The 69,115-nt window shown below is 49.6% G+C and overlaps 2 protein-coding genes across 5 annotated transcripts in view; both read left to right on the top strand.

Moving 5' to 3' along the window:
• SLC9A6 (solute carrier family 9 member A6) overlaps nt 1-25,728 on the top strand; it is a 27,004-nt gene extending 1,276 nt beyond the window's left edge. Inside the window, exons 3-18 of the mRNA XM_051630573.1 lie at nt 1-241; nt 6,355-6,554; nt 6,933-7,010; nt 7,704-7,780; nt 9,057-9,169; nt 11,558-11,663; nt 15,372-15,513; nt 15,742-15,847; nt 16,067-16,155; nt 16,373-16,486; nt 18,052-18,163; nt 18,556-18,709; nt 19,314-19,344; nt 20,508-20,587; nt 21,220-21,325; nt 22,340-25,728. The exon at nt 1-241 is cut by the window's left edge and continues 90 nt beyond it. Coding sequence (XP_051486533.1) covers nt 1-241; nt 6,355-6,554; nt 6,933-7,010; nt 7,704-7,780; nt 9,057-9,169; nt 11,558-11,663; nt 15,372-15,513; nt 15,742-15,847; nt 16,067-16,155; nt 16,373-16,486; nt 18,052-18,163; nt 18,556-18,709; nt 19,314-19,344; nt 20,508-20,587; nt 21,220-21,325; nt 22,340-22,615 — 2,025 coding nt within the window. The 3' untranslated portion in view covers nt 22,616-25,728. The remainder of the gene's footprint in view (nt 242-6,354; nt 6,555-6,932; nt 7,011-7,703; nt 7,781-9,056; nt 9,170-11,557; nt 11,664-15,371; nt 15,514-15,741; nt 15,848-16,066; nt 16,156-16,372; nt 16,487-18,051; nt 18,164-18,555; nt 18,710-19,313; nt 19,345-20,507; nt 20,588-21,219; nt 21,326-22,339) is intronic.
• A 13,639-nt stretch (nt 25,729-39,367) lies between these two features.
• On the top strand, nt 39,368-68,724 carry FHL1 (four and a half LIM domains 1). Of its 4 annotated transcripts, XM_051629995.1 has the most exons (7): nt 58,508-58,582; nt 58,700-58,789; nt 64,230-64,411; nt 65,297-65,474; nt 65,977-66,146; nt 66,770-66,956; nt 67,737-68,724. In XM_051629995.1, exons 2-7 carry the CDS (start codon nt 58,768-58,770, stop codon nt 67,892-67,894), a joined length of 897 nt encoding a protein of 298 aa, XP_051485955.1. In that variant the 5' UTR covers nt 58,508-58,582; nt 58,700-58,767; the 3' UTR covers nt 67,895-68,724. The 4 variants fall into 4 exon arrangements, with proteins under 4 accessions (XP_051485956.1, XP_051485955.1, XP_051485954.1 ...); XM_051629996.1 differs by lacking the exons at nt 58,508-58,582; nt 58,700-58,789 and adding an exon at nt 39,368-39,429; XM_051629994.1 differs by lacking the exon at nt 58,508-58,582 and having other exon boundaries at nt 58,681-58,789; nt 67,740-68,724.
• The last annotated feature ends 391 nt before the right edge of the window (nt 68,725-69,115 follow it).

Below are 69,115 nucleotides of genomic sequence, written 5' to 3'. Positions count from 1 at the left end.
GCGATGGCGGGGCCGGGGCTGTGGGCTCGGGGGGCGGCGGGCGGGGAGGGCGCGGCGGCGCGTCCCGGGGCGCTGGAGGAGGAGATCGTGTCGGAGAAGGCGGCTGAGGAAAGTCACCGGCAGGACAGCGCCAACCTGCTCGTCTTCATCCTGCTGCTCACCCTCACCATCCTCACCATCTGGCTCTTCAAGCACCGCCGCGCCCGTTTCCTCCACGAGACCGGCCTGGCCATGATTTACGGTGAGGAGCCCCGGCCCGGCCTCACCCTCCCTCTGTGGGAAGCCCGCCCAGCCCTGGGTACCGGCAGCCCCATCCCAACCGGTCCCGGCTCAGCGCTGGGCCCACCGGAGCGGCTGGGCGGGCCCCCCCCGCCCGCCTCCCCGCACCGTCCCGGGGGGTCCCTTGGGGATGGCGGGGGGGCCGAGGGGACACCCCGGGCCGAGCGGGGTCCGCGGGTCGCTGGAAGGAGGGCTCGGCGGTTTCCCGAGCCCTGGAGATGGAGGGTTCGCGAGGGCACCGGCGTCTCTGGCAGCGAGGAGCGGGTGGGGGTCTCCCCGGGTGGGGCTGCAGCGCGGGCGAGGCGGGGGGCTGGTGGTCGCCACGGGCCGGGTGGTCTCAGCACCGTGTCCCTGAGCACCGGCAGGTCCCGCTCACCTGCTGCAGGACCCGGGGCAGCGCAGACCAGGCTTTGCGTTGGTCAGGAACCTTGCATCCCACGCGCTGGGGCCAGAGGTTGCGTTTCCTCCCTGTGTTCAGGGTGCCCGGCTTTCCAGAAGCTCTCTGGGAGCCGTTTGGGGGGATGCTCCCGCCCTTGGCCCTGCTCAGGACCTGCGGGGCCCGGGCTCCTGCTGCCTGGGGAGCTGTGGCACAAGCTCCTGCTGGTGAGGTTGCCTCTGACGGGACCTCTTGGTGAGATGCCCCACGTGTGTTCCCTCAAGAAGTGGGTCAGGGGAGTGGGTCTGTAGCAGATCGGGTTTTAACAGGGGCCTGTGATTAACTGAGGTGACGTGGCCTCGTGAAGTGACTTGAACCAGTTGTAAGGAGATGCTGTACGTGGCTCTGCCTGGGTTATCTTGCGTGACTTGGGAGCTCAACCAAAGTAGGACTTGGGAGTTATGCTGGGGGAGTGATTTAACATGGCCACGGATCCTTATCTAGGGAAGATTTATTGAGTTTAGGATTGCCAAGTTGTCTGCTGAGCGCTGTGGTTAATGTTTCTTCTCTGTGCTGCCCTTGCTGGCTGTGGGTGATGTGCCGCCAGGCTTGGTCAGAGCCGCGATGTGGCTGAGCCCCCTGCCCAGCAGAAAGCTTTGCTGAAGGCTGTGACTTGACCCACTTGGGCCGTTGGCTTCTGTGGTCCTAAGTTTCAGTTAATTGGAAGTGTTCTTCCAGACGAAGGGGTGGAGACACTTGTGTCAGCCCAGAGGCACAAAATACCGGTCTGCTTTTTCAGATTCCTGCAAGCCAGTGCTGAGGCAGGAGCAGGCATTGCTGGCCTCCTGCCTGGGGTAGGGGTGGGCACCTCCCTGGGACGCAGGACAGGAGCTGTGCTGCGGGAGCACGTGCTTCCAGCATGGACGGTCTTCTCCTGCTGGCTGACACATGGACTTTTGATTTCTTCCTTGCTTTCAGACTTGTCCTTAACCTTGTTCTTCCTTTCTTCCTTGTGATCCTTCATTCTCCCAGACCCACCTCAGTGCTCCCCTTGTTCTCAGGGCACAGCCTGGGTCACTTTGGTCTCCTCTTGATCCATGAAACATACTTTCTGTCTGCTCTTTTGCAAGCTGTGCTTAGAGTGTTGCTGGTGAGGTTGGGAACAACACCCATCTGGTCATGCAGAAAAATCCCAAGTGTTTCCTTGCTATCCAGGCTTTTGGCATTAGCTTCTCAGGCTGTCACAGCTGCCATAGGAAAAGGGATGTGTCATTTCCCAAGGAGCGGTGGGATTCTGTTGTTTTACAGTGGCAACTTAAAAGCTGCAGGTGCCATTCCTGCTTGGCTTTTCATGCCCCCCCTGCCATGCTTCCAGCCCCGGGGAAGTCCACGGAAAATGTGGAAGTGCTGCAGCAGCCAGGCTGAAAAACAGAGCCTGAAATCGGGGCAAGAGAAGCAATTTCTAAAAGCTTGTCTGTTTTCTAATGAAAAAAACCCCTCAACAGCCAAATCCAATAAAACTTTCGGATCTCTTCTTGCTGAAATAATCAGAGTTCCCTCAGTGTCTGTTTTTACTAGAAGTTCCTGCTTTGGGTGGCTTTATAGCTTACAAGTCACACCATGGTCTCAGAGCTGATGTTCAGGAGCTGGGCACAGGCAGGAGTAATTTCACGGTGACAGAGGTGTTTGGTAGCCTCTGAGCTTCATTTCAGTGTTTAAAATGAGGTTCCCACACCTGAGGTGCTCAGCATTTAGGATGATTAATTGAACACTCTTGTTTCAGTTCTTCTCGGGGCCTGGTGGTGGATGTGACAGGAGCTTCTCTAGAAGTTTAGTTTCCTTGTACTGGTTCCCACTTGGCCCCTGGGTTGTGTACATCTAAATTGCTTGTTGTCAGGATGTCTTCAGTTGCTCGCTACAGTTTTTTCTTTCCTCTTGGTGCCCAGACTAATGCTTGCCTGGGGATTGTGTGTGCTTCCATTGTTAAGTGCCTGAATGGTAATATATTAGTCTGCATTTAAAACCTTCCTCGGAAATGTTCAGCAGCACCTGAAAAAAAACACAACAGAAAGCCCATGGGCTTTTGTTCTTTTTAATGAAGTTGGGAGAAAAGCAATGAAAATTATCTCTTGCACTTTGCATGAAAGAACTCAATTAATTTACCAGCTTCGCCTTTAGCTTCTCTCCTCCTCGCAGCTTTTGGCTGGCAGGTTCCTCGGTGTCAGGTTCCATCTGCTCCCTCCCAGGGCTCAGTTTTGTAAAACTTTTGGCTACAAAAGCATGTCGATACTGGTGGAGTGGCTCAGGGGTTGCTGCCAGGACAGCCCTTTGAGCACCAAGAGAGTTTGAACCATTTCCTAAGAGACCATAAGGACCGGGAGGATCTGTGTGTTCCTCTGGGCTGGGTCCAGGTAGCCTGAGCACAGGACAGGGTTTGTCCTGGGTGGGGAGGGTTGGTTAGATCCACTGCTGAGCAGGAGGGGCTGGTGGTGGGGTCCTCTTCGTGTTGGCAGAGTGGTTGGCTCTCAGCAGAGCAGCAGCCTGCTGTCCTTGTCCCTGCCTCTGGTGGTTTCTCCTGGTGGGCACCGCTGGTCCTTGATGGCTCGTTCACACAACAAGAGCTCTTGGTGCTGGGTTTGTTTGCACATGGGTGTGTTTTCCCAGGCAGCGTCTTACAGGGCCAGATAAAATGTCTGATTTTTGGAGCCCCAGGCATGGTGGTTTTGGTAGATATTGTAGGTTTATGCATCCCTTTTCCCCTGTCCTATTCATGGCCAGAGTGGAAATTCAGCTGCGGCTGTGCCGGGAACAGCTGCCTGGGAAAGGGAGAAGGGAGGAGGAGCAGGAGCAGGGTTGCTGTCAGATGGAGCTGCCTGGGACAGGGATTAGCAGTAGGGTGGTGTGTGAGTCAGGATCCTTTCTGAATTCCCAGCAGCCCTGTCCTTCTGACCTCCTGCCTCTCATCTCAAAGTGCTGAGGCTGGGCATTTCAAAGGATCTCCGGATGGGTTTCCAGATGAGAAGAGAGGCAGCTGCTGCTGCTGGAGGTTTCCAACTCTCATGTGAAGCTCTAAAATCAACTTCTGTTTTTTGGGTTTTTTAAAGTATTTTTAAAAGCCACCCCAGGTAGCTCTGGAGGGCTGCAGAGCATGGTGTACCTGGTGCTGTCTGCTCTGTAGGAGTGGAGGAGCAGTTGCAAGGGTCTGGCTCACCAGTCTGGCTTTCCTCCCTTTCATTTGAATTCTCACTGGAACTGTTGAAAGCTGCTGAATAGTCATAAGCAGGTGTAAATAACCCTCTGAAGCTCACTTAATCCTAGTGAAGAGTTCTGATTGTTTCCTGTGGCACCTTGGTGGACATCCATCTTCTAGGTGAAAGGAAACCTGGCTGTTTTGTCTTGATGCTGTGGTGCCACGTACCCCCCCAACTACAAGTTCATGTAAGTACATGTTGTAGCATCTCAGTGTTCTTGACATCCTTGCCTTCATTTCCATACTTTTCTTTCTGGAACACTGGAAGATGACAGGAACAAAGGGGCTAGCAGGATAGTAAGCAAAAGGGTTCCTCCTTGGTGTCCCCTCTCAGTGATGCTGGGGTGAAAGCAGCTCTCAGATGCTCTGCACAGGGTGATGTTCCCTGAAGCAGCTCTCCTTGCTGGAGATGACCATGCCTGGCTGTGCACTGAAAGGGACCTTCTCTGCTACTGTTGGGGCAACTCTGTGCCAAGGGTAGAGCCCACAGCATGTGGTGAGCACATGGTTGACCGGACGTGGCTTAAAAACAATTAAGTAGGTTTGTGACAGCAGCTCAGCTGTGCTGCACAAGTGCTGTATTTGACCAGGGGCTGGGGTTTGGGTGCAGTTCCCAGGTCCCTGAGATGAGCCATTGGTGTGGTGGGTTTGCAGCTGGTTCTTCTGCCTCTGCTCATGGCCTGGATGCCTGGATGGCCTGGGATAGCAGGTGAAGACTTTCCTTCTGGCTACTGGCAAAATGAGCAGATCTTGTGCTGAAAAATTGCTGTCAAGGGAAGAGAAGGCAAAAGGCAGGTGGCAGACTGGGACCTGACAGCAGGAGATGCTGAATGCTCCAGGGCCTCATGGTCTCCTGCCCGGCCACAGCAGAGCTCCTGCCCAGGCCCTGCTCCCATGAGGTGGCAGTGGGGGAAGAGTTGGTTGTTTCCTTCAGCTGGGGTTGTCCCCTGCCTGTAGGAAAGCAGAGAGCAAGGTCTTAATTAAGGCAGCAGCAAAGAAGCAGGAGCATCCTGGGAGGCAAATGGAGATGCCTCCCGAGTGTTGCGGTCTCTGTTTCATTCCCACGTGTCTGAAAGCTTTTCATAAATGTGTGGTTCAGAGATGGGGTTAAGATCCAGGATTTCTGTGGTGGCTTAGTGCTGCCTTCATCAAGGAGTTTCCAAACCCTTTTGTGCTGAAGGCTACGTGGAAAGGTGTCTTGTGGGACATCCCTCCTCCCCAGCCTGCAGAGGCCAAGAAGCTGTGCCAGGAGAGGACTCTGTGCACCGTGTGGGTGAGAAGGAGCCGGAGGGGGCTGTGCCCTGTCAGTGCCATCCATCTGGATGAGGAGCTCAACTCATCAGCTGTGCTGCAGATGAGAAGTGCTGTATAAATTGCTGACTTGCAAATTAACTCCATGATGCTCCTGCAGAGCAGCGGAGCTGGAGGCAGCCTTGGCTCCTGGGGTTGCCCCGGGGCTGGTCCTCATGCTGTGGAGCTGAAGCTTCCAGAGGGTGAGGAGCAGACCTGGGTGTTGGGGTGGACTGAGAGACTTTTGTGGGTTTTTTGGGGTCTATAGGAAAGCTATGGAAGGACTTTTTACAAGGGCTTGTAATGAGAAGACAAGGGGGGATGGATTAAAATTGGAAGAGGATGGATTTAGGTCAGACATTAGGAAGAAATTTTTTTCTGTGAGGGTGCTGAGACCCTGGCCTAGGTTGCCCAGGGAAGCTGTGGCTGCCCCATCCCTGGAAGTGTTGAAGGGCAGGTTGGATGGGGCTTGGAGCAGCCTGGGCTGGTGGGAGGTGTCCCTGCCCATGCAGGGGGGTTGGATCTAGATGATCTTTAAGGTTCTTCCAACCCAAACCATACTGTGATTCTGTGATAGAACAGAGATCAGTGCAGTGTGAAAGGTCCCTGGTGTGAGGAGGGTCTGTGGTGCTGCAGCATCTGGTGAAGGATGCCCTCCTTCCTCAAAGCCTTCTTGGTGGTTGCTGGGAATTGTTTTCAATCCCCTGCCAAAAAGAAGGTTTTAAGGTCTCTTTCTAGTGGCAAAACGTGATGTTGTCAGGTTTCCAGGTGCAAGGTGCATGGCTTGGGCACATGTGACAGCACCTTGCCTCTGTCCCCTGCTCTGTGCCAGCAATGCCAGGGTGCTTACCCTAAGTCAACCAGCGTGCCCTTGGTGTCAGCTCTTCACTGCCCTGGAGTGAGGCTCTGGCTGATTGCTGGGTGATGAAGAGCCTTCCTGACCAGTCCATGCCTGCTGCTACAAAGTCCACACGAGCTCAGAGGATGTCTCGTGGGAGGACGTGGACGGTTTAATACAGGCAATTATTTGGATGGTGGTTGTGCTCAGCAGCTGAGCAGAGGCTCAGGATCCTGATGTGCCTGATGCTGCTTCCATGCTCAAGCAGATCATCCCAGGAGGTCGCCGAGGCTGGTCTCACCCATGTGTGTCCCTCCCCAGGGGTCCTGGTCGGCGTGGTCCTGCGCTACGGCATCCACGTCCCCAGCGACGTCAACAACGTCACCCTGAGCTGCCAGGTGCAGACCAGCCCCGCCACGCTGCTGGTCAACGTCAGCGGGAAGTTCTACGAGTACACCCTGAAGGGGGAGATCAGTGCCCAGGAGCTCAATAACGTGCAGGATAACGAGATGCTGAGGAAGGTAAGGGGGAGCAGCTGGAGAGCTGAGCGGTGCTCCCCACTCCCTCCGTGGCTGTGAATCCTGTGTGGGCTGGATGAAGTGATTTAAAAAAAATGACTCGTTTTTAATTTCAGTCGGGTTATGTTCAGCTGTAAAATCTAAGTTGAACACAGTGTAATGAAACTCTGCCTTCAGCTGATCTTAATTTAAGCTCTTCAGACTCTGGGCCCTGCCCCCAGAAGATCCCAGACATACCCTCAGGGTTCACCTGACAGCATTTTGTCTGGCATGGGTACAGGGTTCCCTCCATGCATTTTATATGACAATCTTATTTGTGTTTTGTCTTGCAAAGTCTTAATAAACCATTTAACTGTTGCTTTTTTTTTTCTCTGTTCACAGGTGACTTTTGATCCTGAAGTATTTTTCAACATTTTGCTTCCTCCAATTATATTTTATGCAGGCTACAGCTTGAAAAGGGTACGTGTCTTTACAGCACCTACGTTTTTAGTTCCTCTGCCTCCAGAGCATTTTTAATGCTGGAGAGTGGTTTAATGCTTGCTCAGCAGGCCAGGGCTGCAGAGCAGGGTACAGTTTTCCCCAGTACATGCAGGATTGTAGGAAGCAGGGCTGAGGGTGCCCCAGTCAGGCTTGTCCATCCCTCTGCCATCACAACGGTCAGTGACTTCAACTGTTTTCAGCACGAGTTTGCACAGGGGTTTTTGGGGTCAGCTGGGCCATTTCAGTCATCCTTACTCTCAAAACACACAGGAGGGTGAGAAGGTTTTAGAAAGCAGCAGCTCTCTCTCAAATGCTGACTTGGAAGGAGAGGGAAATGATCCTGTTTAGCTTGCGGGAGAAGGAAGGAGGAATGCTGCTGGGTTAGGAAATCAGTTCCCAGAAATCAGAACAGCACCTTATTAAATACACAAGTACAAGAGGATGGTGTGTTCATGTTTATTAATGCTGCATTAACATCTGCTGATCTGGTGATATACACCGATGTGCTGGGCATTGTTGTGCCCTGCTTGTCCAGCTCCTGCCATTTGAGCTGGGTGCAAGCTGCCACGGACACTGCGTGGGTGTCTGTGCAGGCTGGAAATTCATTGTTAGCATTATTCATTGTTAGCAAAATATAACTTGGGTTTTTGTTTTTTTTCCTTCTCTTTCTAGAGGCACTTCTTCAGAAACTTGGGATCCATCCTAGCATACGCTTTTCTCGGCACTGCAATTTCCTGCCTGGTGATCGGGTGAGTAGTTAGAGCTGGTTCTTCCACGGGGGGTTGAGCTGTGCTGGGAGGCAGTGCTCTGAGCCCGGATCTGTGGCTGCTCATCCCAGCCCTGACAGATCACACAGCCTCTCTGCTACTGCCCCTCAGCAGCAGCAAATAATGCTAATTACTGTCCAAACTTTCATTGTGTGGACAGGGTAATTACTGTCTAATTACGCCGTGCTTTCTCAGCATCCCTTACAGAATAGTTATATACATGGCAAAGAACATTTCACACTTCTCTGAAGACTGTCTTGAAAAAACAGGCAGTAACTTCAAGTGACTGAAAGCACAGCCTAAACCAGCGTGAGGCAGAGGAGGAGCAGGATGGGAAATGTGTGTCCTGTCCTTACTTGCTGGAAGCAGGTGCCGAGCGAGCACGGGTGGTGTTTCAGATGTTTATCCCTGTGTGCAGAGCAGCTGGATGATTCCTGCTCTGAATAGTAACACGCAGGGTGTTTTCCACGGGGACTCTGGTGGATTCGAGCAAACTCAACATCTGCATTTTCTGTTCCTCACTGAAAGTTTTGGCCGTTTCAAAGTCAGGCCAAAGTCATCCCATTGACAGGCAGGGGGACCTTATAGTGACCTTCCAGTACCTGAAAGGGCCTATAAGGAGGTTGGGGCAGAGCTGTTCACAAGGGCAGGTAATGACAGGACAAGGGGCGATGGTTTCATGCTAGAGAAGTGTAGATTTAGGCTGGACATTAGGAAAAAGCTCTTTAATATGAGGGTGGTGGATCCCTGGAATGGGTTGCCTAGAGAGGTGGTGGGGTCCCATCCCTGGAGACATTCAAGATCAGGCTTGATGGGGCTCTGAGCAATCTGATAAAGTATGAGATGTCCTTGCTTATTGTAGGGGGGTTGGACTAGAGAACCTTTGGAGGTCCCTTCCAACCCAAGACATTCTATGATCCCACTGAAATGTGTTAATGTGAAAGGCTGCAGAATGATTGGGAGACCCCCTGAGCCTGGCTGCTGCTTTTCTTTAGCTGTGCTGTGCCCATGGAGGAGTTTCAGGCCCAGATCCTCACTGGTGCTGTGTTTGTGGTGCTTTGGTGTGCACGGTCTGGCACTCACCTCTGAGACCATGGCCCCAGGGTTTCACCAGGCTCAGCTCACCCAGGGCAGTTCTTCAGTGTTCCAGCATCTGGATAACTTTAGGGGTTCATCTGGCAAATTCAGGGGAATCAAGCCCATTTGAATGTCATTTTCATTCGCTGCAGAGATGAGTAATTGCCTCTTCTAATCCCAGCTCTGTGGTGTATGGCTGCGTGGCACTGATGAAGGTCACTGGGCAGCTTGGGGGAGACTTCTACTTCACTGACTGCCTCCTTTTTGGGGCCATCGTATCAGCTACTGACCCAGGTATGTTACATGGTTATTTTCCCCCTCATTTTATGTATTTGATCTGGTTTAAGCTGTGCTGAAGAGGGAAATAAAGTCGGAACCTGGTGTTAGTTCCCTCTTTCTGAATTGTGGAGTTTATTTGCCACATTCCTAAACATCAAATTTGTCTCCGTGTCTTTTCATTTTCTTGCAGTTCCATGCAGTTCACCTTCCAAACCTCTGCTTTCCTAAGTCTTTGCTTGCAGTGAAGTCCTGGTAGTCTCTCTCTCCTGACTTTGCTGGGTTTTGGGACAGGTCCACTGTGTTTCTGCCATCCCGGGCCAACAGCTGATGCAGAACAAGATCTGTCATGTGGGCAGGGTTCAATTGATAGTTTTAGTTGGTTTAGCTGATTTCCTTCTGCTTCCATTTTTATGAGGTTTTTGGAAGGTACCAATCTACTTGAAAGTTGATCTTAACAAGCAGTACTAAGGACAGTTGTAACAGCTTGGTATGCTGAAGAACTTTGTAAATGAAATCTATGAAATACATGCCTTGTCCAACTGAATTTCACTTAATTCATTATTGCTTTTAACACTCTGGGGTTTGTTTGTATGTTCCAGCTTCACCTAAACACACAGGACCATGAAAAGGCCTCTCCTTCCTCCTGCCCTTTGCTGAATAGGGCTTGAATGTCCCCCCTTGGCAGCAGGGCTGCTATGTTTGAGTCCAGTGTGGTGGGGTTGGGGGTGGTAGCATCACCCTCCTCCTGATGTCATAGTAGCTTTGGCAGATATTTTAAAATGCAGATATTGGTCAGTTTTGCATGGAAGGGAGAAACTGCACACCTGAATAAGCCAAGTCTTCTGCCCTTTTAAAACGAATGTCAGTGGCTGTCGTTTCCAGGTGAATTGGGGCTTTTACCTGCTCACCTTAACAATGAGTCATTTCTGTTGCCAAAGGTGAAATGAGGAGCATTGTATGTACGTGCACATATGCAAGAGCAAGGCAGCAGAGCATCACCTGCAGGGTGGTGTGGCAGCCATGTCTGTCTGCCAGAGGGGGGGTGCAAGATCTGCCTTCCCCAGGAGGTTTTAATTACTGATTTCTTCTGTTTCCCTAAGATTTGCCAAGTAGTGGTGTGGCTATTACTGCTGATATTTTTCTTAAATTAAAAAAAAAACCTACAAAAAATCCCCCAACCAAAAACCCAACCCCCAAAACTTTAAAAAAACCACAAAGTAAAATGATTTCCCAGCTTCTCCAAACGTGTCTTGGGTGGGCGTGTGTTCAGGCCACCTTGGGCGAGGAACAGCTCCTCTGGGGCTGTGAGGTGGAGCATCGTCCCTGTAACTTAGCCAGGGTGTTGACATGAGAGGGGGGCATGTTTGCAGAGTTAGGGGCACCTCCCAGATGTGACAGGGGTGCAGGAGGTGTGATGGCATATGGGCAGAGGCCAGGCAAGGACCATAGGTAGAAGCCATGCTTTGAAAAGCTGTGAACAAGGCTGTCATGTCCCTCCTTCAGGCTTGGAGATAGGAACAGAAGGTTTCACAGGTGAAAATGGAGCATTTCTCTGTGCCTGTATGGGTTAGACCCTCTTCAGTGTGTACAGATGAGTCCCTGAATACTGTCTTAAAGGACTTTCAGAGAAGTTGATTTGAATTAGCTCAGCCCTGGGCAGCAGACGGAGCTGTGCACCATGCGCCACGTGTTACACCTCTCTTGCTTTAGATGTTGTGTTCATTTTGCAGGGCTGATACACAAACCTGCTGCCTTTTTGTTATCTCATTGGAGCTGCATGAGCTTGAGGGTGCTCCAGTCTCTGCCACATGGCCATAAATCACAGGAAACCCCCACACAGGGTTAGCCAATATCTGGCTTTTTCCAGTTAAGCCTGAAATGTTAAGACATCTGTTCTGGTGCTTCCAGTGTGTCAGCCTGTGTTGAATCTGAGGATTTCTTTTGGAGTATCAGGGATGGAAGGCAAAAATAGCCATTGTCCTGGACAAGCCTGCATCCTCCTGGCCTTCTGCAGTTGGAGGAAGACTCTCCCTTATGCTCCAAACTAATGGCATTCCAAAAGCTGGGTGGCTCGGATCAGTGTGGTACTGTGGTCCAGCCCACAAGCTCTGACTCTGGAAGCTCAGAGCAGAGTTTGCTCATGTCTGCTTGCTAAATCCTCAATAGACCTAGTGTCCAGGATGTGTTTTAGTAAAAGGAGCAAGAGGGAAATGAAAAGGCAAATCCAAACCTGAAAGGGCAGAAGGAAGATTATGAAAGGGAGCACGGGGGCAGCTGGCAGCATCACAGCAGAGAGGCACAGACATGCAGGAAGGCAGCTTTCTAAAAAGGGAGTGTTTTGTCTTGGATTACACCAAAATAATGGCACCTTTTTGAATGTCTCTCTATTTTTCTATTTGTCAGTGACTGTTCTTGCCATATTCCATGAACTCCAGGTTGATGTTGAGCTGTATGCCCTTCTCTTTGGCGAAAGCGTCCTCAATGATGCCGTTGCCATAGTGCTGTCTTCGTAAGTGTCCTCTGTTTTTATTTTTAATGATGTATGTGTTACATGTCAGGCACTGGGAGAGCCACTTGGCCTTGCTCTTGTAAAACAGGAGAGCAGGTTTCCATGGGTCCAAAAGCCGTAGGGACCTGATGCATCTCCTCGTTGCAGACCGCAGCTCAGGGTTGTGGGTTCTCCTTACAACATCCCCTTGCACCTTGGATGGTTTTGTTTTGCTTTTATGGCTGGTTGACCCAACCAGAAGGAAGTTTTTGTGTCCCTCTGAAATGGGAAAAGCATTGTGTCTGCTTTTCAGCCACAGGACCCCAGTGAAAGCCCTTGCTGGTGGCTTTGTTCCTACCTGCTTTCCTTCCCATCCATCAATATCTGCTTCTGTTTAAGTGGAAATAGATGGTAAAGCAGCTGTTTCCTTCCTATCTCCACTTCACATGCATCAAGACAATGGAATTTCTTATAGCCAGATTTAATAGTATGGACTGACCACAAGGGACACTTGCTGGCTTTCTAAAGAATGTTTTATATTCTTTAATATTTTATGTCCTCTGCATGTAGGACATATTTTAAATGAGTTTTCACCTTGTTGTCGTCACGGGAATTTGTTTGGAAATAATATATAATATCTGCAGTGGTGACAGGTTAAGGTGTGGCCGAGACTAATGCAGAAAATGTCTCTGGAATACTTGTCACTCTGGTGGTGTACAGGTTTTGTGGGTCTTACTGAGGTGGAGGCAGCAACTGACACATTGTGAGCTCCTGTGGCCAGCTTGTGTGAGTTGTATTTACTGAACTGGATGTTTTGGTTGAGGTTTCTGGAACTGCTTGTGTTGCTGGCTCAGGTTTTTCTGCTGAATGTTTCACTCCTGATGTGAGACTAAATGCTGCACAGCCAGGCTGTATTTAAGAAGTGATCCTGGGTGAGGAGGCCTTCCAGCCTCTGTTGGGAGGTCCTGTGTGGGAGTGGATGGGCTCAGCATCAGAGTAATGACATTTGTGGTGGATCTCCATGTGTGATTGCAGTGGTTTGCCTCTTGCCCTGTGTCAGCACCAGCTTCGTAGCTGTTGCTCTGATTTCCTGCCTTCCTCTTCCCACAAGCTGAATTCAATCTGCCCCCCTTGCCCAAAACAAGAGAATTTGCAGCAAAGCAGCAGCTCTGAGCTGCAGTCAGCAATTATTTTGCTGCAAGGCTTTTGTGCAGCCCAGCAGCATGCTGACTTCTTGAGGGCTTCTCAACTGTTAACCTATACCTGTTTTGAAGCTTGCCATGGCCTTTGTCTTCATGGTCACCATAAACAAGTGGCAAGAATTGGTTGGTGCAGGTATCTCAAGGACAGCCTCCCATCACCTGGACACAACCACATCCTGGGGTGCAAGGAAGAGGTGAAGGCCTCTTGCTCCAGGGAGGGTAGTTCCTCCAAGAGCAGCCCAAAGCTCCTTTTTATAGTTCCCTTTTTTAAATTTAGTTTGGCATTTGCCTGCTCCACAGCAGAGGCATAAGTGGGGGAATGGTGTGGGGATGGTTCTGCTCCCACAAGCAGAAGACCTGCTTCCCAGTTAGGAGGTGCAGGGGCGAGTTGGGAAGATGGAGAATTGGGGATTTCTGGGCAGGTGGGCTGTGCTGATGAAGGAGAGGCTGATGGTGGGTGCTGCCTCTTCTCAAGGGGCTCTAGCCACAGCCAGCCAAGTGCACAGGTTCAGCAAGAGCCCCAAGAAGCACCAGCAGCTCCTTGCACATGGTGAAAGCGAGCACTGTGGGCACCAGCCCCATACCAGGGAAGGCTGAGGAACCTCCATGGTTTCTGTCAGGAACTCAGTGCCCCCCGAGGCTCCTCTCCACCCTGCTTTTAGTCCCAGACAAATGTCCGTTCCTGTGCGTGAGGAGCAGAATCTGTGCCTTTCTGTTCCTGCCTCATGCTCGCCTGGCCTGGATTGGTGGCAGGGAACTAGTGGGAGGATGAACAGGAATTGAACCTGGAACTGAAAGATGGTGGGCAGTGAGGTGCCAGGGCTGTGGTTTGGGAGCAGGGGGGTAACCAGAGCCACAGGGGCTAAATGCCAGAGGGAGCCCCACAGGCAGGAACAGGGGAAATAAGGCACAGAAGGGGCAGCTGGAAATCATCTTATTAGTGGTGCAAAGAGCAAAACCAGAAGGAAAACTGAAGTGGGGTAAAACAAAACCAACATCCAAACAGTTGGTGATGGAGGGGAAATGAAACCAGTCTGGATTGAAAAAACAACCCATAAGAGCACATTGGCAAGTGAGAAGTAGAGGATGGGATTCCAGTACCTGGAGGGGCCTATGGGAAAGCTGGTGAGCAGCTTTTTACAAGGGCATGTAGCAGCAATAGGACAAGGGGTAAAGAAGGGAGACTTAGGTTGGACATTATGAAGAAACTCTTTCCTGTGAGGGTGGTGACACACTGTCCCAGGTTGCCCAGGGAAGCTGTGGCTGCCCCATCCCTGGAGGTGTCCAAGGGCATGCTGGACAGAGCTTGGAGCAACCTGGTCTGGTGGGAGGTGTCGCTGTCCAGGCAGGAGGGTTGGAACTGGATGATCTTTAAGGTCCCTTCCAACCCAAACCATTCTGTGATTCTACGGTTGATGAATGAAATTAAATCACAGGGAGGAATCTGCAGTTTGCAGTGTAAAAGACAATGCAGAAAAATGAAGTGTATGAAAAGCAGGGAATTTTGGCAAGGGAAGTGGCCTGTGACATGTCGGTAAGGAGAGGATTCTCATTTGTGTTGCACAAAAGTATTGGTGTGTAGTTAGGGGAGAAAGCCACAGGATGTGTGTGTGAGGCAGGAACTTTACATTCCAGCACAACTCATCAGGTTGAACAGCAAATGTTTAAAGTTCACATTCAAGAGTTTTAACAGAGCCAGCTGAGTGATTGCTAACTAGGAAGTTAATGTTCTCAGTAAAGTTATGTTGAAGAAAGTGATGTAAGAAGTTGATATTAAAAGGAGATTTAGAAGATGTGTGGGGGACCCCTGTACCTCAGCATTTCCAAGTAAAACAGTGGAATGGCTGATGCCAGGCTCAGGAGTTAGGAGGGAGCAGATTCAGAGCTGGGATCAGTGCAGCAGAGCAATTTGCCCTTTTGTCACAAAGGTCTGGTGGAGTTTGGTGGATGAAGATCACGGCCCAGCAGTGCCGTTCTTGGTGCCACCCTGCTGTGTTTCACTTCAGGTGCAACCTCAGTGTAGTGCTCATTAAGTGTGGTAAAGAGGCAGAACTTGGAGTTCTTGGGGGAATGTTCACATCAGCCACCTCTGTGGAGTTGACAGAGAAATGTAGGCCTCCCACTTGGATGCCTTGTGGGCCCAGAGTGCTGGTGCCAGCCCCCCAAAATACCATATAAATGACAAACTGTCACCAAGCACATGTTTTCAGGAGATCACACAAGAGTTGGGCTTTGGTCCAACGCTCTCTAATGTCTAGAAGGAACAAATGCAGAGCCTCTCCTTGGAGGGATGGCAGAGCTGCAGAAAGCTGGGCAGGAGCAGGGGGGATCCCAATCTCCCCAGAACAGGCTGAGTGTGTGGGGGTTATTGCAGTGTGGAACTTGTGGTTTGTGTCCCTGCTTCCTCAGGCTTGGTGTTTGCAGCAGTCGTGGCACTTTGCAAAGCTCAGGTAGCACCGTGGAGCTGCCTCTCCCTCCAGACTAAGGAGTCTTCTGTTCTTGTGTGTGCTTTTCTTCCTTCTTTTAGTTCAATTGTTGCGTACCAGCCGGCAGGCGACAACAGCCACACGTTTGATGTCACAGCCATGTTCAAGTCCATCGGGATCTTCCTGGGGATATTCAGTGGATCTTTTGCAATGGGAGCAGCCACTGGAGTCGTGACAGCTTTAATATCCTTTTTGTTGGTTATTTGGTTTTTTTATTCCAAGGATTTATATAACAGCTTCCTCTTTTGCTGCATTGTGTCTCACCGAGGTGCAGTGTTTCATGATTTTCTGCCTAAATTAATGAAGGGCCTTTTTCTGGGCAGGCTGTGTAGTGTTGCTGTGACACACAACTGGATTTGAGATGCTCTTAGTCTGCGGTTTCTCTCCAAATTGTCCTTAACCATCTGCAACGTCACCAAATTCACCAAACTTCGGGAGTTCCCGTTGCTGGAGACTGGCTTGTTCTTCTTGATGTCCTGGAGCACATTCCTGCTGGCTGAAGCATGTGGATTTACAGGCAAGCTCCAGCACAGCCCTGGGATGGAGATCTGCAGGGATGATGGGGCTGTGGAGTTTTGCTTCTCCCAGCATTGATTGCAGCTGGGGCTCTCCCTCTGCTTTCAGCAGTTTAATTATTCTGGGTTCTGGGGTTATTGCATAAATCCCCATCACTACTGGGGTGCAGTTCAGCTCCCTTTTCGTGACCAGGAGTCTAACATGATGCTCTGCTCTCCAGGTGTGGTGGCTGTACTCTTCTGTGGGATCACACAGGCCCATTATACCTATAACAACTTATCTACAGAGTCCCAACACAGAACTAAGCAGGTGAGAGCTCCTCAGCCCCCTTCAGCCTCTCTGGATTTCCAGTTCAGTACTTTTTCCTTCCCTCTAACCAGAATTAGGTGCATCTGTCTTTCTGCAGATGGATTTTACTAGGGTTGCTTCTGCAGAAGTATTTATTGCGTGATGGATGAGCTGACATGTTTTTCTTGTTAAATCTCTGTTATGTCTGACTCGCTTTTAATTTGTTTTTCTCTTTCAGTTGTTTGAGCTTCTGAATTTCTTGGCAGAAAACTTCATCTTCTCCTACATGGGACTTGCACTGTTCACTTTCCAGAACCACGTCTTTAACCCTACCTTCGTAGTGGGGGCTTTTGTATCCTTTGCAGCCCAGTTTATGAGACAAAGAGAGAAAGGGAGAGGTGCCTCAGTTCCCATTTGTATTTTTCATTCAAATGTGTGGGTGGGTTTTTTTCAGTCAGTCTAGCTTTCTTTTTAAAAGGGTGTTTCTCCTGTTCAGTGGTGCCTTTGCTGGTTATTTTAAGAAGATGGAGATTCTTTTTGCAGCTTTTCTGTTTTGATTATTTATTTTTACTTCCCCCTGTCTTGTCTCCTTTTGTGGGCATTTGAATCAGCTTCTTCAGGGACTTGATGTGAACGTCGTGCTGGAGCACCAGGCTTTGACACATGGCAGCCTGGCACCAGGAGTGGTTTTGCACGAGGGCCACCTGGTAAAGCCATTTCCTCTTTTCTCTGCTATTCCATTTAGTTGACCCTGAAAACATTTATTTATTTATATTTTTTTTGCCAAATAGCACAGTTAAAGCTACAGGAGATGCCTCTGAATTATGTCATTGAGAAAGGATTTCCCCTTCTGCAGGCTGGGGCTGACAGAAACAAGCTATTGCTCCTGGTGTGTCTCAGAAAAATAAGGATTTTGAAGGCATTGTTTTAATATTGCAGGGAAGCCAGGTCAGATCTGCAGGATTATTTTCACCCTTTACCTGCTCTCAAGCAGGTTTATCCTGAGAGATAAAATGTTATCTTTGCCAGTGCTGGTGCCTGGGTTTGCAGTGGGGTCTGCTGGGTTACTGTGGGGTGAAGGGAGTGAAGTGCAGGGAAATGCCATTTGGGTGCTTAGACTCACATTTTATGCTGTGCCTCTTCAGTAGGAACTGGCTGATGAAATAGCTCATTCATGAGGGAGATCATGAAATACATCTCTTATGCTAATTCATGATGTTCAGGAAAGAGCATAAAAGCTAGAAGCATTTTCCATATTATTCAAGGCTGTGCTGAATGCTGGCTACAAGATTATTTTTTGCCATCTGGGTGCTGGTATTAAAAGGCAGCTTCAAAGATAAGAAGCAATATGAAGGGGCTGGTGATTCTTGTATCTTGCAGGCTATGAAAACAGAAGGAGTATTAGGGTTGTGGTTTTTTTTTTTCCTTCCCAACTGCTGCTGCTTTCATTCTGCTGAATAATCTGTGGGAATGGGACTTGACTTAAAGCTTCAAACCCAGCTGTGAAGTGTTGTGTGCTGGGGAATGTCAGTGAGGTTGTGGTAGCTGTGATAACTTGAGCTTCATAGAGGACAAATAATTATTGGGGTGGAAAAGTGACCATGCAGAGAAGATCATACAGTGGGACATGGTAGTTTTTCTCTCACTCCTCTAACCTGCACTCTCATCATTTCCCTTGTCTATTTCTTTATGATATTCCTGAATTAGTGTGTACTTTGCTTCTGTGAGGCAGTAGCCTGCTGTTCCCACACAGCTGCATCACACAGGGCTGGGTTCTTATCTTTGCATCCAGGGGACTGGTGTTTCTGAGGCTCCCCAGCCTTCCCGTCAGGCGGGAGAAGTCAGCTTTGTGCGCTGAGGTGGGATGTGATGGGAGACATTGTGGAAGAGCCATTTCCTTAATGTGTGCAAATACAGCTTGCTATCTTCCTAGGAAGAGCTGCCAATATTTACCCACTGTCATTTTTACTGAATCTGGGGAGAAGAAATAAGATTGGAACAAATTTACAGCATATGATGATGTTTGCTGGTACGTTACCGCATCCTTGCCTCCAACCACGCGGCCCGTCTGTGCTTCCTTGCCCCTGAGCACCTGGAAATACTCTCATTTAACTCTAAATCTCTTATGGGCAACACCGAGGGAAGAGGGTGGGCAGAAGAGGGCTCCTTTAGGCTTGGTGGTGTGCATGCCTCGGGTGTGAGATGCAGGAACAAGCTCCTGCTGCCCTGTGCTGGAGCGGGGCAGGAGGCGGGTTTGCCTTTCTGGGCTGGGAAGGTGTTGGTAGCCCCGGCTCTCACAGCTCATGCTCCAGCTTAAACCATCACTGCTCAAGAGCTGTGGTCCCCCCCAGCGGCGGGTGTCCCCTCAGAGGGACAAGATCCCTGGGCTGAGGCAGCTCCCCACCATCCCCTCCCCGGCAGGGCTGCGAGGAGCCATGGCCTTCGCCCTGGCCATCCGCGACACGGCCACCTACGCCCGGCAGATGATGTTCAGCACCACGCTCCTCATCGTCTTCTTCACCGTGTGGGTTTTCGGCGGGGGCACCACGGCCATGTTGTCCTGCCTGAACATCCGGTGAGTGCAGCCTGCGCGGGAAAGACCTTTTAAGATCAAGTCCCCCCATTAACTTTACTCTCCCAAGTCCACTGCTAAACCACATCCCTCAGCATCACATCTACACGGCTTTTAAACATGTCCAGGGATGGTGACTCCACCACTTCCCTGGGGCAGCCTGTTCCAGTGCTTGACAGCCCTTTCTGTGAAGAAATTTTTTCTAACATCCAGCCTAAACCTCCCCTGGTACAACTTGAGGCTGTTTACTCTTGTCCTATCTCTTGTTACTTGTGAGAACAGACTGGCGTTTTCCTCACTCCAGCCTCCTTTCAGGTAAAGAGCAATAAGGTCTCCCCTCAGACTCCTTTTCTCCAGACTAAGCAGCCCCAGCTCCCTCAGCTGCTCCTCATAAGACTTATCCTCAAGACCCTTCACCAGCTTCATTGCCCTTCTCTGTACCCACTCCAGCACCTCAATGTCCTCCTCATACTGTGGCACCCAAAACTGAACACAGTTCTCAAGCCTCACCAGTGCCAAGGAAGGCCATGTCCTTCGCCCCAGCGCCATGGCACATACCCACCTGGCAATGCTTGTGCTAACCCTGTGCTTGTTTTCTCCTCCACAGGGTCGGTGTGGACGCGGATCAGGAGAATGTGGTGAGTGTAGCACGGCTGGGCAGCCTCTGCAGAGGAGTTTGCACCATCATCTGGGCAGGGGTTGCCCCGAGACCATGGGACTGTCCATCTGTGCTCTGCTCCCTTCCAGCTGTAGGAGAATTTTAGTGAAAGAGTCTGCAGTCAGTAGGAGCAGTGGCTTTTTCTGTGCTCTCTGTGGCTATGAGGCTTGCTCTTATTCAGCTGGAGAGGAGGGCACAGAAGTAACACTGCTGGGCTGTCCACATTACTGCTGCAATAGATTCCATCTCTCCCCTGCTGGGTTAGAAATAAACACTAAAATGTGCCTGACACAGGGGCTCTCTGCCTCATCCCAGTGTGCAGGGCAGTGCAGAAATGCCACTTGCTGACTCATTTCATGTAGCATCTTCCATCCCATGGTTACCCTCAACCTCTCTCTTGCCCCCCTGCTTCCTGTGGGTAGTTGTGTGGCAGCCCAGGAACCACCAACCCTGCTGAGATAAACACCAGGGCCCTGCAGCCTTGGGAGTTTTCCTGCCTTGCAGCCCCAGGCTGTCTCACCCCTGTGTCTGCAGCCCTGTCGTGCTGTGGCTCTGCTTGATTTCGGTGTGGGTTCTGCACCTTGGAGGTTCGTTTTATTCAGGGCCATTTGTTGGACTGTTCACCTCCTGGAGAGGAAGTGTCAAATGCTAAAGACAGCCCAGAGCCAGAAATCTGAAAGCCAGATTTCTGTCAAGTACATGATTGTATTCACAGTCCCCTCCAAACAGTTTCCTATGTTTTCTCCAACTAAAGGGAAGGCAGGAGTCCCCATGACACACAATTATTTGCATACAGCAATCTCAGCTGAGATTTGATGGAGGTTGGACCTGTCAGTCACTTTTAACTGTGATGTCTGGATGCAGCTGCTGGCTCTGAGGCACTTTAAAGCCTGGGGCCAGAAACTGGAAAGCTGTAGCAGAAAAATGATCACTCTGTGCCTTGATGCCACCTCCTTGAGGCTGTTGTACATGGTGCTGGGAGAACCTTCAGCCTCTAGTGATGTGAATGTCCTTATACGTCCTGCAACCCAAAAGTGAGCACTGGGAGGGTTTGTGTCTTCTTCAGGAGAACCTGGTGACCTGTGGAGGCTCCTGGCCCTGATCCAGGTTGTCCTTCTGTTTTGATGTTTTGCTCTCCCATAGGGCGTCCCGGAGAGCGAGAGGAGGAGCACGAAGGCAGAAAGCGCCTGGCTCTTCCGCATGTGGTACAACTTTGATCACAAGTATCCTTGAACAGCAGCCAGTGTGTGCCCTGCCAAGTCCTGCCTGCCTGAGCTGCTCAGTTGACTCAGTGTGGGACTTGCTCCCCTCTCAGCAGAGGAGCTCTCCCATTTACACTGCTGGTTTTTGACTTGCACTTCCTCATGTCTGTGGCTGTGAGAAACGTTCATTTCCATCTGCCATTAACTGGGAGTGCTGCAGTAGCTCAGTTCTAAGCTGGGCTTTTCAAGGCTGGAAGCCCAGGGGGTTCCCAGTCTTTGCGGCAGGTAGGAAGGAAGGGCAGGGGATCTTCTCATTTGTAGCCCTTGTACTCCATCTGTGCCTCTCCTCCCTTGCACGTGCTTTGCCATGAATTGGTGGAGGAGCGATTTGCCAGGCAGAGGCACAGGATGGTAGGACAAGGGATGCTGCTAAGCCTTTTCCTAGCAGGGCTTGGTCCTGGTCCACTAATGTCCTGCTGTGTTGTGTTGCATTCACGTTGCTCATCCCTATAATTTTGTGCTTCCGGGGACTCGAGTTTCTTTCCCTCCTGTCATTTGTGAAGACACCAAGTCCCTTTTGGCTCCCTCTGCATCCCACCCCTCAACTATCCAACATTGTCCCGTTCCTCTTCCTTCCTTAACCCTCTCTGCAGCTATCTGAAGCCTCTGCTGACACACAGTGGTCCTCCTCTGACCACCACACTCCCGGGGTGCTGTGGGCCTATCGCCCGGTGTCTGACGAGTCCGCAGGCGTACGAGGTGAGTCCAGAGGTGACCGTTCTGTCACGGTGCTGGTTGGTAGAGTTTGACATGTTTATGTTTCTGCACAGCTTTTGGATGCTGCTCTGCAGCACCGAGATGGGAGTCTGAGGGGAGATGAGATACTGGGGCTGATGGATGAGGTAATTCCTGTGAGCATGTTGCTTTTCCAGCTGTTTGGCCATGAGGGGACTCGTGATGTATTTATGGTGGTTCCTCAGTGAGTGGCTCAATAAAGCTGTCATGAGGAAGCTGTCATGGGTGTCCTTCCCCAGGCCCAGCTGGGAGGACACACAACTTCCCTATTGCCTGCTTTCTTCCAGCATTGCTGCTGAGCTGTTCTTGCAGCCCCTTCAGCTGCATCACTCATAACCAAAAATGTTGCCAGCATCTGAACGGGGGCTAATTTTCTCATGAAATGATAAAGAGTCCTTGTTTGAGCAAGCCAGAGGGACAGGGAGATGACAAGCAGCTTCGGAGAGCCTGTAGGCAGTGATGTCTTCCACCATGGCTGCAGAGCCTGTGTGCACCCTGTGAGGAGCTGGGTTTGCTGGGCAGGCTTGGCCTCCCCTGGCTCTGTGGCTGGCACAGCTCTCTGGCAGGGCCTTGGCACTCGGGACTGCTGTGCCAGGAGCCCCTGGGGCTCTCTGTGGCAGGAGTTTTCTTGCCCTGCCCACAAATTATCAGCATCAAGTTCCTGGCACAAATCAGAGATGGCTCCGATGGGTCAGCGACATGATTCCTGTGGCTGTGGGCATTTTAGTCCTGTCCAAGCCACATTCCCCATGAATCTGATGATGGCATCAGAGAGAAGAGCCGAGAGGGCCCTTTTAGGCAGCCCTGCAGAGAAGGCAGTGTTGGGTGAGTCTGTTGGGCTCAGGTGTGTGTGGCACAGCTGGTTATGGGCACAGTGGCAGGAGAGCCTGTGAGTCGGTGCCTTCATCTGCTCGTTCACCACCACCCTTGGCCGCTGCGGAAGGGCTGAACAGCACTTCCCTCCTGTCTGTTGCCCAGAACCAGGAGCAGCTGAAGGACGATGACTCTGACCTCATTTTGAACGACGGGGACATCAGCCTGACCTACGGGGACTCCACGGTCAACACCGACTCGGTCGCGCCCGGCGGCTCGTCGCGGCGGTTGGCGGGGAACAGCTCGGAGGACGCGCTGGACCGGGAACTGGCTTTTGGGGACCATGAACTCGTGATCCGGGGAACACGCCTGGTCCTTCCCATGGATGATTCGGAGCCGCCGTCCAACATCCTGGATAACGCAAGACATGGCCCAGCATAAGGTGGCTCAGTTTGATTGACAGTAATATTTGCGTATATGATCAAAAAATATGTACTACCTAAAGTCTAATGCATGTCTCAAAATGTCTAAGCTGTATAAATATTATTTATATGGTGTCAGAAGAATATAAATATTCTCTGCCAAGCACTTGTAAAGAACAAGCTGCAAATTTAAGTTAAAAACTGTGTTGACTGCACTGTGTAGGGTGGAACTGTTTTAGCATGAGAGTCTTTTGCACACAGTGAGCTTCTTTAAAGTGTGATTTGATGAAAGGTTGAGTTCCCAGTGTGGAAAGTAAAGGAGCTGACTCCCTGTGCATCCTCTGAGCCCCTGAGAGGAGGGTAGGGAGGTGCTGTTGAGCAGTGGAAATCGCTTTCTGTTCAGATGAGGATTGTTTTGTTGGGGTTTGTGGTTTTTTTTTTCAGTCTCTGATCTTTGGATGGTCCCATTTGAAATATCAGCGAAAAATCTGTCCACAGACCCTCTCGCCAGGCAGCAGCTGGTGATAAACTTGTCAGCTGGGACCTGAAGACCTTCTGCTTTTTAGTGACCCCTGCCCAAGGCCTGATTTGGGGGCTAATGATGGCAGGCACTGGCCAAAGCTGATAGCAAGGACTGCAGATGTCTGGCTGCTCAGATGGGAGCAGGAGGGAGGGATGGCTTGTGTCCGTAGTCACGTTTAGCAGAAGGAGGTGACCCCACAGAAGCTACCCCAGGTGCACACAGATTTTAGGGCTGAGTCCATCTTTTCAGTTGTGGCTCAAGCACCTTTCCAGAACCAGCCATCAAGTCCTCAACTGGCAACTAAATTGCACGTTTGGGAAGCAACCGTGTCTTTTGTGCGAGCCAACCCCTTCTCCTGCAGTCGTGGACATAGCTGAGATGTGCAGAGCTACTGCAGCTGGACATGGGGTCGTGGAGCCTGGCCAACCTCCACCACAAGCTTTACAGCTACAGATTAACACGGTACCTTCGGGCCTCTCCAGGGAGCATCCAGATGGTACTGAAGGGGAGTTGTCCGTCCATCCTCCTGTAGAGTCAAAAAATCATTGCACTTTGTTTAATAACTCCTTAGCATGCTGTGTGTCTGTGATCCCCACCCCATCTCTCTCTCTCTCTCTCTCTCTCTCTCTCTCTCTCTCTCTCTCTCTCTCTCTCTCTCTCCTGTCTCTTACCACTTAATGAGAAATGTTTGCGAGTTGACTTGTTTTGTTGTGTCTAGGTTTTTAATTTTCATTCTGGTTTCCCGAGGAAGAGCACAGAACAATTTGCGGTTTCACACTAGTGTTAAAGGATTTACTCTCTAGTTATGGGAATGGCTAAAGGTGCAGTGGAATTGTTAACCCTGGCATCCTTCTTTTTCTCCTGAAAAGGGGGAATCATAGAAATTTACTGTAAGTAATTTTATTGTCTATTTTAGCTGCAGTTTTGCTATACAAACCTTTCAGGGTTACTGGTGCACTACAGGCCTGTCCTGGAGTTAATCATCTCCAGGGGGCTTAAAACAGAGGTGTTTAAAAAGAGAATATATGAAAAAGAGCCATGTGAGTCTGAGCACTCACAGCTCCCATTAGTTTTCCTTGGAACAAACTCTGCATCTCTCAGGATCTGACCCTGAGACCTCAGAGCAGTGTCCCCAGGTCTGTTTTCCCCAGCACCACCTGAGAGCTGGAGGAAACAGGAGCTACTGAAATTCTGCGTGTGTGTGTGTGTGTATAGTTGAGAAAATAAATTTACACTTTTATGTTTTGGTTTTTTTTTTAATTTTCTCAGGTCTCAGTAACATTGCCTTAAATTTACGGATATGAAACCAATTCTTTTTGGCTGTTTATCCCCAAGAAAATGCTTTCTTTTTCCTTCTGATCAAAATGTCCAAGTGTTGCCATAGGACCCCTCCAGAAGGGGGGTGTGATGCTCTGTTTATAGTTGCACCAGTAAATGGCAGTCTCCTGTTAACATAGCTGTTGGATTAGTGCTAGCCTCTTTGTTTCCTGCCATGCAGGAATTCCATAAAGTGTGCGTTTTATATGATGTCTGTAACTTAACTTCATGTGTTTAAAAAAAACAAACCAAACACCCACAAAAAAAGGAAAAAAAAAAAAAAAAGGTAGGTACCTGTTGACTTTAGGTTTCCTGCATCACTTCTACATCCTGTTTTTCGTTTGTTTTGCCTTTTCGAAGAGGTATGATAAATAACTGCCTTTTGTTTTTTCCTGTATAATCTGACTATGAGTTCAATTTACGAAGCTGGTGTGGGTGGAGGTGCAGGATGGTTCTGCTCCCCCTGAAAGCCCAAGGTCCCATGGCAGGGCTCCCCCCTCCAGGCAATCCCCAGCTGAGGTGCAAATTTGCAGCCAGCCACAGTGGAATGTTTTCCTGTAGCCTTGGGAGCATTCCTCTCTTTCACTGACCCTTCCACTTCAATAAATTATCCACTCTCTTTAGTCTTGCCAACACATTACCATAAGACTCAGCTTTTGACAACAGTGACAGTTGTTAGTACGTTAAAGAAAAAAACCCAACATTGTTAACAAATGATGATTTTATGGGTTACTCTTATGGTCCATGCGTATATAACCAGGACTGCTTTGAATAGTCTTGTGAATGAATGAATCAAAGCTGAAATTCAAAAGTAATTTAATAAGTTACTCAGATTAATCCTCAACTGATTATTTTCTTTGTCCTGCTGCAGCAGAGAATACACTAGTGCCTGGTTTTCAGATGCAGAGCCCTGATGGCTTTTGTGCTGCAGATGAAGTTAAGGGTACCTTGAAGAATCAGGCCCTGACACCTTTTGCCAAATAGATCAGACAGCCCTGAGGAGGCAGTTCACAGCTCCCAGGAAGATTTAGAAAAGGTACCCTTTTGTAAATTGAATTTTCATGGTTTTTGCACATGAAAAAGCATTGTAGGTAAAGTTATGATTTGTACTAATACTGTTGATTTGTGTGGTAAACAGCATTAAGTCTGTAGTTGTGGTGTTTGTGCAGCTGATCTGTGATAGCTGATGATCACTATTGGACCTTCTGTTTACACTGACTAAATCCTTTACTGTTGCGTTGTACTGTGAAAGAAGGATTATGGGCCTATAAAGGATTTTTTTTTTCCTGGAATTGTGTGTTCTGTTCCATTCATTCACAGGGAAATTAACCTGTAGCAAAGTGAAGAGGTGCCACTTGACCCTCTCAGAATAGGTTGTTCATGGTCTTTGGCCAACGGGTAAGGCAGAAGCCATGGATGCAGAGGCTGATCCTGCTGGGCTGGAGATGCCATCCTCTGCAGCAACAGATGCTGCTGTCTGCTAAAAGCTGCTGCAGCTCCTGGCCTCCTCCACAAGGAGAAGAACCCAGCTGGGGTGGTGCTGCTCACTCACGGGTCCTGGGGTGGTGGGTGGACCTGCACAAGGGGCATTGCTATGGGGTGTTTGCAGAATTGAGCCTCCTGGGCTTTTGTGTCCCATGTTTTTGTTGAATTTGCAGTTGGGCTCGTGGCAGCTGCTCACCATCAGAGGGGATTCTGCTCTCCATCTCCCATCTGTACCTCTTTCTGGTGCTATGTGCTGTTGGAGCCGCTGAAGAGGTTTGTTGTTCAAATGCTGGAAGAACATTCAATATAGAGTGCATCTCAGAGACTTCAGCAATCTGGTTTTGAGAGTTTTGATTCCCAAGGGACAACTTTCACCTTTGGAACGGTAGGGAAATGCATTCTCTGTGGCTCTGTATGGCTATGGGAGGCTAGCCCCTGAAACCTAGCTGAACACACTCATCTCCTGTCCATAGTAGTGTCCAGCTGAGGGGGTGTCTGTTCTGCTTTCCAAAGGGTCTGCAATCCCTGGATGGGGCAGTGAGGCCTGTGCTCTCATGCTGGGTTTTGCCAAAGCCTTGACTGAGCTCACACAAGTCCTGTGAGTCTGCAGGCAAGAAGGGTTTGTCCAGTGTCACGCTGGTCATGGGTGGCCCGTCCTACTGGAAGTCACAGGAGCAGGGCAGAAGACAACAGTGTTAATTTCTGACTGTGAAATTATGCCAATTCCACCACCTCAAGATCCTGACAATCAGAACAAACACTGCTAATCCCTCTGTACACATGCTGTCCACCAGGCTTGGGTCGTACTCGGGCACGTAACTAAAGCAAACAAGGACGTAGTCTAGCAATTGAAGAAATGCTTTTTGGCAGCTCTTTACCCTCACAAACCCTCAGAAGAAATGCAGCACATCCCTTACAAATGAATTGTTTTGTTGAAATATGGTATGATTTGGGCCCCTGGGCTCACCATTGGTGAGGACCATCTCCAGTGCCCAAAATGTAGCTGGGACCAGCTGGTGGGCATCCCCCCACCCCAACATGTGTACACTGCAGGAGGGCATCCTCTGGGACAGGCTCTCTGTGCCATCAACTGGTCTATGGTTTTAGCCATCAAAAAATGTTGGATAGGGCTGTTCAGGGGCACTGGAAGAGGGGATGAGGCAGATCCTGCACAGGCTGGGGAAGGAGGCTTGCCCTGCAGGCAGGAGCACAGAGCCACGCCTTGCTGAATAGTCCTCATTTTGTTGGTTCAGTTCAGTTGGAGCTGATTAGGGACAAGTGGGGCAATGCCAGGGATCTACAGCCTTAAAAATCACAGGGCTGTTTTTAGAGCAATCCTGTGTTCTCACGTGCCAGGCACAGACAGTCCTGCACACCTGGCTCTCTGCAGTGTCGTGCTGGGGAAGCCTTTATGTGAGGTCAGATTTTTTAACAAGCAAACTTTTGGTTCTTCTTCCTTATGGTGGCCTGCAAGGAGCTCTTGTCCTTGCTAGGTCCTCTAGAGGGCAATATTGGAAAGGACAGTAACTGTCCACCACGCTGTGTCCCTGCAGGTCCAGGCAGTGCAGTCGCTGCCAGCCCACCCCTGCTCCAGGCACCTTCTCCATGCCCTGCCACGTTCATGCACTGGCCACTTGGAGGTTTCATCTGCAGGAAGGAGAAGAGACCCCATTGCACCTCCAACCACTCTTACCACCTGAGCCCCTTTGCAGAAACCACCACCTTCTCAAAGGAGGGGGCTTGGCTTCACAATGGCCTTGCACTGAAGAAAGGGAGGAATTTGCTAACACAGCCTGGATCTGTCAGTCTCAGTGAGTATCTGTGGTTGAGGTGACCTCGTGCTCAGAGACTGCACATCTACCCTGCATCTTACTTTCTTCTTTAAGGTCAGCTACTTGTTGACTTCTTTTTTTTTTCCCTGTTAGGCTTTTAGAGTCAGGAATTTGATGACACTGGCCACAGGCTGCTGGTCGGATCAGTTTTAGCCCCTCAGAGATGAGATGCTGACAAGTATCAGGGCTGGTTCAAACCCCACACACAACATTGAGCCTGCAAAGGCACCTTCCTCCACGGTGGTTCTCCTTCCAGGCTTCCCCAGCTCTCACAGGTAGGACATCACACGGGCTTTAAACAGTTCCCAGCACTAGAAGCTGCTGTCATCTGCAGCCAGTCTGTGGTCATGATGGCTGTTTGCAGTGTTGCCAGAGGACTTTTCTCTCTGCTTGGCTCTTGCTCCTCATGGCCCCAAAACAGTCTGTCACCAGAGGTGGGGAGTGTTCTGGAAGAAATAGCTTGGCAAGATAAGAGAGGAGATGGGGGTGGAAGTGCCTCTGGGGTGCTGGTGCACCTAAACATATTCTTATAATACTAAGTTGCAAAAAACATTTTGGCCACGTGTCTGTGACTGGAGAACAATTGGAAGATGAGGCGAGTGGAGGGGCAACCAAGAAACAATGTTCTTACTGACAATCCTAACAAAATCTGCCAAGCCCATGAGAGAACCCAGAGGCCCTGGGAGTATTTGTGTACTCTCTTGTGCCCAGGACAAGCATAGCAACACTGCCCAGCCCAAACACCCAGTGTGCCCAGTGCTTTCCATCTCCTCTGCTCTCTGCTGAGCTGGGAGCCATGTGGGTGGCATGTAACATAAAGGCAGTTACAACTCACTTGGTGCCCTCAACCATGTTCACATCAGAGTGTGGTTCTTGAACCCTGGTGGCAGGATCAGAACTGGGGACAGCCTGGCTCCCAGGACCCTGATTTCTCCATGGCTAGAAGGAGAGCAGCACAGCAATGCCATGGGCCTGATGTCCCTGTAAGGTCCTGGCTCTCAGGCAAGCCTGCTAAGATCCAAGGGGAAGTCTTGGTGAGTTGGCCACTGTGAGGTGAGATGTCAGGGGTAAGGCTGTGACTGGAGAGCCCAAAGCCAGGGAAAGCAGGACTCCAGCCTGTCACCATGGAGTGTTGCAGGATGGTACCAAAGATGTGCAAAGGTCTGCTCTCAGAATAGAGCCTGGGAACAGGAGCTATGGAGCATGTTACTGTGGGACATGCAGCCCTTGCACAGCCCATCTTGGAACTTTTCCTTACTCCAGCCCTTACGATCCATGCTGGACACTGGGCCAGAGGCTACAAGATCCCTTCATGACTGCAGGAGACTCTGTAAGGTTCAGGATTCTGGGGTAGCAGAGCCTTGAATTTATTGTCCAATATTTAGACATGTGTATATACAAAAGGATTTGGTCTTTATTAATTGGCCTTTCATAGGAAATTCCACCAGCTGTCCTCCTCCCAGGGGTGCCAACAGTGCTCCAGCCCCAAGGAGTCCATATATGGTTGCAATCTCCTAACCCTGTGTGTTTCACAGAATAGTGTGGTCATAGCTACTTTTAAGGCTATGTGTGAACATTGCTCCCTCTCCTGTGTGCATAAGCTCCCAGGAATGTGGACAAAGATAAAAAGTGCACAAATGGAGGCTGCCAGCCTGGTGCAGCATGCCAGCTCTTCTCCCCGCAGCAGTGAGGTTGGTTATTCTAGCCTGCCCACGTGGGTGCTGAGCTGGGAAGGCACCACAGTGCAAAGGATGCTTTGTGCATAGGAAAATATCAACCAGCTGAACATCAAAGCCTTTTGCAATGTCAATGTGCCCAGGCTGAGACAGCAGCAGAAGTATTTCCCCTTGCCCTTCCTCGTCCTATAAGCTGAACTACAGCCAAGAGCTGCAGGTACCTGGCAGCAACCACTGAGCCCTTTTTGTTTGTAAGGGACATCTGCATCCTGAATTCTACCTGATCCTTCTGCCAGGGTCATCTTCTCCCCCCTCCTTCTCCCTGTTTTGTATTCTGGTGTCCACAGCCCATGGCTTGCTCCTGCTCTGTTCCTTCTCCAAATGCAGCAAGAGGAGTTAATGTCCCCATCAGTGTTGGTAGCAGTAAATGTCCTGAGACTGACCTCTTCCTTGCCCCCAGGCCAGCTGCTGCCCCTTTGTCTGATTTAGAATGGGCTAATACAGAAAATCTGAGAGGGGCCGGAGTGGACATGTTCTGCACCTGTGTCCCATCTACAGCATCTCCCTTGCCCCTCCTGCAGCACTGGCCTAGAGACAGCTAAGGACAGTATGTCTCCCACATCCCCACAGCACCTTCATTCTCTGCAGCACCTTGGAGTATCATCTCTGGACCCTTCTGTGACACAGCTCGCTCCTGAAACTCCCAGAGGTATGAGAGGAAGGGGAGCAATACCCACAAGTAATGGATTGAAACTGGAAGAGGGGAGATTTAGGTCAGACATGAGGAAGAAATTCTTTTCTGTGAGGGTGGTGAGACCCTGGCCCAGGTTGCCCAGAGAAGCTGTGGCTGCCCCATCCCTGGAAGTGTCCAAGGACAGGTTGGATGGGGCTTGGAGCAACCTGGGCTGGTGGGATGTGTCCCTGCCCATGCAGGGGGTTGGGACTGGATGATTTTTAATATCCCTTCCAAACCATTCTATGAACAGATGCAACATTGCTTGCTTTTCCATTTTCCCAGGCAGTTGATCACTGTTGCTTTGGGATCCATTGTGTGAATTCTTCCAGCCTCTGAAACTTTTGAGATCTGTAATAAGAGAGAATTGGAAATGCCTCTGGACCTCAGTGACAAAAGGGCCAGATTTAATACAAACTTCTTCCCTTCACCAGGTACTCTGCCATGTTTTTTAGCTTTGGAATAGGCAAAAGGTTTAGTTAAATGATGTCTGGTTGAGTGGTCTGAGGTCACTGTTTGCATTGGTCTCCATTTTTCAAGGTGCAAAATCAAGGATTCCTGGCATGAGGCAGGTCAAGTGATACAACACTGCAAAGGCACAATGTTATGTCTGGGTTATTAACCCTGCCACTTCAGAGCTGTGTCCACTACTGACATGAGAATGGCTGAATTGTTACAAAAGGCAAATGAATTTCTCTCATGACTTCTGTTTCTGCTCTGCATGGGCTGGTTGACCAGCTGGAGCTTTGTTGCTGAGATATTTGCCATCGATAAAATGCCTTAGCTCTGGGTCAGATGCCTTGAAGGGCTGAAAGCTATTGTCCCACTAGGAGCCAGGGCCATTTGGCACAGGGACACGTCTATACTCAGCTTCCATCAGCAGCTTGTTGCTTCAGCTGGAATCTCTGTGTGCTCCAGTGATAGAGCTGCTAACAGACTGATGGCACTCGTGACAGGGGTGTAGGAGTTGAGTAAAAACATTCCCTGGAAAAAATGGATCATCCTGGCTTTACAGATAGTTAATCTGAGATGCCATAGCCAGCATCAGGCCTCAGCAATGCTTGCAAACTGGATTTCATTGCCCTAAGGGAGAGAGCCCAGCTGAGGGTCAGGAATTGCCCAGTTGGCAATGGGGCAGTTGTGTTCCCAGCAGCACTGAGCTGGCTGGGCACAAGGCTCTGCTGGCCTGGGGACCAGTGGGCACATCTCATGCTGCAGGCACCAAAATCAGAGCAGGGTCCCTTGGCACCTCAGGCTGGCAAGAGGAGCATCCACTGGCCTCCCTGGGAGCAGATCTGACCCAGGACACTGAGGCAGCAGGGATTATGGTTCGGCTGCAAATCCTGAGCCACACCAAGCAGGACAGTTAATACCTGGACTTCTGAGGCTGGCCGTGCTCCTGATAAAGCAGAATGAGTAAAGCTGAGGTGCAGAGTGTAAATATTTATAGCCCAGTTACCAGGTTTCATGTTTGGCTGGTCCCTCTTGGCTTCTGCCTCTTGATGTTTGTGGCTCTGAGTTGCCAAGGAGAGTGGCAGGGTTTCTGGAGGGGCAGAACCCAGTCTGAGGGGAGCCAGGGGCCCAGCTGTCACGCGTCTCGGGCAGCAGGGCCAGCCTGGCAGCATCTGGGGACAGGCCAACTTGTTTTGGCAGCAAGAATTGATTCTGGCTGTGGTGCTAACATCACAGCAGCACCCACTGCACCCACCTAGCACCTGCATTCCAGCCAGCAGCTCTGGGAAGGGGGGCACGAGGCACTGACGAGCCCCCAAAAGTCATTCTAGTGGCATTTTTTACTGAGTGGCTCAGGTGTGTGGGAGGGAGGTGGGAAGGGAACCACAGCACCCAGAGCCCTTTTCCTTTCTGGGGGGACAGCTCTGACACCCCTCGCTGTAGTGTGTGGCTCTCCTGGGAGAGGCTTATTCATCAAAATCTAAACAGCCTCTGCATAACTCTCACATTCTTCTTCAGATCCAGAGTCTTTAATGTCAAATATTTTCCCCCTCTGTTGGTTCAGTTCCTTCTTCTGTTCCGAATCCTCATCTAAGGGATGCCAAGGGAAAAAGAAATAAATCTCAATCTGCTTTTACTGAAGGTACTTATTTCAGTTTGGAAGTGGCAGGTAGACAGCTTCTCCATATCCAGGCATATATCTGAGATCGTCCTTTGACGATCCCTTTGAGCTTTGACTTCAAACCATCCTTAACTCACTTTTCTTCAGCAGAACTTAGCAAAGATGTGAGCTCTCATTTCTACATAACAGATGATTCCCAGAAAACTTGGTTTAAACCAAAGAAAACACACCCATGCTCCCTTTGTGCCAGCTGAACTCAATCAGTTGGAAGGCGAGCAAAAGTCCAGCACAGACAAATCTCCTTCAGAGTTGGGTATCATGTCTAAAATCTTTTGGTAGGGAAAGCTGCCTGACAGCTATTTACTGCAGCTCCTTCAGCACACTAAGCTCAGGAAATTGCATTCATAATTTCCTTAGTGCCAAACAGTTTGCAGTTTTCCCATGACCATTCCTTTTTTTCTTGTTGTTTATGAAACAAAGCCTTTGAAAAGCACACATTTCCTTTTTGCCTAATTATAAAGCTCACACGAAGCACAGAGTTTAAGGGGACACTGTTCACTTGATTTGTTTGACACAGAATATAAAAATTGTTTGGCATTGGGAATAATAAAAAAAAAAAAGGCCTTATTTGTGACTAAGCCTTCTGTAAATAGCCATGTGATTTTAATACAGGCTTTTTTAACGTAAGTAAAATTGATCTGACAGAGAAAGTAGACATGCTTGTGTAGCTAGTGCTGTTGGACACAAGGAACAAGAAGAAAAGGCAGAAAGGTGTGACCTTTTGGTCCCTTGAGCTTTAGGCTAATGCTGTCTGCTCCAGCCCATGCTGCCTCCTCTGCTTTTCATGTTTATTGCAATCCTCTAATCCTCTTGGATGTTTCTTCATGGTCCTCAGCTTCCTAATCAATGTGATTTTAGCTGCAGACTCAAGCAAAATTAAATGTCATGCTTCAAAAACCTCCTCTGCTATTAAAACATTTATTTTACTTATGTTAGCCTGTGGGTGCCTTGAATTAATCTTTTTTTCTGAGACTAAAATCTAAAGCTAAAATTAATAAAGAGGCCTAATTTCAGTCTGATGCCTGGAAGCCATCTTTTCAAATCTGTAACATGAAACTCCTGGTGAGCCTGATATATACATACACACCCAAAAAAAGGGTAATTATGTATAGTAAGATAAAGATAAAAATGTTTTAGGTGTCCATGACATGTGTCATCACAAATCCCTTTGCTGTGTTCAAAGTAAAACCTTCTATCACTATCATTTTACCTCCTTGCTATTACTAGTAACCTTTGTTTGTTAAATATCTCTGATTATTTATCTGCCCAGTAATTGAAAATTGGTGAAGTTCAAGCTGACCAAAAGATAAAGACCAAGAATGAAACCTCATCTCATTTTTAATCTGTTTTTCTTATGTAAATACTCAAATATTTGATGGATTTTAGTTGTTTAACAGCTGGCTGGCCAAGGTGTTTGCTGGAAGGGCCAAAGACTGGAAACAAGCAAACGGTGACCCAACACTTTTTGGAGTCAATGGAAACTTTCTTCCCTTTAGCAGACAGTGGCTGAAACATTTTAGTCATAGCAGTAGTTCTGCAGGAGCAAAGTTATTTGTCTGCCCAGAATATTCCTCATGCTTCAGCCTGTGGGCTCTGCTCAGGATGAGGCAGGGTTTACACAGCCCATGAGAGCAGACAAGGCTGATGTGTGGGGATGGAGAGGCAGAGGTGTGCACGCTCACAGGGCTACAGTGTCCCAGGGCTGCACGCCCAGGTGGAGCGATGCCCGCGGCCACCACCTGCCTGCTGCTCCCACAGCCCTTCCTGTGCTCCAGCAGCCAGAGGGAATGACATTGGGACCCAGCACATGGATGTGGACAGAAATGCTCAGGTTCACATGACCTTGGAGCAGAAAACCTCAAGCCCCACCCTTGGCAGAAAACCTGGTGTGTTTGAATAGCCCCCTGCAGGCTGCAGATAATTAGCCTGACTGCTGCCAACATTCCTTGAAAACTTATTGTTGCTGGAAAGACAGTTGGAAACCTTAATTTCTGTTGCCTTTTCAAAACGTAGCCTTGCTGGGGCTGGAGAGTCAACAGATGGGTCCATCCTTGTGGGGCCCTGGTACATCATCTTTTATAAACAGGAGTCACCTTTGTAATTTTCCATGCACGAGAGGAGCAACTTGTACCAGGAGAAGCATTTTGGCCTCTGCCAAAGAACGCCAAGCGGGCTGACACGGCTGCTCCTCTTAATCTGACAGCTGAGCCATCCCTGCAGTTGCTTTTTAAAGGTGGGAACAATCTCAAGCTAGATCCTCTCTCGATGTGCAGATTCTGGTGTCACTCAGGATAATCTGTATAGCGGTGATGCCTTGAGTAACACAGTCTCTGTATTTACTCACGGGTTTATTTGCTCATGGTCGTTCAGCAGGTGATTGTCCAGTTTGTTAAAATCTCTTGACCCATTGATCCAGGTTTGCTGATGCTGCTGTAGGGCTGTTCTGCACACATTCTAACACTCAATCAGGTGGAAAGCTGATAGTTTTATGCATGTCACACAATTCGACAATCCTTGTTTTGTGTCTTACTGTCTTCCCTCTAAATCCAGACCTTCCTACTTTATCCTTTGCTGGTTGCACAGCCACTGATGAAGGAAGAGTAATCCACAGCAGTGATTTAATCCCTCTGTCCCATGCTCATAGCTGACTTCCAAACCACACTGAGGAGGAATTGCAGTGGGTGCAAAGGCAGAGTGGGTTGCCCGACACCTGCTTTGTGCTGAGGTGGCCTTGGCACCTGGCTGCTCCTCACCAAGGGTCACAGCATCCCTGCAGGACGAGGCCCACAGGCTGCAATGCTTTCCTGACAACCAGCTTGGAAAGCAGCAAGTTATGTTTTTCCACGGAAAAAAAGGATTTACATCACTGGTGTTTTAACCATACCATTATAAAAAAAAAGCCCCACAGCCCCACCCTTACTTACTCCCCCAGAGGAATGACTCTGAAATGTTTCAGCTTTTCCATTACTTCACCTGCCCGGAGACTTCTTGCTAATGGCCTGCGAGGTAATTAGCCAGTTGCAGGTGAGGCCCAGCTGCCTGCAGGGCAGGGGTTCAATTTGGCCACAAGTCATTTCCCAAAGCAACAAAATGGTGGGATGGTTAGAGACTGATCTCTCTCTTTCCTTAATTCCCCCCCCTCCCTCCCTTTCTTCTCGCTTGGATCACTTGAAATGCTTCATGGCAGGGCCCCGTGTCTCGGTGCAGCTGGAGCTAAAAGCAGCCTCTGGAGGGGCGAGAGGAGGGCTCGGGGAGCGAGGTGTCCCCGCGGCCCGGAGGGATCGCTTTCCGACGTGACTCCTTTCGGCTCCTTGGTCGGGAGCCCCGTGCGGGTCACGGCTGCTTTACACGCCCGCGGGCGAACACCCCGCAGAGAGCAGGGCAGGACCGGGGCGAACCAACACCCCGCAGAGAGCGGGGCAGGACCCGGGGAGAACCAACACCCCGCAGAGAGCGGGGCAGGACCCGGGGAGCTGGTGCGGATGGGGGGCACGAGGGGGCTGGTGGCCGTGCCCTGTGCCCGGAACGGCTGCAGTGCCGGGAGGGACAGAGAGCCCGGCCTGGCCGCTTTGGAGGAAGGGGCGATGCTGCTGGTGAGAAGGGCGGCCCGTCTGGAGGGGTTAGTGAGGGGCAGTGCAGATTGCCCGCAGCTGGGGCCGAGGCGGGAAGGGCGCAGCTGAGAGAAGGGCCTAGAAGCAGCTGAGGAGAAGGGCCCGGACACCAGCCCTGCCTGCGGGGAGAGCAGGAGGGGCTTCTAGGGCTTGTGTGGGGCGCTGCTGGTGCTCTCTGCGGCCGGGTTGTGCCGCAGAGGGTGGAGAACTGCTGCGGGCCCTGCCCTGGGGACCCCGCAGGTGGGCTGCGTGTGTCCCCCCTGTCCCAGCCCGGCCTGAGGGAACCGGCAGCGCAGCTAAACCCGCCCAAGGCTCTGCGAACGTCATGCTGTACGGATTCACCCCAAAACGTTCGGGGCCTCCTTCTGGAGAGCGTCAGCTTGCAAAACGGGGCCTGATGGTGTGGAAGACTTTCCCCCCCCTTTGTGGCTGCAGGCTGATTTAATGAAGACAGCGTGGAGACCCCCAGGGTGCTGCAGAACATCTCTCTCTACCACCGTGGATCTGAGGTGAGCCCTGTCCCCTGAGGTAGTGTCCTGCTCTGAGGGGTTTCCTGCAGAGCAGCCTTTCTGCACAGCTCTGCTAGTGCCGCCCTTCCCAAATAAAGTTTCCTAGCAGTTAGATTTGAGTGAGTCATTCAGCCGACTCGGTTTCAAGTGCTTCTGCTCATAGTTCATTTTGTTTGGGTAACTAGTCAAGGATATATTGGAGCACTGGAGCCTTTTTTTTAATTGTTTTTGCTAAAAATCGATGCACGCAGTAACTGATTCTATTCCTTAGCAAGCAATGGTGATAGCATGGGGTTGACTCAGAGTTGTCTCAATACTTTGAAATGAGTTGTGTCATTCTTGCAGTTTATTCTTGTTTAATCCAGAGCTTTGGCAGAGATTTTTATAGTGCTATATTGTATCTGTAATATGGCAGTGCTCGAGTGCCTTTCCTTGACTCTAGTTGCTTGCTGTCCTTGTTCTCTAAATCATCTTCTGATCTTTTCCAAACATAATTAAGCTGTTATTGTGAAATGTGCTAGGTTAAGAGTGCTTGAAGTCTTCTTTGTCGGGTATATTGGTCATTTTAAGTCTGCAGATTTAAGGTCTGATCCTGCAAACACTCTGCCAGAGGCAGCAGTATTAAAGCTAGGGTGGAGAGCTGCTCTGTGCCATGTGCCTTTGCACCCCTTTATGCTGCTGCTTCTTTCTGGATGTGGCATTTTATCTGTAAGGTAAAGGGGATCTGGAGGTTGCAGCAAGTGTGGGATCAGGCCTTGAGCTGTAATCCAGCCAGAGTGGTGAGTTCCTCAGACAGCAGCTTGCTCTGCTGCAATCAGCCAGAGGCACGAGAAAAAGATCGATTTGTTATTTAGCTGCGACTCTCTTAGGCCAATAGACACACTGCCTGAGAGCTGGTTTTGGTGGTAGCTGGTGTTTGGGATTTGGCAGCAAAATCTCTAGTTTGTATTGTGCGTGGGAAACATTACTTTTTTAAAATAAGAGGCAGGGGGATGCTAATATCAGCCTGGTATGTTTATGTTGCTGATGGGCTGCAGGTGCCTGTCGTCAGGCTTGTTTGCTTACTGGTATATTTGTGCTTCTCCAGGATGCATCATGTTGTTGTGATGTTCTAAGATGCATCTGCAAAGGTGCAGGGTCAATCCCCAGATACTCCTGTGGCTGCAGGGGCAATGACTGGTCTCTGGCAAAGGGGCATTAACTAAGTTCTACTGGTACAGGTGCTCCTGGAGCAGGACTGTTGCTGCTCTTGCATCCTTCAGCTTGTGGTGAGAAGCAGGCAAGCTCCTTCCTTTAAAGAAAGAAACTCTGCAGGAGGTGGCTGCAGAATAACTGCCATTTTCCTACAGCTGTGCAACACCTTGTTTGCCTTTATATTCCTGCTCTCCACAACTCTGGTTTCTCCTGGAGTTATTGGCTTGATTTATCTAATTGGGAATGCCCTGTGTGAATGTCCCAGCCTTGAGGGGTCTTGATCGCTGCAGCTGCAATCATTTAAGCAACATCACACCTCAGGGCCAGGAGGCTTTTGCTAATGTTTCTGTTGGTTGGTTACAAACAGGTACTAGAGAAAGGCTCTTGCTGGTGGTAAATAAGTGTTATGCTTGGTGGGAGAGCTCTTTGGAAAAACAAGCTGGAAAAGGGTACTTGGATTTGTTTGAAAATCAGATGAAAACTTTAGTCCATAATGATAAATAATGTTGAAGTTTCACATTTGTATTTTATGTGTGTCTGAAGTTGCTCTTGGCAACTGGTGACAATCTGAGCCTTGAACCTCAAGGCAACCCCAGTGTTCTCATCCCTGCTGGGAACATTGTTAATATGGATGACGAGACGTTGGAACAATCTGTGGGACTTACCTGTTGAGAGAATAGAGACATGCAGAAGTACAAATGCTTTTGTGAATGAAGTGTTTGCTCCTACACAATGTTTAATTTTACTAAACAAACACAAATTCCCTGCACCAAGTATAATGATCTGCTTTCCAGGGATACCAGTGGTGTATCCAGGATGCCCAGCCTCTCCTGCCATCACTCGGAGCTTTGTGGCTCTCCAAGACACTTCAAAACTCTACTTGTAGTGCAAGAGCTCCAGCCCAAGCACCTTCTGTTAAAAAAACAAGTTAACTTTCTGCACCACATATCTAATAGCAGAGGCTTGGAAGAAAGTAGAAAAAACTGAAAAAAGTTTCCAAGCAAACTGAAAAAAAAGGGATAAGGGATGGAGGAAGAGGGGGGAAAAGAAAATCGATGTGAATGTTGTCAGATTTGTCTGTTGTGCTGCAGCACAAATGAGCAGATTTGTTTAAAAACAGGAATGACTTCCTGATAGTACTTTTTCTTGTGTCTGCTTTGAAGAAAATACTCCTCTCTTGGCGTTGTTTTTGCTTTGCTCTCTTCAGCTGGGTTCTTCCCTCCCTTCAGGCTGCTGGCTTGCAACGCAGCCCTTCCCTTTGTCTTCTGTCCTGGAAATTCTGTCTGTGATCCTGGAGGTGTCACACACTGGAACAGAGCTTTATCTTTGGGAACGGGTAGATTGGACAGGACCGGGAGGCTGGCAACAAATCCACCCACCAACCTTTTGTGCTTACGTTTTCCGTGCGCTCCGGGAGCAGAACTCCGTGCCCCTGGGGGCAGCAGGGCTCGGCTCAGCCCGGGGGGCCCAGCGGCAGCCCCTTGCTGGGGGGGCAGCCCCTTGCTGGGGGGGCAGCCCCTTGCTGGGGGGGCAGCCGGGGCTGGCCAGGCGCTGCCGCTGGGTGGGTTTTTCCCCCCCGCGGGCCCTGGGAGGAGCAGACTCTTTCCCCCCCTCCCCGTCCAGCTTCTCCCCAGACAGGAATGGTGCTATTGGCTGGACCACGGTTTTTTTAATTATTTTTTTTTTATTTTTTTTTTGCGAGGCGCCGTCCTGCTATAAGTGGCAAAGCCGCGGCCGCTGGGCCAGCTGGACACCCGCGGGGCTCCGCACAGCCCGGCCCTCCTGCAGGCAGCAGCAGCTCCCGGCTCCCCGGCAGCCTGTAAGCACATGCCTCTTGTCTCTCCCTCTCCAGCATCATCCGGCTGAGCGGGGCAGGGAGCGTTTCAGCATCCCCTGCTCCGCAGATCTGTGGATTTCAGGGCTCCTGCTGTGGCTTTTAATCTGCCTTGCAGCTGCTCGGCTGGGGAAGGGTTTGTGAGAGCAGGGCTGGGGGAAACGGGGAGTCTCTGGGTGTGTGATGTACTTCTAAAGCACTCTTCTAGCAAGCAATTTCTTCATGGGTCACTGAGCTAATCTCAGAAACTGCCTCTGTTTTATGAGGTGGTTTTGGGAGGGATTTCTTTAAATTCTTGCTTTTGATTTCTGTTGCATCTTCGCTGTCTGATACACATATTCCCTCCTGGAAGGCGGCGGCTTTGGAAGTACAGGCAGCCACTGGAGTGTAGATAGAGCTTTTCTCTTTGCTTAGCAGCCGAGTGGCTGTATCGGGAGTGTTTGCAGTGGGACAGAGCCGTGTCAGAGCTGTCAGCTCCGTGTCTTCCCAGGCAGGTGATCAGATGTGCCTGTCTGAAGCTTTTAAGGACAGCTGGGGAGAAACAGGAGATGCAGTCAGTGGCTGTTCTGTGGGCTCCCAGGAGATGAGATGCTCTCAGTGAGCACAGATACTCTCTGAATTGTGGGAGCAGGCTGACAGTAAGAGTACTGAGGAATACGGACAAGAAGCTTTTGCCTAGTGATGATCACATCTTCCTCTTTCTATAATATCGGGCAGTTGCAGAGTTTCTGACAAGCTGTGCTTGTTTGCATTCACCTGGGGACAGCTACACCTTTATTTTTACACAAACACTACACCCCTGCATCTATCTACATTTGCACAATCACTTGCATGAGTGGAACTACTTGCCCATGTGTTGGCAAGATGGGTGTTTCTGTCATTAATCTTTTCTTTAGCAATTAGGCAAAAGATAAGTTAATGCATGTGACTGGTCAGGTTTGTATTGTGTAAATAGGAACTAGTCTGTGGTTTAGAAATGGATGTGGCTGCTTTTGAAATCACTGAACTCTAGCACATGAAATGGGGGGGGGATTAAGAAAACAATCCACCTACCAATTTGTCTTTTACCTTGTTTTGAAAGGAAGTGTTTTGTTAAAAATAACAACAATGCTTCCAAAAGGAAACGGATTAAATTCTTAAGCCATTATGTACAAAGCAAACAGCTGATCAAGCTAACAACTATGGCTTTGAAATTTAAACTTTTTTAATGATAAAAGCACCCACATACTTTAAATCAGTGACAACACCCTCCTCCTTTTCCCTCTCCCTCCTCCCCCAAGTACCAATTTCTTGAATACAAACTGGTTCTTAATTTCTTCTTAAAGAATTTAGGATATAAAAATATACTATTGACTAATACCTGCTAGAAAAATGTGGGTTGGGTGTTTTGGAGCTACCACCATAAGTGGAAAAAACCCCCACAAACCAAAGAGTTCAGTGCAGAAGAAAGTTAATTGCAGAGATTTTTGGACTGCAGTCCTGAGGAACAAGCCCAGGGCTGGGGTTTACAGCTGGTTTCTGACTTGCTCTGCTCTTGGGAGGTTTAAGCTGGGGAAGGTCTGTAGGATTGGGCTCTTGAGGTGTTTCTAACAGAAGTTATTCCCTGCTGTAACTGATGGCTTGCCTCCACATATGCTGGTATAATTCTCTGCCTGGATGTAAATAATGGCAGCTGTTCAAAAGGAGACAGCGTTTAGGGTACTCAAACACTTGGAAGTAAACACTCTCCAGCTCATCCTGGCTGACCTTTATTTCGGAAGCAGCCTTTCCATCGAACTGTACCATGAATGGAAGATCCAGACACATGGTATGAAACAGCTGGTCAGGCTGTCAGGTCCCTGTTTGCATCCATGAATAAGGGTCTGGTGCTATAGGATGCACTTTTCTCTGAACTGAGCCCATGAATATGACTTATAGTCCACACCCATTGCACTAATAAGCTTGTAAGTAACTGCCTTCCTTGCCCCCAGGAAGCAATTTACTGCCTTTTTTTTTGTAATAACTATGTGAAAAGAGGGCACTTCCATGCCATGGGATATCCCATGGCCCTTTCTGTGCTTTTCTGGTGGAAGCTTGTGCTCCTTTGGTGTAGTTCAGGTACCACAGCTGTCCTCGCCTTGCTATCTCCATCTTGGAAATGCCTACTTGCTGTCATTATATATAGTGGGATCTGGGACATGGCTGAAACTTCCAGTGCTTCAGTGGAGAAAACTAATGATGTGAGCCAGGAATAATATTGTCCCTTCAGCAGTGGCCTGTGTGAATGATGTCCCTTTAAGTTTATACCCCCTTCAGGGGATGCATTGGGGGGGATTTACGTTTCAGTTTCTTAAAGGACCTTGGAACATTCATCTGATTTTTGCTGATGGGATGGTCCACTCCTGCCCATTATCTTCAGCACTTTCCCTTTTTGTGCTGCTGCTTAAACCTGAAGTCCCAGTGGTGTTAAATGCAGCAAGGAAAGCCTCACAACCAGCAAGGGGCAAAGTTTGCTCAGGCTTTGGGTACACTCCTACATCGGAGCAGCTTCCTGGAGAGCAATGGGCAAGTCCTGGCTGGCTGGTGCCAGGCTTCCTCTGGGGTTACAGGGATGTGGCTGTCACCAGCATGTGTGGAGGGCTGAGCCACACAGGCAGTGCCCACCTCTCTCCTTCATGGTCCCCAGCTATTGTCACCTTGTGCTCTGCATGTAGGAGTGCAAAGGTGGCAAAGCTGAGATTTCAGATGCAATTCTGTAACTTTAGCTATGTGGAATCACTTGTGCTTGAAAAGGTGATGGAAGTGATGTCTATACAATAAACCTTCCCAGACCTGACTGTGATTTTATAATAAAAACGTGCGTTCTAAGTCAAAAGACTTCAACTTGGTTCACTGGAATATTTTTTTTTCACCATTTCTCTATTACAGAAGATGCAGACAGGGACAATAAAGCAGAAATGTCTGAGATCAGTCATTTTGTGTCTGCTTTTGGCAGAGGGAGTGTGGGAGGAAGAAAGAGACCTCATGCTTCATTTAGATACCCTGATTTGGAGAGGAGTTTTAAGCAGATGGCTCTTGAGACACTAGGACTCTAAAGGATTAAATGCTGTTTAGATAAACACATGCTTCCCATGCTGCAGCAGGGGTTTAGGAGGACTCCCATCTATTCTGGCTTCAGCTATTTTCTCCCTGGCTCCAGTAAAAACTCTGCTTGCAGCCACTTGGCTGGGTGTAGGAGCAAAGGCACTGGAGCTACGCTGAGCTTCAGAGACAGCCCAGTTTGTTTTGAGTTCCTGATGTGCTTTGTCTGGGGCTTCTTGGAGATGGGTAGCCCAGAGCCAGCTCTGGGCATGTCACCCTAGCTGCCTTCTGTGGCAAGGAATCAAGCCAAGGCTGGTCTGAGTGTTTCTCCCTGCAAACCCTTCACCTGTGTCCAAAGGGAGCCTGTGGACTTGGCAAAAATATTGTGGAAATTTGGGCTCTGAAACAATGTGTAAATTGGTGAAATAAAGTCCCTTGACAAAGGTTTATGAATTGCTTGGTGCAGGGAAGTAGTCTGTGGTGTCTAGAGGTAGTCACAAAGTTGGGCTGAAATAGTAGAATCACAGAATGGTTTGGGTTGGAAGGGTCCTCAAAGATCATCAGGTTCCAACCCCCCTGCATGGGCAGGGACACCTCCCAGCAGACCAGGTTGCTCAGAGCCCCATCCAACCTGGATGGAAGGATGGATGCTCTTGTGCTTCTCCAGCTTTTTCATCTCTCTCTGAAGGATGGCAAATAGGATTTGTGTCCTATGCAGGGCAGGGCTACAATGACATTTGGGCCTTTGGAGCTATTTGAAAGCAGGGCAAGGATTGCATTATGGCCACACTGGAATGCAACGGACGGGTCTGAGGAAGCAGTCTTTCAAAAAAGGCTGAATTAAAGAGTGTCTGGAAAAGGCAGGGAGCCAGGACAGAGTTCCTGACAGTGAGAGAGCTGCAGCCCAGGGTGGAAGAGCTTTTGCTCTTTGTTTGACTGCAAACTCTCAGGCAGAGTTGCAGTTTTGGTTTGGATGCTGCTATAGAATTGCATTATTTTTGTAAAGAGGAAATTCAAAACCTCTTGGCTTCAGATGGGCCTTTTCAGAAGACCCACCCCTCCCACAGATGTGCCTAATGTTATTTTGTTTCTTGAGGTGATCCCAGTGACTGATGTAATTTGGGATGCATCTTTCCTCCTGCCCTGCAGAGCTGGCTGTTTGGCACGTCAGTCAGTAACTGTTAATGGTGAGGAATTAAAAGCTGCATTTGTGGTCTGTTGGGATCAAATGCACAATGCCAGTTGTCACCCAGATCTCTGAGGAAGAACAGGATTTAAAAAAAAAATAAAAATTCCTGCAGGAAACAAGCACTGCAGGGTGGCTTTTTGGTTTCCTTGTTTCTGATAACTTTCCACCCCTGGAAAGTGAAAAGCAGAACAGAGTGGAAAAGAGAAGAGTAAAATCAGTTTCACAGGAGGCTGCCTAACAAGTGTAGTTTGAGGTTTAATAATTTGGACCAAAATGTTTCAGAGCCAGTTTACATGCTGAACTGCAGAGCTACTGTGAAGTGAGTCTGTTCTGATGCCTCTGCTGTGATGTAGATGGGGAGGAGGAACAGGAGAAGTAGCTAAAATAAAAAAGCTTCCTTCCTGGAAGATCTTCCCGCTTGTCTTCAAGACATCAGAGACCTTCATGCTTGATGATGCTTTGAGATAGGGGGAGCTTCAGCTCAAGGGATGGCTGGCTCCAGGGGTGTCCATCTGCTGGAGTGGTGGGTTTGAGACCCCTGCTCACAAGCAGTGTCATGTGCCGGATGTGCTGAGGGGGTCCTGCTGGGAGGTGTGGTTGGTACAGAGGTTTGTAATCCACCTGGTTTGCTTCAAGCTAGTTTTAATGCTGCAGCAGTTGCCCCAGTATGTGAGGGTGCTTGTGTGACACCAGTGTCTAAGCAACAGAGGACTTAGAGCTTCTGGCAGAGCAAGAATTGTTTGCCACTGTTTCGCTTGGACAGAGGCAACAAAAAAATCCACTCAATCCTCCTGAACTGTCTTATGAACCAGGGTGCTGGGTGTGCCTTTCTTCCTTTGCTAAGAAAAACAGAAGCAGTTCATCTCAGTAAGCCCTTGGCTGGTCAAGCCCATGGTGGTTGCTAGTTGGCTTTCCTGCAGGGCATTGGCTCTCAGCACTTCCCCAATACTTTCATTTGGAAATACTCACTTTTCATGTGCTTCCAGTGGTCTCTGACCAAAGATCCCCTTAAGAGTAACTGTGAAACCACCCTAAATATAGCTGCCCCACTGCTGACAGGATGCTGAGGTGGGAGAAAATAATGTACTTTATTTGAAATAAATGCCCCAAGTTGTGGGAACCGTTGTGACTTGGCAGGCTCCTTGCAAGTCTTTTGCTATTTGTTTAGCTTGGGACTGGCTGCCCCTGGCAGTTGTTACTATTAGCTGCCTTTCTTATCTGCTCTTTTCTATAATAAACATTGGAGCAAAGGTTTGGAATTAGTCACTTCTGAGACACTGCCTGTCTTTCCAGCTTCTGTCTTATCTCATTTGTGGACTCTAGAGCCTTTTCCACTTTCTTCTGTCCCTCTTGCTTTGCCCCTCACTGAACTGACATAGCAAAGAGCTCTTTAAAATACCCTGTAGGTGTGTCACCCCCAGGACTGTCAGGATCCCAGAAGACATGCTGCCCTGGGACAGCTGCCTGCAGTCCTGCTGCTGCTGGGTACTACAGAGGGTTTTCTAGCATGACTTACCTAATCCAGTGGATGGGCAGGATGAGCTATTCTGGCTGATCTCTGCCTCCATGGGCAGCTCATCTGAACAGGGTTAGGATTCTGAAAGCATCCTAGGAGCCTGGCGCCGTGTCCTGCTCTTCATTACAGCATTTACCATGGGGCAGGAGGTGGTGCCAACATAGACAGCACCTCCAGAGGCACAGGGCTGTGTGATCCTCATTCAGAAATCTCAGTAGTTCCTGCTGATTTGCTTCCACTATAAAATTCCCAGGTGATCTCTAAGCGTTGTCTTGACCTGGTCTTGCTCCTGGCAGTACTGTAGGAGAGGCAGCAATGTCCAGGGTGCAAGAATCTTGCTCACACTCTCTCTCTCTCTCTCTGGTCTCATCTCACTTTAAAAATACACAGAGCTATATATTCCACTCAACACATGCAAATCCTGTCTCCTACCTACCCTTGCTGTGCCGACTGAAAGCCAGGCATGATTCCCCTCTGGGACAGCCTGCCAGGTAAATGCCACTTGATATATAATGGATTTCAGTGCTGCCTCTGGAAGGGGCCAGGGTGGCAGCATGGGAGCAGGACAGGAGAACAGCCCACATTCACCCTGCAGCAGGACAAAGGCACTCAGTGGGGACACCAATCTTTAGTTCTGTCTGGGTTTGCTTTGTTGGATACATGAGCATTTCATCCACCACTTGCCACAATCTTAGACCATTAGCACCAAAATGATTTTTAACTGAAGGTGGAAACTTTGACTCCTGATCCATCTCTGTGGTTGGATGGGTTTCTTCTGGGTAGGGGACACAACCTGCCTGCTTTCATTTGAGAAGGCTGGACCTGGGGGCTTGGCCATGTATCTTGGCCAACATTTCAGCTTGCTGGATTGAGCTGGTCAGGGTAGACTTTTTCTTCTTGTAAAAAAAAGCACAACTCCACCCAACTCCTTTCTTAAATTTAAGTGATGATTTGGGCAACTTCTGAGCTGTGTCTTGGCTGAGTTCTTTGTGTGACAGAAAGAGGGACACTGCTGGTCTCTTTCAAGCACTCTACACGTGGCAGATCAGAGCAGGCAAATACCCTGGGGTTAGTTCTGCTTCCCTGGCTTCTCAGTGCCCTTTGTGCTGATACATGTGATCATTAATAGAAAGAAATTCCTGCTCAAGAGCATAAACAGGCAGCAAGTCCTATAACTGTCCTGTGTCCTCACAGTCCTGACGTGTGAAGTGAAGCTGATGATGGCTGGTGTTGGACATGCTAGTGTCACATCCTCCTGATACCTGCTTCGGGGACAGATTTATTTATTTTTTTCTGGCTGGAGAGGATTGCTGACAGCATCTCCCTGGCTATCTGGTGTGCTGGAGGAGGCTAGAACACCTGTCTGGTGTCTGGGATGGCAGAGGCCGTGCCTCCCACCTCTTTTTCACAGTCCCATGTCCCTGGGGTCAGGCCTGAAGTCAGCTTTCCTCCTGCCTGTCTCCATGGCAATGGCTGCAAACACCATCCTCTGCACTCTGGGCCCCCAGGCTGGGTCGGTGCTACAGCGTGGTGAAACCCTCTGTGTACTTCACTAGACCCTGAAGCAAACAACCAACAAATCTTGTTATAAAGCAATGAGTAATTTGTTTTGGTTACCAGGGAGGTTGCCAAGTGCAAACCCAACCTGAAATAGCGATGAGCTCAGGCTCCGGGCAGCGGGAGCCGCCGGGCGGGAGCGCGGCCAGCACCGGGGCGCTGGCTGCTCCGCCGGCGCTTGGACGTCGGGCCAGCTGTTTTGCCAGAGAGCTTTTTGCCTCTTAACTGAGATCGTGTAGGGGATAGTGTGGGAGGCTGATTGCTGAGCCTGGGCTTTCACAATTCCCGGAGGAAATGTTGCGATGACGCTCCTGGTGGGACCGTGGGCTGGGGGTGGGTTAAGGTGGCCTCCTCTGTCACCTCCCCTTGGGAACCCTTCCCTGTGCAAGAATTGTAGGGAAAACTGAGATGCTTGACTTGTAGATAAGGGCTGGTTTTAAACAGCTAGTGGGATAGGTACATCTGACAGGCAGAGCCTCTCCCTGCTGCTGCTCCAATAGGCTGGAGAAAGGACTTGAAAATCCTCCCACTCTTCTGCAACATACCTAGGGCAGGAGCTTGGAAATGATATAGGCACAGAATGGTTTGGAAGGGACCTTAAAGATCATCTAGTTCCAACCCCCCTGCATGGGCAGGGACACCTCCCACTACACCAGGCTGCTTAAAGTCCTGTCCAACCTGGCCTTGGACACGTCCAGGGTTTTGGGCTCTGCCGTTATTTCATGTCGCCAGTTTAAGTAGAGCAGGACTTGCCTTTTGAAGGGTTGATGCTAGTGGCAGGGCTTGGCAGCTTTCTGTGTCTCTCTGTCCTTGCAGTTGCTCTCAGGAATAAGCCCACAGGTGACATTAGGTGTGAGGAGGACCCATGCTTGGACAGCCCCTGGGGTCACCTCCTGCCAGGGCACAGCAGGCAGTGTGGGAGCAGCCACTGCAAGAAGGGTGGCTTTCCTGCTCTCTGCTGCACAGCACAGACCTGGGTGATGGGGGCTGGAGCTGGAGGGAGTTTCTGCAGGGCTGCTGGCCATGCCAGTTGGAAAGGCAGGACAAGGAGGCTGTGCTGCACTGAGTCTCTCTGGGGACTCTGATACCCTCCTGCACCTTCCTCTGCTAAGGCAGAGATGTTTCCAGATGTACTTGCATTCAATGAGTTCCTGTTTCCTGAAGAAATACAATTTTTAGCAACAAAAATCTGTCCCTAGGAGGATGCACTGCTGTAGGGAAGGTGTGGCAGCGGTCTCTGCTGCTCCCTTTTCTAGGGTTTTGCTCCCTGTTGCTGAGTTATCAAAACCATTAAATAATACAGAAATACATCAGCATATCACCTGCCTTGGTGAAGCAATGCATAAGCCACTTGCCAGGGGCCCACTAGTGGGTTTCACTGAATCTTTACAGGCAGAGTTATCAGTGCCTGAAAACAGGTAACAAAAATGCAGTAAAAAGCTGAGCCCCTGAAATGCTGTCCATGAATGTACATGGTGCAAAACCATAGCATTTCTTTTTAATTAACCTCATGGCTTTCTGAAGCAAGGGATGAAAGTTGCATCTATAAAAATAGCATTGGTTCCAGCAGGGGTGTGTTTGTATTTTGGAAGTCATCTATTAGAATTTTACAAGCGTGAAGTGATCTTAGTGTTCTTGCAAGTCCCTTCCAGGCCTGTGGGTGGATTTCTTTCAGCTCCTCTTTGGAGGCATGTAGGAAATGCTTTGGTGGCATGGCCAGGTTCCTCAGCATGCTGGGCAGCTCTGCCACAGCTACCAGTGCATTTGGCCATCAGCTCTGGGGAGGGGCTTCAGGAAACCCTCCCGGCTGGAGGAAGTTGGCATTGGAAAGAGGGCAATTCTTCTGTGAGGAGTTACAACTAGGAGAGGTTTGGGTGAGAGGGGGATGAGTTCACCTGCACACATCTGCCTTTTGCAGCCAGCAGAGAGCTGGCAATGCCCAGGCCACCCAACTGTGGGGTTTGAGTCTGTCTCTGGCCACTGCATCCCCCACTCTGCCCGTCCCTGAGCTGGCAGGCAGCTGAACAAACCTGCAAACACCACCATGGCATTTTATCTTCTGCTTTCAGCAGCTCTTTGGAGACAAGGCACAGTGTGTCTAGCACAGCCCTGGATTATTTGCAACATGGTGTTTGATCTTCCTTTATGTCTCCTCTTTTCCGTGGGGTGGAACAGTGGGTGTTAGTGTTTGGGGTTGGGATGGGCATCCCTGCAGGTCTGCAATGGCTTTCCCCCCCATGTCCTCCCCAGCAGTGTGTCCCCACCCCAGCGTTTCACCTACTTGGTATCAAGGCATGTTTGCTTTTTGGCTGTCTCTGGGCAACTAGAAACATTGCTGCACTTTGCAGATCCTGGCTTTGGCCAGGACCAAGCCTAACCTGGCTCAACACTGGCATACAGCAGGCAAGGGCTTGGGCTAGCACAGCTGGGAGGACAATCTGCCTTAAGAGTTGTAACTTGATCAAGGGGACAGCAGAGTCCTTGCTATTGCAGGAGAAGCCCTTGATGGTTTGGAAGCCTCAACCTTTCCCTATTGTCCTGCAGCATTCCCAGCGGGACACGGGTGCTTGTGGCCACACAAGCTGGTTTTCAAAGAAAGCAAGCCACTGGTTCACATCTGCTTTAGCTTTTTGACAGTTTTCTCTGGCACTTGTGTGCAATTAGCACTGCCTTTTTGTCACATGGAGCTGATCCTCTAGTAGTTTGATTTGGACAGTAGTTTGACAGCCTCCAGCAATTGTATTGGGAATGACTGTTTCTCTTTGCAGACTGTATTACTCGTTGTCCCTGAATTTATTGTCTCACTGCTACTTGAAAAAGAAAACAAAATCATGTTTTGGGCCTGGATCCAGCCACAGAGCAGAGGGGGACTTAATCAAACACATAAGTGGTTGTACCAATTCCAGTTGGTTTATTTCTGTGTTTAAAATCAAACACTCATGCCAAATATCTTCTTTTTCTTCTTCCAGGGTTTGTATTTAATAAATGTAGCAACCCACAGACTTTGCCCATGGCTGCAGGAGTGTGCACTGGTGGGAATGCTGTAAGGTGCTGGGAGACCCTCAGTGGGAGCCAGGCAGAGGAGAGGGGACCTTCTCTTGCCACCGAGCACCCTGGTCTGACCCTGTGCAGTTGGGGGATGAAAGTATTTGCTGTTTCAGCAAATGGGAGGCAAATTAAATTCAGCAGCTTAAATAACCTTGCCTCTCTATTCTGCTTTGGGCTGAACTGTCTCTTGCCAAGTGTTAGTCCACTGATCTGAGTATTTCCAAAGACACAAAAGCCACTGAAATACTACTCAGTTACTCAAAAAATGGAGTGGGAGGGTGTTGTGGGGAGAATTCCCCTGGCCCCCCACCTCCCAAAGAACCTCCATCCTGCAGGAGAGGACACTCAGCTGGGGTGCTGCAAACCAGGGCCAGGCTCCTGCCCATGGGCTGAGAGCTGTTCTCTCTGCTTTTGGCTGAAATTTAATCTTAACTCTGATGAAAGATTTAAAGATATTATACTTCTGAGGTTTTTTGGTTTGGGTTTTTTTTTTAAATAAAACAAGAAGCAATGGTTTTTAACTGACCCCATGGAGAATGCTTTTTAGTGTAGACCTTGCCTAGCTCTGATCTGACATGATTTCCAGGGAGACCTGGATCCTTATCACTTTATGAAAATGAGTTTTTCTCTCCTGTATCACACAGGCACTTTGAAAACATTATCCCTGACTCCAGAGAAATGGGCTCATACATTTTAATGCCGTTATTAGAAATTGAATTGACAACACATCCTCAGTGGAAATTGCTGTGCAGCTTGAGGGGAAAAATATGCAGAAAGCAGTGGTGGAGACTTCAGAGAGCTCTCATCACCCTGAGATGTGTGTGCTTTCAGTGCAGTGCCTCTGCTGAATGAAAAGAGCAAGGTTTGATGTCTGCCAGAGAAAGGGGAAAGCACAAGAGTGTGGATCAGCAGCAGAGGGTGAGACAGCAGTGGGGCTCCAAGCACTGAAACACACCCAGGCCTTGCGTGGTAGTAGGGGAAGGTGTGCTGCTCTGGGCTTGTGTGTCCCAGGGTGCTGAGGAGATGTTGAACACAAGTGCTTTATTTTCTGTCCTAACAAGTGTAGAGAAGCTGAGCTGAATGAGTGCTGCCTTAAGCTGGTGTATGGGGAGCTGTTGAGGTGCTCAGATTTGTGAAACATACCCTTGGGAGGAAGAGCAGCAAGAAATTAGAACAAAAAAAACCAACACAACCAACAACCCTGAACAAACCCAGATCAGGTTCCTTTTTTGTGTGTGTGGTAAATGAACTTGAAAGAACCATCTGATCTCTGTTCTTCTTAGGGCAGACAGCCTCCAAGGAGGACTTCACACTTGGCCTGGGCATTGAGGCTCTGGAATAGCTGAGCTGGGAGTCCATTGCTCCTGAGCATGAAGCAAGGAAGGCTCCAGGCTCTTCTGGAAGTTTGGCTGACTTCTCTGGGTTTGCCTAGGACTTTGTCTCTTGGAGATCAGTTTGGGAAAGGTCAGCCAAGGGAAGTTTAGTAAGATCAGTGAGAGTGGTCTCCTAGTCTGGCCAGGACTCCAACTTCTCAGCAAAAGGAGAGAGACAAAGAGCCTGACTGAGCAGCAGGATGTGTGGTCATCAACTGATCAGGGCTTTAACGAGAGGCTTGATGGGCTGATATGCAAAATATTAACATGGTTAGTGGCTGAAGTTAATTCTGGCCACAAACTAAGCCTGGGCAAAGGGGAAAGGTAAATGACATCCGTTTCAGCAGAGGAAATGTGTGATAATGCAGGACCAGAGCAAGGTGTCTTAGAAGGCTGCACCATGGTTCCATCTTACAAGTGAGCAGGTGCTTGTGGGTCTCCTCATCCACCTCTGGAGGGTGTCTTCTCCTTGGATTGTCCTGGAACATGTCCCCTGGCAGAGCCAGTGAGTGTCTGTGTGATACTGTGCCAAAAAAACAGTTGTGAATTTGAAGCCACTCCAAGGTGAAGGGTTTCAGTTTCTTCTGCCCTTGTTGTTGGTGCAGCATGGCCCAGCCTGGCTGAGGCTTCGTTGTATCAGGGTGTGAGGGAGTTGACCCCTTCCTCCATTTTAAAACACACTCATTTGCAGTTGGAAATGAAATCAACTCCTTTCAAAGTAGTGGTTTCTGATAATAACTTGTGTGACTAATCCAGCCCTGTAGGCCTCACTGGAGGGGAGTTTGCAGCTTTGTTTTTCCTTGTAAAGAATGCCCAGCATATGTCCTGACAATTAGTCAGAGTGCCCAAAAATACTCATCAGCCCTGCAAGCTGATCTCCTTTGGCTCGTGGAGTGGAGACAGACACAGGATTATGCTCTGTGGGGTTTTGGGAAAGGTTATTTTTAAAATGGCCACTTAACAAGGCTGATTTGGTCCTTTCAGCCAGCAGTGCTGTCTCACAACTGAAGGTGTAGATTGCCAAATGCTCATCTGTGCTCAAGGTGACTGTCCCATGCTCAGGGCAATGGGCTGGTGGTCCTGCTAAGCCGGCTTCTCTCAGCTCTAAATTGGTGCTCAGGGCACAGCCCTAGGGCCTGTGCCAGGTTTGGGCAGTGCTTTGATGATGTGCTGAATGCCAGGGAGTCTTCCCAACCGGCATGCCAGTGCTCAGAAGGACATGTTCTCACTGAAGTGGTAGCCTGTCTTCACCCACAGCCAGGCAGCATGCTGCTGAGAAGCATTTGCTCTACCCATCTCTGACCACCTGAGCTGAAGGTTTCTATCCTCAATGTTTGCCATGTGCTGAATTTCTGGAGGGTGCTTTGCCAGAACTGCAGTCCACCCACAAATGGCCCCTTCTTCTCTGAAAACACAGGTCTTGAAGGAGAAACACCAAGGCTCCTTGGTCTTTCAGAGCACTGCTTGTGTGGGGTTTTGGCTTGGCCCACTGCCCTGTGGGGACAAAGAAGCTCTGCAGAACTGTCTGCCCAGCAGCTTCTCAGGAACATTGTGTTTGCTGCAAAACATCACACTGAAAATGTTCCCAGCTTTGGGAGGAAGAGCTCTTGCACAGCCTGTAAGAGCCCACCCTGCAGGTCCTTCATGCTGCCAGGTCCTGTTGAATGAACAGAGGAGGGTGGCAGGGCTACTGGAAACCCATGTGGGGGATGCCGAGCATGAGTGTTGTAGCTGATGTCTGGGTAGCTGCTGATTTCTGCCTTGTAGTGGGTGGATTTCCAGGGAAGGTAAATGTTCCAGCGTCCAGGCAGTGATGCAGACTAAGAGCTGAACTTCCCTCCATGCTCTCCACGGTGAGCTGCTTAACTTCACTGGGGAGAGCAGGGCTCAGCCAGCTGCTGTGCCTGTGGGAAGTAATTGAAAGCAATTAAGAGAGCAGGGAGTGTCATGGAGGGTGTGAAATATTCTTTCAGTGATGGCTCACTAACGAGTTGGTGAAGCCCTGACACGAGCATTTATTGTGTGTGTATGGTAGGATTATATCACTGTGAGTGTTCATCAGACCTCGTCTTTCCTGGAAAACACTGCCATGTTTCCTGGCTGGGATCAGTGTGGTATTTATTTGACAGGGATTTAAGTTACTTTCCTCAGCTCTGAAGCCAGGGTGAAGCCATGGGGGGAAAGGTGTGGCTGGCAAGCCTTTGTCTCATTTTTGACTCCCAACAGTCATTCCCTCTCCACGTGACTGTCTTAAATGTGAAGTTTTGGGGTAATAACTTGGGGAATAACTGAGATGTGGTGCAGCCTGCTTGGCCTCAGGGAGGGCTTTTTGAGGGCCACATCAGACCTGGTGGAACTGAGAAGCACTGTACCTCACTGTGCTGTGTTAAGAGGCTTCTCAGCCACAGTCATGGGCTTGATGCTCTTACAAAGCATCCAGATCAGACCAGTCTTGGCAGTATATGTAGATCTTTCTCTCAAGAGAAGCAAAGGAAGTTATTGTGTCTCCTCAGGGTTGGCTGATGTCCAGGCACATCCAGACCTGTCATTTCCACCTTGCAGTGAGTGCACGGGTGCTGTGGGCAGCCTGCCGAGCCTCCAGCCTGCACACAGACCCCCCTCTGCAGGCTGAGTCAAGGCAGAAGGATGTGGGAGGCAGAGCTGGAAGGGGGAACATGGCCAATGTTTAACCTAGTACATTTAAGACTAATACATTAGACTGTCTAAGAGATTAAAAAAAAAAAAACAAACAAACCTAAAAAAAATCTGCAGCCTTTTGGGACTGACTGTCCCTTTTTGAGCTAGTAATGAACATCTACATCTAACTCAAGGGACCCCAGCAGGCACTCAGCATCCTTGCTGCTGGAAGACATGACATCTTCTGTGTAAGACAGCAAAGAGGCACAGTGAGAGGCAGCAGGCATGGGAGGAACTGGAGTTTCTTGGTGCAGCTGATGGGAAGCTGTTCCCGTGCAGCACCTGATGCTGCTGCAGCCTCTTCCTACCCCAGTTCTCTCTGGAGCCTGCACGTCCTGGGGCTGCTGCAGTGGGCCTGCATGGTGCCTGCACCCCATCATGCTGTGTCTTCTGTTCTCCAACCCTGACATAGCCAGGAGGGGGGACAGGAGCTGAACAAAGCCTTGGGTCTACCAAGCAGCTCTTGATTCCTGCACAGACCCTCTCCCCCAAGCCTTGGTGTCGCTTGGTTTTCAGCAGCAGCCAGAGGTCTGCCATGTCAGCAACAGGTGATGGGAAGAAGTGCCAGTCAGGAGCTGTGTGGAGGGGAGCCACAGAGCAGATGGCAGCAGGGAAATAAATTTGGAGCTGTCATGGGAATAGTCCTGGATACAGTCCAGCCTGTGGATGGAGGCAGATGGGAAAAACCTGGTTTCTATCTCTTATCAGTTTTGCTGTGTTTCAGATGCTTTTTTTCCAGCTCTGCTATCTCTGGGCCATTCTTTCCTGCATGTTACTACTCCCTCATCCTTTTTTTTTTTTTTTTTTTTTCCCCCCTCTCTTCTTATCCTTCCTTTCTTTTCTCCCTTTTGTTCTACTCACATGATATCTGAGTTCATGGAGGGCTACCCATTCTGTGTCTGCCTCTTTCAAAATTTATTCCCAGTTTCCCTCTCCCTGCCTCCATAGCTGATCCTAAAAGCTTCCCCTGGCACTGGCAGGCTCAGCACACAGATGTGACATCCCAGATGGAGTTCAGCCTTCACCGTGTGCTTTCCTCCTCCATGGGGATTGCTTTCTGGCTGGAATGTTCATCCCCCTGTGACTGCAGTGATGTCCTGGCTGGCTTTGCTCTGGGTGAGGGTGTGTGAACCAGAGTGTCTCTGTCTCATGTTCTCCTTTGTGGCTGCAGGATGCTCCAGGGGTGCAGAGGCACATCCTTGTGTGCAGAATGGGATGGATAAACCAGGTTTTGCATCTTCTGACGTGTTTTTGTGGTACTTTAAAGAGAAACTGTTTGTTTTGAATGGAAATACATTTTTTCCACTGTTTGAAAAGATGATGTGGAACTGCCTTGTTTTGGTTCAGGTCTGATCGTGGGTGGCTCGCAGGGTCTCTGGATCCTGCCCAGTGTTTCTGTGGCAGTGGGGCTGCTGCTTCCTCCAGCTCACTGATGGGCCAGCCCCAAGTGCAGAGACAGGCTCTTTTTTGGAGCAGTAAGAGGTTTGTGTTTCCTGGGGACCCCAGTGAAGGGCTGGTGTGCTTTTCTATGCAGCTTTACTGGGCACTGCTGAGCAGTGTGGATGGAAGCAGAAGGTTCAGTGTTACCCTCAGAGGTGGACAGGTGCTCCCCTCCTGCTCTTATTTACTGCTGCCTGCTTCTTTCTTTGATGATGGTGACTAATAGTTCATCAATGCCTGGGTTACACCGGCTCTATTTAGGACTTTCTGCCTGTTGAGTGACAGCAGGATGTGTGAGCAAGCTGAGATGCCCAGGCCTTTTCTGGCCGGAGTGTTAGGGCAAGAAAATACTCTGGAAACCACAATGTGAATCATTTGTCTATCCAAGTGGATGACACTATGCCCCAGCCATGCTGCTGTGCAGCCATACCTGTGTGGAGGGGTCAGTGTCTCCACAACAACTCCCTGGAGTCCTGAAAACCTACAGGACAGGTTTAATGTTAAAAACCTGAACACCCAAGCCTGCATGCCCCGTTGTGCACCCACCGACATGTTTGTAGCACTCTTTCCTCTGGGACTGGTGGGTGTGTGGTGCCTGGCTGGCAGAAATGGACTCAGAGAGGGCTGGCACACCTCTTTTCTGGCGTGTGCCCCCTTGCCTGGAGGTTTCTGCTCCCTGCCATGTTTCACAGGACAATGACATCCCTCCTTGGCACTTGCATTATACCTTGCACCATTGGAGTGTTTAATCACCTGGGCTTGAAGGGACAAAGAGGAGGAGTTTGGTGAGGAGATGGGAATTGTTCAAGGTCATATGGCTAAAACTAGCCAAGAAAACAAGAGCAGCCCTGGCCTCTCAGCAAGGGCTGTTCCCCAGCCTCTCCCTGCTGTGCTGGCCCAGGAGGCCCCAAATTCAGGCAAAAAAGGCTCTTTATTACAGACTGCTCTGGAGGATCACCAGAGGCCTTGCTGAGTGAGCTGTGCCATGAAATGCTATTCCAGGGAGTTTAATGGTGAAGCTTCAGGGGTATCAGCAGAGCTGGGTCTTCCTCCTGTTTTTTGGCCAAGCTTTCCTTTATAGAAACATAGAATCACAGAATGGTTTGGGTTGGAAGGGACCTTAAAGATCATCTAGATCCAACCCCCTGCATGGGCAGGGACACCTCCTCCTAGACCACATTGCTCCAAGCCCCATCCAACCTGCCCTTGACTGAGCACTTCCAGGGAGGGGACATTCACAACTTCCCTGGACAAACCTGTTCCAATGTCTCCCCACCCCCAAAGGAAAAAATCTATTCCTAATGTCTCATCTAAATCTGTCCTCTCTCCCTCTGAAACTATTCCCTCTTTTATGTGAAGTGCTGATGGATCAGGGTCAGAATGACCTCTGCTCTGAAAGCAAAGGGAGATGCTGCTCTAGCACAATTTAGAAGCATGCTCCAGCCCCACTTGGCACCAAGCTCTTCTCCCACCTCCTGCTGCCCATCCCTGCTGTCAGGCTGCAAACACAGGTGCATTTGTGCACGTGAAACATTTTGATGGCCAAGTGTCCATCCCTGCTCTCTGTGTGCCACTGCAGGGCTGCCAAACCACTGCTGCTCCCCAGCTGTCCCTGCAGGGGATGTGGCAGCTCCTGCCATTGCACCGGAGTATGAGGATGTTCTGGGTGGGAAGCAGGAAATGCCTGCTGGGTGGGAGGGTGCCAGGGCTTTGTGTAGGGAGCTAGGCAGGAATGAGAATGGTTAATGGTGCAAACTCTACGTGCGTTGCCAAAAATGAACTCGTGTCTGTAAATATTGCACTGTGTGCAGCAAGATTAGCACAGGAAAATACCAGTTGTTAGGGTTCCTGTTACCATCTGCATTATGCAAACAATTTGCTTGAGTTTATAGAGGAGCTGGGGCAGAGTAATGTTGGGTTTTTCCTAGCCAAAGTGTTTCAGTGTGCTAGTAATTTAGCACATTTCCCAGCCTCAATCTGCTACACAAGTGGATCCACTCTGTGCTCTTTTGGGACAGCATGCTGTCAAGTCTGGCCTTTTCCAGGCCATGTTGGAAACTTGGAGATGTCAGGATGCTGGTGGGATGCTGACCTTCCTTCCACACATGCTGTCTGAAGAACTTAAGATGGGTGTGAAGGCCCAGGGAGTCACCAAGCCCAGTGCTGGGGCTGGTGGCTGTGCACACCCTGCTGCGTGTGTGGTCGAGGAGCTCGCGGGAGATGTTCCCACTTCTGGCTGTAGCCGCTCAGGCTGAAGATGCTGATTGCTGTTTGGAGGCCAGACACCACTGTGATGGGCTCCATGGAAGGAATGATAAACATTGGCTCTTCCCAGTGGCTGTCAGGGAGGTTAACTGACTTTCCCACGGCTGTGCAGTGAGTCAGTGTCAAGGCAGGATTAGCAGCTGGGTGTCCCTGGCCCCTCGCCCTGATCCTGGGCTGCCACCAGTTCATAACCTGGAGCTGCCACAGCCTGTGTATCCCCGTGGGAGGGAGCCTTGAACCAGAGCTCCCTCCTCTCCCTCTTGTGACTTGGGTGGTAACAGGTCAGTTTGGAGCTGTGGTATTGAGGTCTTCCAGAGACCTTCATAGACACCTGCATAGAGAGGACAGAGACACAAGGCAGTGCTCTCTCTGAGCCATGTGCTGGAGAACAGGCCCAGCCATGGTGTTAGACTCTAGAGAAGTGCCATCATCACCAGACCTGCCTTTCCAAGTGCTGCAGTTCAGGGGCTTTCTCACTTTGGACAGTTAATGCCTTGAGTTCCTTAGGGTGTAAGCTGGAGGAAGAGCAGAAATGGTAGTTTTACTGGCAGTAAAACTTCAGCATGACCCTCATGTTGGAGGCAGGTCTAACCTCCCCCATGAAGGTATCTTCTCTTACTTCTGTGGCCTCAGTTGGGTTTCCAGAGCTATAACCCATGGCATTTATCTGCCCTACAGCCCAGGGACAGCCCCTTGCTGGTTCCTGGGACTGCAGCCCCACTGGCCCTTATGGGGCTGTGATCTACCTCCTCCCTTCAGCAAGGGCAGTGCGGAATGAACGTTGGGTCTGCAGTTTAGCTCAGGTCTGTTATGAGACACAATCCAGCTCTAAAGCCAAGGCCACATAGTACCAGCGTGGGGTCAAGTTCCTGAGGCACACTCTGCCTTTGGGACTAATTTGGGTGCTGAGTAGCTGGGCAGGTATTTACATGTTGCCTACAGAGTCCTAGAGGTCTCTGGATCCTATTCTTCTCCCTCGGATCACCTAAAATGGTAAGAATTTTCAAGGGGGGATTAAGGTTGTGATCTGTGGGGAGGGGAGTGGACATCTGGTAGGATCCTGTCCATATTAATAGCCTCCCTTTAAATGTATGGTATCAAACGGGGCAGCTCCTGATCGGCCAAGAGACTCTGAACTATTATCTCAAGGGGCTGCTGGGGACTTCAGGCTGCTAATCATGGCTTTCCACAGGCACACAGGTAAAGTGGACACATGGGAAAAGCCCTGAGTGTGCAGTGCCGGGGAAATGAGGAGGGAGGTTTTGCTAACCTGCTCCTGCACCAGCAAAATAACCCTTTTGAATGAGACAAGAAGCCTTGGCAACCTGCAGCTCTCCCTAGGGATGGCAGGTGGGCTTAAACCCAGCGTGGGGACTGGCGCTGGGAGCGTGGTGGTGGCCTCACCTGTTTTGTGAAATGCCTTTGATGGTCGGTGCTTTTGTATCTGCTGCTGTGGGAGGGCTGGGGCTTGGCTGTTCTTTGAGGAAGACCAAGTGAAAATGGAGGTCACTGCTCTGCCTCGCAGCACGTTTCTGTGCAGGGATTGCAGAGAGCAGGGAAACCCCCAGCAGAGGGGAGCTGCAGGAGCCCAGCCTGTGAACCCAGATGGTTTGCTCAGCTCTGGTGGGAGGTTTGTGCTTACTCACTCTTGTCTTTTTGATCACATGAGCTGACCCTCACTAGTAATGATAAAACATTACATTTTCTTTTCTGTTAACACTGGTAGGAATCTGGAGAGAGTGTTTTGCATGTTCCTTGTGGCAGGCACCTTTACTGTGCATTCCTATCCATGATGAATCTCCTCTAGCCCTCCAATTACAGACCCATTGGAACAGTGGTGCTCATGAGGCTCTGTTGGGAACACTGAGTCTCTTCAGAACTGGGGTGGGAGTCACTATGTGCTGTTCAGCTGCACTCTCTGCCTCCCAGGACAAGCAGGTGCATGAAGCTTCTTGCATGGCATGACTCAGGGTTAGCTTGTGTGATGCAGATAGACATCATGCAAGATCTGTGTCTGATCAAAATCTGACATCTGTGGTATCATTTTTAAACATTTTGAAGGTGTTTAAAAGAACAATCCATTCAATTAATATATAAGAAGACATTTCTTTTTTAACTTCAGCCCACATGACTGACTGATGCTGGAGCATCATTTCATTGTACTCCCAGCTATATCTTTTCTTTCTCATCTTCCTCAAGGAGGTGTCCTCTGGGGCATGGACCCATGGATTTGATGTTGTGCTGTCATATAAAATGCTGAAGAGTCTTCTAAGCAGATGCTGTGGTTGGAGTGCTGCAACCAACAAGTTAGAGTGCAGCACCCATTCCTGCACCCCACAGGAAGCCCTGCCCTCCTGGGCAGCTGCAGTGGGTCCTGTAGTGCCTGCCCCGGGGGGTGGATCCTCTGCAGCAGGAGAAAGCCTTACATTTTGGGGGCACTTGGGCTTGAGAAGGGTATCCAGCTACTGAGGTGGGGACATATCCGTGCTGGGAATATAACTGAAGAGTTTGAAAGGTCAAAGCATAAGGCAGCTGCAGACTGCACAGGGCTCTCTTGCTCAGTTTCGAAAGGTTTGGAGTTCAGTGCTTAAACTCTGCCCAAGTGCTCAGCCTTCCTCTGGGCAGTGGAGCCTCCTTAGCCTTGGCTGAGTGTTAAGTGCCAAAGCAAGCCCTGGGGGCAGTGTTCGAGGGCTGGAGCAGCTTGTTGCTTGAGAGCACAGCTCTGCTTCCCTGGGGAACTGTGAAGATTGAATAATGATTGGGACGTGCTCAGACATGGTGGCAATAGGACCGCTGGGAATGTTTTTGGCAACTGTCTGAGGAACTTGGAGCCGTTCTGGTTCTAAATAAGGAAGCTTCCATTTTATCAACAGATTAATTTTTGAATTAGAGAGTGAGACTCGCTCACACGTGCCCCAGCCTGGCAGTGGGAGAGCACAGCTCCCCACTGGTCACTGCCAGCTCTCCCATTAAAAAGGACCTGCAAGTGATTCCTTTCTTTCCTTGTTTCCCAGGCCAGCATGCCAGTGACCCTGAGGTTCAGTAGAGCATTGCTTTGCATTTTGGATTAACGGATCCCTTATTTTAAGAGTATTCCCTGATACTTCGAGCAAACCACCTGACACTGCATAGAGAAATTCTGAAAATAGCATCTCAGGTGACAGCCAAGGGGATGCCAGGTCCTGAGCTGAAACAGGCAGGTGTGGGCAGTGCCTGGTGTGCAGGGGCTGCATGCGCTCCCTCTGCTGAGAAGAATACAGCTGGTGGAGAGTCAAAAAACAGCTGTTCTTTTCCTTCCATATGGCCATAAGTTATGCAGCTCTCTGGGGGGCAGAGGGTTAATGCCTTCAGCTTCATCTTGTTTCCTAAGTGGTAGGAACAGTGTAAGGTTTAAGTACAGTTTTCCCTGGTTGTTTTTAGAGACCACACTTCAAGTTCTTCCTGGGTGGTTTATCACATTTAAACTTATTCCCCAGAGACATTAACACATATCCTGTGCTAAGTGCTTCGCTTATTAGCTGTGCCTCAGCTTCCTTTGCTGAGTGCTTCTGTTTCAGTTGTTGTACAAACCACTGCTGTGCTGTGTTGTGGCTGAACTGGGAGGAACCAACCATGGAGTGATGGGAGACAGGAACCCAGGGGCTGTGTTCATGCAGTAGCTGTAGTGAGGTGACACTTCTCAGGTCTGTCCCCTTTCCACCCCAAAGCTTGCCATGCTGCAGGGTGCAGAGGTAGCCCTGACAGCTGGGACAGTCCTGTGGCTGCTTCACAGTGTGTTGACAGTGTGACTTGGGTGCATGGAAGGTGGTGGAGCCCAAGCATTTGAGATCTCTATTTGAAAGATGGAAGGCAGGGTTGTCCAAGGGCTTAGGGGCTGCTTTTCAAAAGCAGCAGATGCTCTCTGGGGACAAGTGGCTAACTGGCACCTCTGTGGTCAGGTAAATGTTAGGGTTGAATTCCAGTGGGTCTTGGTGCCAAATACCCTGATACTTGAGAAGGCCACTGGTTTGGCCAGCTGCCCTCAAGCTGTAGCCACATCCATCAAGGAGCTACATTTAGACAGCACCCTGCCAGGATTGGTGGAAGAAGGACACCTTGCTTAAAGCAGGCTTAGTTTCTGGAAGTCTTGCTGCATTTTTCTCCAGTTTTTATTTTTATTGAGGATCCTCTAGGCTATGTAAGGATGGGCACATACTTCACTTACACCTCCCTGGCAGCCCGTGCTCCCTCTTCTCACCTGCTTCTCTCCAGTGGAACATCCTCTGCTCATGGACATCTCCTTGAGCCAGAGAATGGTTCCAGTCTGTGCATAGTTTTTCTCTGCTTTCTAAATCCCCTTCGTGGCCCTACTATCAGTGTGTGTCCTCAGGGTACACGATTCTCCCGAGGTTAAACAGGAGGCACTGACCAAGCTGTCAGCTCAGAGCAGTCTGTTGCAAACCCACAGCCAAAGCAACTGCATTCAAACAACTTCCAAGCTACAGCACCTGCCTGTTGCTGTCCTTTTAAGGACACCACTGTGAAATGAAGCACAAAGGTACAGCATTTATGGTTTTAGTGGTTAGTTTAATGAGTGCTTATCCTGAGCACCCAGCCTTGTGTTGCTGTAGTATGGTTATGGGACTGGTGGAGAATTCCTGCTGTGTGCATGGGAAGCTGTGCAGCCTGCACTGAAAGAAGAGCCCTAGGGAAGAGTGAGGGGGATTAATGTTTCCAGTGTGTCCTTAGTTTCATGACTTGCCCGTTTTCCAGACAGGCTTTCAGGTCCATGAGGTGGCACAAGGTAGGCAGAAGCTGGCATGTCTGCAGGAGCAGCCCAGTTCCTGTGGGTGCCAGGCCCAGTGTTAATTGTCTGGGGAGCTCCAAAGCTGCTGTGTGAATGTGTGTCTCACATTAGCACATGGGAACCCAGGATTATGTTATTCCCTGAACTATATGTTCACCATGACGTGTTCTGGTTGAAAGCAACCCTAAACCTGAGATCAGGAACATTTTGATACCATTTGCCCTGGACTCTGTGATTGCATTTCTTCTAAATTAAACTCGCTTGATGAAGCTCTGCAGAGCTGGCCATGGCTCACATAGTTTCCACGTTTCCCAGCTGTTTGTTTGTTTCATTTACTTGAACCGGCACAAACACAAGCCTTGGTGTAGCTGCCAGCAGGACACGGCCATCTCCTGACCTTGGCAAGGCAGCATTTCCAGACCTCAGGCTCCATGGAGTGCAGTTCCTGCCAGCTCAGCCTCCAGTCTGCTCCTGGAAGTTTTAGGGAAGGGTGTGAAGCCAGTCCCCACCTCTGCTGCAGGGCCTCCTCTGAGGAAGAGCGTAGGGAAATGGAGGGAGCTGTTAGCAGAGGAGGTCTGGGAGGCTGAGGCAGGGTGTGCAGGCTGGGGGTGGTGCCTGGGGAGAACCTGTGAGCCTTTGACCTCTGGGCAGAGCAGAAAATCCTCTGGTCAGAGCCACCACACCTGTTGATATGCTGGCTCCCTGGCCATGGTGGAACATCACGCCTTGGAAAAACCCTGCCAGCATAACCTGAAGAAGTTTCTTTATATGTAGGGAGATCTTTTCTTGGTTCTTTTTAAGTATTATTTTTGTTTTACTATGTGAAAGCCTGGTGAAAAGAGGCAGCTGGAAGCTGCACAACTATCCAGCACAAAAGGCCTCAGAGGGCTGCAGCTGGCTGTGGGCTTAGGCTGGAAATATGGAAACTATTCTGCTCTGCTCGTGGTTGGCAGGAATTTCTGCACACAAGTAAGAGATGCCTCAGCCAGGACCCCTCCAAGGCCTCTTGTGGGCTTGGCTGAAATGAGCTAAGTGTCTCTGGTTGAGTGATTAGGTATCAATATCCTTGCTTGACATGAAATATGTAAATAAAACAGTATCCTTCCTCTTGAGGTGATAGGGAAAGGCTGGTGTGGGACTCTCTCTCCTCACCAGCAGCTCTGCTCCTGGAACAAGCACACTGCAGTGCTGTGCTGGCCACGGGTGGGACCTCAGGGACAGAGAGGTGTGTTGTTGTGCTTGTCCAGAGCCCATCCTGCCTCTCTGGAGGCAGAAATCTCACCTTCACATCTTGGATGGCTGTTGAGGGAACTGAACATGTCTGTGTTACTGATGCATTGCTTATGCCAACTGCCCAGGCAGGAGTTGGCCCACACAGCCTTGCTCTGTAGCCTGGGTTTTTCTGAGCCTTCATGGCATTTATCTTTCTGCATCCCAAGTGGCAATTTGTGACCTGGGAGGGGACATCCAAACTGCCTCATTTAGCAGGCATGAGTTTTGTGACTGCTGCAACCAAACCAGGTTACTTCTTGTACCCAGCCTCCCTGCCCTGAGCCTGATGGTCCCTTAGCCTAATCCAAACCCTGAAGGCCAAGCTGGAGGCACCTGGAGAATGCCAGTGCAGCTGGTAGAGCTGTGTTGTGTTTTACAAACCACTGAGCTGCCTGATAGAAAAATTGCCCCAACAGGGCTGGTGCCAAAGCTGCTTCCTCTACCAACAAGCCCTTGAGGAACGTGATGCCACCACAGGCTCAGTGCTGAGCCGTCGTCCTGCTAGTTCTTTGCGCAGAGCCAGGAGGCTGGAGCAGTTATCAGGGCTCCAGGGGTGTAACCTCACCTCCCCTCCTCGTGCAGGGCCTGGCAGTTACACCGTGGGCACCATGTCGGAGCGCTTTGACTGCCACTACTGCCGAGACCCCCTGCAGGGGAAGAAGTACGTGCAGAAGGAGGGACGTCACTGCTGCGTCAAGTGCTTCGAGAAGATCTGCGCCAACACCTGCACCGAGTGCAAGAAACCCATCGGAGCTGACTCCAAGGTGAGTGCTGGGTATGATGTTAGGAAGAAATTATTTGCCCTGAGAGCAGGAAGGCACTGGAACAGGTTGCCCAGGGAGGTTGTGGCTGCCCCCTCCCTGGAGGTGTTCAAGGGCAGGTTGGATGGGGCTTGTGCAGCCTGGTCTGGTGGGAGGTGTCCCTGCCCATGGCAGGGGGGTTGAAACGTGGTGATCTTTAAGGTCCCTTCCAACCTTTAACCGTTCTATGAAATGGGTGATGAGAAGACAAGAAACAGATGCTGGTAACCTCCCATTTGTTTTCCTGGTGCTGGTCTCTTTGTGAGGTTCTGTGTGAAAACAAGTCGTGAGTCCTCTGGCTGATGTGCCGTGTGCTCCTTGGGAAAGAGCCAGAGCCTCTGGATCTGCAGTAGGGATGCTCTCAGTGGGCTGCTTTTGCACAGGAGCTAGTTTCAGGATCTAGTTTGAGCCATGTGAACTGCTGCACATGCTGAGTTTCCCCAAGGAGAGCATGGTAGGTAACCCAGCTTGCACAGGACTGGCAAAAACTCAACCTAGGGTCTGGTTTACATCAGTTTGTCAAATGTTTATTTATTGCTTCATGTTTATGGCAATAATAATGTACACCTGAACTAGGGAGAACTTGATAACCAGAGGAGCCCACTCTTACAGAACTTCAAATCTCTGAGCTGTTGGTTTGAAGCATCTTCTGCTACCCTGAAACTCCAAAGTGAATGTGATGGTGTCAGTGAGTTTGGTTAAATGCCCTTTCAACCACAGATTGCAGACATGCTTAGGAACTAGGGAATCTGGCCTTTACTACCAAGGCTGATGAGGCAGTAGCTTGGTTTTAGGGCTGCTCAGCAGGAGAGAAGGGCTCATTGCTCACTCCACTTCTGTTCCTTCCAGGAGCTGCATTTCAGGAACCGCTACTGGCACGACAGCTGCTTCCGCTGCTTCAAGTGCTACACGTCCTTGGTCAACGAGCCCTTCATGCTGAGGGAGAACAACAAGGTCTGGTGCAGCAATTGCACTGCTGCTGAGGATGCACCCAGGTGTAAGGGCTGCTTCAAGCCTATCATTGCAGGTACTGGTGCCAGTGTTGGGGCACAATGACCAAGTTCTGCTCTAGTGCATAACCGTGGCTGTTTTTCAAGCTGTGGAGGCTCAGTTACATGTGTGGGCATCACAGGGGAAGGCTGGAACACCACAAAATGGTGCCTCAGTTTTGACTTTTGCTCTCACCTGTCCATTTTATTTAAGTGCTGAAAGGCTGCTTTGCCATTAACCCCCATGTGGATAGTTCACCCTAGCAGTTAGAATTAAACGAATTATGCCAAAAGCTTTGCTCTGTAAGTTGAGGTAATCTTCTCAGGAAGGCTCAGGCACTTGCCTGACAAATATTTTAAAAGAATCTACACGGTCCTGGCTAAAGTCAGATACAGAAATTAACAGCTCATCCCTTGTCCATGTTACAACTGAATCGTAGGCATGGACAGGTCTTGCCTACAGGTGTGGGACATTGCCCAGGGTGGGAGTTTGTCACAAGCCTGAAATCCCACATAACAAGTTATTTCTGTCTATTGCAGGAGACCAAAATGTGGAGTACAAGAAGATGGTCTGGCACAAGGACTGTTTCACCTGCAGCCAGTGCAAGCAAGTGATTGGATCTGGGAGCTTCTTCCCCAAGGGTGATGAATTCTACTGTGTCTCCTGCCATGAGCATAAGTTTGCCAAGACCTGTGCTAAATGCAAGAATGTAAGTGGCACTTGGCAGCTTTGGAAGTCTTTTGGAAGCTAGGAGGGTAAACCAGCAGACACACCATACTGGAGCTGCACCAAGGCTTATCTTCTGTCCTTGAGATACTGGTGCAAGCAGCTGGTGGCACAATAATGTGAGAGCTTCTTGCACCTTAGTCTGAGCAGGGGCTCGAGGGTTGACTGATGGCACCTCTCCTGAAAGCCAGAGGGCATTGGCCTTGCCCTTGCTTTGGGGCTGGTTTAAGCTCTCCAGCAGATACTGTGTATTCAAGAGTAACCCAGCATTTTACAAAGCAGCTGTTTTGACAACTTTTGCACCTGACTGAAGTAGAACTGCGGTCACTGCAGGTAAAATAAGCTACTATGAAAGCTCCAGGCATGCAGGACTTGAGAGCAGAGCAACTCAAGTGAACTGCACTACTTTATTTTAATGAAAACTTCCAAGAGATCTTCACCACGACAAAGCTCTCCTACCGGAGGTGTCCCTGCCCATGCAGGGGGGTTGGAACTAGATGATCTGTAAGGTCCCTTCCAACCCAGACCAGTCTAGAATTCTATGCCTGCATCACCTCTCTCCCTCCCTATGGATTCTGAAAAACATCTCTGCTTTTTCCCTTCCAGCCCATCACTTCTGGAGGCCTCACTTACCAGGAGCAGCCTTGGCATTCTGAGTGTTTCATTTGCTCCAACTGCAAGAAGCCGCTGGGTGGGAAGCGCTTCACAGCCGTGGAGGATGAGTTCTACTGTGTTGAATGCTACAAGGAGTGTGTAGCCAAGAAGTGTGCTGGCTGCAAGAATCCCATTACAGGTATGTTGGATTACATGCAGCTTGGGGCTGGGGGTGCTTAAGGTCAGAAGAGTGATCCCCAAAGAGGCTGCTAACCCCAGAAGCAGAACTAGTGTCCCAGTCCTAAGCCCAGCAGTTTACATGTGATGTAACTAAAAGGCACATGCTCTTGCTGGGAGGAGTCTGAGTTAGTAACTGAGCTCTTTACCATTTGCATGCTTATAATCTAGCTCTTTCAAAACTTTTCCCCCTTGAACTGTTCTCACTGATACCTTAATCTTGGAACCTCACGTCTAAACAAAGCAATGTTTTATTGCCTGCAAGTGACAATCTGCTTCCCTGCTGATGCATTTTATGTGTCAGTTACCAGACCACAAAGCTCAGTCCTGAAATGTGGGTACAATCCTGCCAGTTCCATAGGGCTTGCATTCCATTTTGCATTTCACAGCATGGATCTGAGCCTGTAACAACCAGGTAGGCTAGTTGGCCCAGCCTATCCTTGCTCTACATCATGAGCTTTCCTTCAGCTTGCCTGTTTCCTGGAGAAAGGATCCAAGATGAACACTTATTGCAGAGCCAAGCCCCACAGCCTGGATGCTGAGCTGCCTGTGTCTCTAAGGACAGTGATACTGAGCAGCAAACAATGTGGTTCAGTTCCACCTTTGGCTAGTGAAGGCCACATGATGGCCTGTCAGACTGCAGAAGCACAGGAAGCTTTAGGAATTGGAGCTGCTGCTTGATGGACTAACCCAGCCAAGGCAAAAGCTACTATCGCCGTCCTATAATTGTCTTCTCTCCTAGCAGGATTTGGAAGAGGAACCAGTGTGGTTAACTATGAAGGTGAATCCTGGCACGATTATTGTTTCAAGTGCACCAAGTGTTCCCGTGGCCTGGCCAACAAGCGCTTTGTTTGCCACAACGGGAAGATTTACTGTGCTGAGTGTCCCAAACGGCTGTGAGGAGCAGACAGCAGCTGCTGTCACATGGATTTTACAGGCCTGGGGAAAGGAGCAGGGTTTTGGGTTTTTTTGCATGTTAAGAATTTTAACCTTTTTTCCATTCTAGTATAAAAACTAAAGTAGCCTCAACATACTGGGTGGGGCTTCTGAAGCTCCTGCAGCCCAAAAGCTTGTAGTGTTGCATAAATCTAACTTTGCTTTCAAGTAACTCTTAGTGTCAAGGCTTGAAATGCTGTTAGATTTTCAAGATCCACATACTATATAATCTAAGTGTGCCTTCAGCTAAAACAAAACTAGTTTTAACCCTCTCTGGTGTACATCTAATCTTGGCACTTAAATGAAGTGGGTTTGACACTCCAACCGGAGATGCACAGACTGCATTTGGGATCAGAGGAGCTCATGACACTGTTTTTACAAGTTCATTACATACATCAAACTACTAACAGCAGCTCAGTAATCAATACCTTACCCTGCCACACCAAACTGCAGCACATTGTACTGGAATGGCTTTATCCTATGTATACCAAAGGCCTGGCAGGATGATTTAGCTTTAGTTAAGTAGCTATAAACTGATTTTAGTCTTTATTCCTGCATGGTTTGCCCAAAAGTTTTGCTCAACAGCTTTTTTTACATCATTGTTTAAATGAAGCTATCTATATGCAATTATTAAGCCATTAACAAGAAGGAAACCTTTTGACTACAACAAAATGCACATGCAGTTAGAAGTGCCTTAAAAAAATAACACAAACCAGCTCAGCCAACAATAGCTCTCCTATCGTGTCAGTGTATGTTTTATGGTTTAATAAAAATGAGACTAGTGCCTGCTTGGAGTCCTGCAGTCTGGAACATTGTTTTATCATTCTGCCATCTTGCACAATTGACACTTATTATGGCTGAGCTGCTGCAATCAAGTCTGAAACACTGACACTGGCAAGGAGAGTCAGCTGTTTTGCCATAGCACCCTTAAATAGCTGAGGACTAAAGCAACGATTTCCATAAACTAATTAATTTTTTCGATGTGTAACTGACACTGGACCATCTGCCAAGCACAGCCTGTGTGAAAAAGCCCTTTGGAGAACATGTGTATGACAACTGTCCCCACACAGCTCTGCTGCCACCCTTCAGCAGCCTGGATGCTGGGTTAAGGGATGGTCTTTTTCCACAGCAGTGGTTGATACCACAGAGGAATATTTACCAACTGGATGCTGTTCTAGCCATTCT

Source organism: Apus apus, chromosome 12 (assembly GCF_020740795.1).
Source record: "Apus apus isolate bApuApu2 chromosome 12, bApuApu2.pri.cur, whole genome shotgun sequence".
NCBI classification, from domain to species: Eukaryota; Metazoa; Chordata; class Aves; order Apodiformes; family Apodidae; genus Apus; species Apus apus.
Note: the sequence above shows the minus strand (reverse complement) of the source record. Positions and strands in the feature narration are given on the sequence as shown.

Coding starts and splice junctions, on each gene's coding strand:
- FHL1 (XM_051629992.1), top strand. CDS start 58,681: ATGGTATCAAACGGGGCAGCTCCTGATCGGCCAAGAGACTCTGAACTA. Junction 58,790..64,229: donor GGCTTTCCACAGGCACACAG/GTAAAGTGGACA, acceptor CTCCTCGTGCAG/GGCCTGGCAGTTACACCGTG. Junction 65,475..65,976: donor CTTCAAGCCTATCATTGCAG/GTACTGGTGCCA, acceptor TGTCTATTGCAG/GAGACCAAAATGTGGAGTAC.